Source organism: Aquarana catesbeiana, linkage group LG12, assembly GCF_042186555.1.
Source record: "Aquarana catesbeiana isolate 2022-GZ linkage group LG12, ASM4218655v1, whole genome shotgun sequence".
NCBI lineage: Eukaryota > Metazoa > Chordata > Amphibia > Anura > Ranidae > Aquarana > Aquarana catesbeiana.
In genome coordinates, this window is record NC_133335.1 from 64,484,463 (window position 1) to 64,556,551 (window position 72,089).

General features: G+C 43.6%; 2 protein-coding genes across 2 annotated transcripts in view; both read left to right on the plus strand.

Moving 5' to 3' along the window:
• Window positions 1-7,122, plus strand: part of LOC141114334 (keratin, type I cytoskeletal 47 kDa-like) — a 23,504-nt gene extending 16,382 nt beyond the window's left edge. The window contains exons 7-8 of the mRNA XM_073607951.1: window positions 4,469-4,629; window positions 5,647-7,122. Coding sequence (XP_073464052.1) covers window positions 4,469-4,629; window positions 5,647-5,747 — 262 coding nt within the window. The 3' untranslated portion in view covers window positions 5,748-7,122. The remainder of the gene's footprint in view (window positions 1-4,468; window positions 4,630-5,646) is intronic.
• Window positions 7,123-41,291: 34,169 nt separating this feature from the next.
• On the plus strand, window positions 41,292-56,848 carry LOC141114330 (keratin, type I cytoskeletal 12-like). Its single transcript, XM_073607945.1, has 8 exons — window positions 41,292-42,001; window positions 45,829-45,911; window positions 46,010-46,166; window positions 52,010-52,171; window positions 52,957-53,082; window positions 56,094-56,311; window positions 56,393-56,457; window positions 56,645-56,848. Exons 1-8 carry the CDS (start codon window positions 41,369-41,371, stop codon window positions 56,740-56,742), a joined length of 1,542 nt encoding a protein of 513 aa, XP_073464046.1. The 5' UTR covers window positions 41,292-41,368; the 3' UTR covers window positions 56,743-56,848.
• Window positions 56,849-72,089: the final 15,241 nt, after the last annotated feature.

The window sequence follows — 72,089 nt, forward strand, 5'->3', positions numbered from 1 at the left end:
AAGAAATATATTGATGGATTTGTCAACTACTGACGTCACTAGATAAAAACATATTGTCATGATTGACCATTTGATGCTGTCATATTTTCAAAGTTTCCCATTTGTTGCTCACATATCATCACTATTGCCTGTTCGCTGATTAATTATTCTAACAATTGCTCATTTGAAGTCTAGATAGGTTCTGAAATTCCCTTTGTTTTGCCTCTGTATTGCCAAGGGAGAGGGACAGAAAGGCTTCTTTCACAGGGGCCATCCGATCTGATCCTGTCCACCAAAAACAGACGGATGGTGGTCCTTTTCCCCTTCCGTCTGGCGGATCGAATGGAAACAGACAGGCGGTCTGTTTCCATGCGATTGCCCCATAGAAGAGAGCAGGACTGTGTCCACTCTGCTATGTAGACCTGCTCGTTGGGGATCAGCAGAGATATCCCCCGCTGAACAAACAGATTTTGCTTCATGGAGGCACCCGTGTAAAAGGGGCCAAAGGGATGGGAAAATTTTAGAGTTGTCACCAAACAAGAGGTGAGGAAAAATCATTCAAGTGGAACAGCTTTCTAAGATGGGTATTCTCTCTACCTTAGAGAGATCTTCTCTTGTTTCCCATTGCATATACAGGACAGAAAGTGAATTTTCCTAGTGGGAAATAGATAGCAATAAAGCTGCCCATTGGCGGCTTCCTTAGAATTCAGTACCTACTTTTCCTAGGAAAGAGTGGTCACTAGGCATGGCAGTCCTCGCTGCACAAACAGGGCTTACTTCGATGCTAGGCATCATCCTTTGTATTCCTTTCTCTAGTTGGAATCAGAATGATGTTCACTTGGGTTTGGTTAAAACTAACAGATTTTACTCCAGAGGGATTAACCATAACAGAGTTTCAGTGAGAAACAGCAACTTTTTCAGCGACATACAGAGAAGAAAATGTCCATATGAGCTGCACATCTCTGCAAAGAGAGTGTAACAGCCTGAGCCAATCAGTATGGAACCCTCATCCCCAGGATTAAGCTCTGGGGGCAGAATGAAACATGTTGGGGGCATGGCCTGGCTGGAGATTGGGCTGAAGCTGTTATGCCGCGTACACACGGTCGGACTTTTCGTCTACAAAAGTCCGACGGACGCCGACGGGCCAAAGCTGGCTGACAATCCGATCGTGTGTGGGCTTCCCCGGACTTTCAGCTGACTTTTTCAGCCGCAAATCTGACGGACTTTAGATTTGAAACATGCTTCAAATCTTTACGTTGTAACTACATCGGACCTAGAAATCCGCTCGTCTGTATGCTAGTCCCACGCTAGCATACAGACCCACGCTAGGGCAGCTATTGGCTACTGGCTATCAACTTCCTTATGTTAGTCCGGTGTACGTCATCACGTACGAATCCGTCGGACTTTTGTGTGATCATATGTAGGCAAGTCCGTTCGTTAGAAAGTCTGCCGCAAGTCCGCCAAAAGTCCGTCGAAAGTCTGTCGGATGGGCTGTCGGACTTTTGTAGCCGAAAAGTCCGACCGTGTGTATGCGGCATTACACTTTCTTACCTGGTGTTTTCAGAGAAGTGCGGTTCATACAAACATTTTCTTCCCTGTACATTGCTCTCTGGAGCCAGGATGAGCTCCTAGGCTGCACTCACAGTGGATGGCTTTATTGATTGTGATTCCTACAGCCTGAGTGGCATCCGCAACGTTGGTTTGAGGTCACCATAGTAAATGATGGCTATTGCCCTTTCTTAGGGTATCCAGGTGCTAAAATAGACCCTTGTTCTTTCCCATAAATAGCACTTTCTCGTTAAGCTTTCTTTCTCTTCCCAAGCAAAGGAGTTTTCTCTCCCAAAAGGGTACTCACAAACTAGTGTGCAGTTCCAGTTTTTAGCCCATTTTAACAGAAATCTCTCTTCACTCACTCCACATCTGCTGTAATTCCATCCACCCGACACTTTGGGGTTGATTTACTGAAGGCAAAATAGACTGTGCACATTGCAAAGTCAAAGTGCAGTTGCGCAACCGGGGACCTATATTGATAAGCCCTTTGCCAGACAACCAAAAGGAGGGACCTCCCTTTAAGGGATGCTAACAGCCCTTCACAAATTACCTTGAGATCTGACCTCCTCCCTTATTTTATCATGGTTTCCTGTGCTGAGCCAACAGCACTACTCTCTAAATCTCTGCCCTTCTGATGTCTGGTTTATTTTAAAGCGGACCTTAAGTCATTTTTTCAACTTTTCATCTATTAAATCTTCTGCCCTTGTTGTTTTAACTTTAGATAGAAAAACATTTTTTTCTGCCAGTAAATACCTTATACAGCCCACTTCCTGTTTCTTGTCTGGTAAAAAGCCTAAGCCTATGACAACTAGGGTTGCCACCTTTTCTTCAAGTCAAACCTGACTTACATCTCTTACATGCTCTTACATCTAAACTTGCAGTGTTCCCTTACACTGTAATGCCCTGTACACACGGTCGGACTTTCCGACGGAATATGTGTGATCGGAGCTTGTTGTCGGATATTCCGACCTTGTGTGGGCTCCATCGGACTTCTTCCATCGGAATTTCCAACACACATAGTTTGAGAGCAGGCTATAAAATTTTCCGACAACAAATTCAGACCGTGTGTGGACAGTTCCGACACCCAAAGTGCCACTGATGCTCAGAATAAATTAAGAGATGAAAGCTATTGGCTACTGCCCCGTTTATAGGCCCGACGTACGTGTTTTATGTCACCGCGTTCAGAACGATCAGATTTTCCGACAACTTTGTGTGACCGCATTTATGCAAGACAAGTTTGAGCCAACATCCGTCAGAAAAAATCCATGGATTTTGTTGTCGGAATGTCCGATCAATGTCCGACCGTGTGTACAGGGCATAAGGGGGACTCTGCAGACTGATGTAACTCAGAACTCTGGGGACTCTGACATAAGGGATGCTCTGGGAACCTTGATTTAAGGGGGAACACTGAGAACTCTGATGTACGGAGAGGACTGTAAAGTAAGGGGGAACACTGTGGCCTCTGGTGTAAAGGGGAACTCTGATTTAAGGGGTGCTCCGAGAACCCTAATTTACCTTAGTGTACTCACTCAGAGGCAGGAGAGAGAAGGGGGAGGGGGAGACTTCAGCCACAGACCGGGATGGATGGTGAGCTCATTCACCCTTTGGCAGTCGGCACCTCTCATCCTGATGTATCTGCGTCTGCTGGGCTTCAAATGTCCCTCCCCCACTTCCCTTTTCTTATTGGATTGGAGTGTGGGCAGACACAGAGGGGTAGGGGCGGGAGGAAGAGGAGCAGTTCAAGCCCTCTCTCCTCACCCGTCTGTGTGTGTGTTTGGGGGGGGTAGTTAGTGCTGGATTTGGGCAGAGTGAAAGAGAGTGTAACAGACACTCTCGGCTTAGACAACTGCAGCCAGCAACCCTGCTGGGAAGCCATAGTCCAGTCTGAATAATGCACCCGGGTTTCAGGTGGTCTGAAACCCAGACACATGATTCAAAACCCAATCTGTCCAGGTGAATCCTGGACAGGTGGCAACCCTACTTAGGACGGTATTTTATTTTTTAATTTTTTATTGTAGAACTATTAGTCACATATGGTAACATATTGTTACATATTTTATACTCATACTGTAATGTGAAATTGCATGTACATTCGGTCTGTGCACCGCTCTCATTCTCATGAGAGTTTGCCAGGAAGGGAGCAGGGATGAGTCATAAGAGGGCCAATCAGAGCTGCAGAGCTGTAGTGCCTCTGTGTGTCTGTGTAAATCCAGGAAATGAACAGGCAGCAGCTTCAGCTGCCCACAGTTAAAATGGATGCAGCCAGAGTCAGTGGAGGCATATTTCTGCAGCATATTTGTCACAGTATATATAAAATAATATGCAAAGTGGTAGGAGGGAAGCTTCAGAATGGCAAAGATGTTTTTTATTACAAATTATGTGAGCAAACTGCAGTTCCTCTTTAAATGAGTCGACATTCTCTGAAGTCTAAGTTGACGACGTCACTTCCTGTATTGACATCAGTGCACAGAGAAAAACTCCACCCACTGCTCCCTGTGCAAAGGATCGAGGCAGAGATTAGGGATCAAGTGACAACATGTAACTAAAAAAAGCTGATTTTTATGAATTAAACATGTGATAAAGTTTGCACAGATGAACCATTTGGGTTATGCAGTAGGTGCTGTCTTTCTTAAATGTTTGCGTGTTGGTATTCCTATGTTTGGCACCTGGAGACACCAATACATTATTCGATACCTAATACTGAAATTACAGGAATCAACTCTTGAGAAGTCACTTGGTGTTTATCGCAGCATGTTACAACACCAAAATATTACTGTATGTGGTAAACTTGTAAATTGAAATACCAAACTACATACAACAAAACAAATAATGTACAGATTAAATTCAGGCTTTGCATGATTGTCTAAAACATGTTAGATTCATTAAACATTTACCGGCTGTATTATGATGTATTGATCATGATACTTTATTCCCACAGTCAATCCTCTTCCCAGAGCTTATCCACAGCAACTGAATCGAAAGTCATTGTATGCAAAGTGACTGAATCCACAGTCAGTAAATTTTCAACAGAATCAACCTCAGAAGTTTCCTCATCATCCACAATAGAATCTCAGACATCCTCTGTAGAGCTTGTTCAAGGTAACCCAATACTATAATAGGTAATGTCTTTTTAGGAAAACAATGTCTACAAAAATATAGAGTTAAAGTAATACAAGCTTAATTTACCACCTGGGAGAATTAGATGACAATTTGGTTGTCTACAGACCAGATCTTAGCAGACTGCACCAACAGAATTATCTTGGAGAATGTGGCTACTGGCTAAGATTGAAGTTTCAGTTGACGGTCTATTCTTAACCCTAGATAAGAGTAGCTGGATCCAGGATTAGCTAACGAATAGGTGTCTATCAGTGAAAAATAGTTAATCCGAAGGCCAGACCCTTAGCAAGCATTTGGTTTCCATCATAAAAGGTATACCTTTATAAAAAAAAACAATGGGGAAATTTAGCCAGCCATACATGGATTGAAATTTGACTTGTTCAGCAGAAACCAGCCAAATTTCGATCTATGCATGAGCTAGCTGGTTGTACACAATTCATCCTATTGATTGACTTGTGTACAACTAGCTTGTCATGTTTTTCCAGATCGATCAGTGCCGCCGGCTATAGTTGGCAACACTGATCGTTGTATACTACCAACAGGGGAGGCTCCCCGCCACAATAGCACTGTGGGAATGATTCCCCCATCCTCCTTGAATGTGCGCATAGGGGAATCAGCACTTTTTTTTCCTTCATATATAATGTATGCCTTTGTCAAAATAAAATAATTGTTTTAGTCAAAGTAGCTTAAAGCTTCTAAAGGGGTCATTTGGCAAGTATTCCTAACATTTGCTATGGGCCCTCTCAGCCACCAGATCCAAAGTTGTAAATTGGCAAAAGGGATGAGAAAAGACTTTGCAATGGTTGAGTTGTATATTGTAGGCATTGTTAGGCTGGATCAACCAATCACTGATTCAAGGAGGGGCAATACACCTAGTGAGCCTTGATGCTGGAAGCTTTGCATCTGCTCCCATAAATCCTAGCTTTAGTGTGATTTTATTTTAAACAAAACTTTGACCTTAGAATCCTCATTAATGCACTTAACTGATCTTCATTTTAGATCCAACCAAAATTCTAAAAGTGAAAACCTTTGAAGAAGAAGTGATTGATGGACAAGTTGTGTCTTCAAGAGTTGAGGAGGTTGAACAAAAGGTGAACTGAAAAGAAAAGGAACACAAAAGAAAGAAGTAATAAGGGACAACAATAGGTGGGGCTCGATTATGGTGGGACTCCTAAAGCGGAACTAAACCTTCCTATCCATTACAGCGGAGAATGGTGCCATCTTAGTTTCTGCACATGTGATCATGTATAACAGCACATATCTGAGTGCTTGAACGTTCATTTGAGAGCACACTGGCAACTGTGACAGTTATGATTACCACAGGCCTGCATTGAATGTAACTGTTTTAGGAAACAGGTAAAATTACACTAAATTGTCGTGTAACCTCTTTGCGCTGAGTGCATGCAAATATGCGGCCTCTCGGCGGCTGGGCCTTGGTGTCTAGTAGCTGCATATTTTCATGCAATAGCGCCAGTGCTGTGCCGAGAGCGCACGCCTTGCACGCTCCCGGCACAGTGACCAGCGGCTCACGTAAAGTTGCCAATCGCTGTTTGCAATCGAGACTTTTCCAATCGCGTGACTGCCGTGACAGCCAGTCACGGCAGTGACGTGGCCATAAGCCCTGCCCACCTCCCGGAATTGCAAACTCCTTAAAGGGCCAGCGGCAACCAGCGCCCAGGGGTTACAAAAAAGAAAATTCTATTCCAAGTATGTATTTTTAGCTCAAAATAATACCTTCTATTGCTCTCAACCTCTTCCAAATCTCCAAATTCATTTTTATTTTTTTAGCTGGTGTGGTCGGACTTCCTGTTAGAGAGTGGCTAATAATGACTAAAAATAGAATGCAGGACCATTAAGTAATGGATGTGTATCAATTATTTTTTGGAGAATATGGATATTGTTCAGTGTCAAATTGGTAGGTTTAGTCCTGCTTTGAGCAATATACTGTTCAAATTGAGAAAAACTTAGTTTATTTTCTTTTTGATTCAGTAAAGTCTATGTTGCCTCTTACATGACTAGTGATGTTTTTTGTTATACTTTAAGTGAAACATTCAGAAATCTCTACAATCAATACCTTAGTAAATCATACTTTAGTAAATAGATTTTCTTCACATGTTAATGTGTCTCTTGGATAAAGGAACTTAAAAAATAAACTTTACAGCTTAGAAAAGAAACCTGCAGACATGACAGGGAGGTAGAGTTCAGACTAGTGCAAATGCAGTGTTAGGTAATACCATGTGGTCAGAACATCAATGGCTGAGAGAGTGAGGATTGGGGTGGGGGTCATGAGGATGCTACAGTGGGTATAGAAAAGGTTCCCCCCCCTTTAAATTAATCACATTTTGTTGCTTTGCAGCCTGGAATTAAGACAGACACAGTTTTTGTTTTATTCAGCTGTATTTACTGGTGCAACTTATACCATCCAAGTGAAGGATATAACACCAATATGTCAGAAAAAAACAGAATCACTGAGTTGGGAGAAGTGTCACCCCCCCCCCCCCCCCCCCCATGTCTGTATTTTTTTGAACCACCTTTTGCTTTAATTACTGTTGGGATATGTTGGGATATGTCACTACTAACTTTGCACCTCCCCTCCTGGGATTATAATATGAAGATAGTCTCCCCACAGGCAAAGAAGCTCACAGGGGTTCCTCGTCAGCTCAGAAGTTACATGAGAAATAAAGCCTCTGAGGTCACAAAATCTAACATATTCTTTGAGCACCAGGTTCTTGAGCTGTGTCTTACACCTTATATTCAAGAGTCCCATTCTGCTGTATAACTCATTGGTCTAAGATTATCTACAATTTCCAGGTCCATCAATGGACAATAAAGAAAGAAAATCTGACTCTGGTTGTGTCCTTCATCCCCTGACTCATTCCTCCAAAAAGACGCCTTGCCCACCAGTTCATTGGAATGGACATGGCCTTATGCACATAATGATGTGTATAAAAAACTTCGGCCTCTTTCACATGGGGTGGACTCTGTTTAGATCAGTTGGAGATCTGTCTGCTGATCCCCTGCTGATCAAAGCAGAGTGGGCAGAATACAGGTTCGTGTCCACTCAGTTTATGTACAGCAGACATGAACACAGCCCACTCTGCTCTATGGGCAGCCGAGAGTAAACGGACCCTACTGTACGTTTACACCCAACTGCCTTCCAATCTGATCCCCCGTCTAGACGGAGAAGGGTGGAACCATTTTTTATTAGTGAACACAAGTCCGTTTACACCCGCTGGTCCATTGTGGTATGGATGGTCCACTTGTTAGTTTTTCAGGTGGACCTGGTCAGACCCTTTGTGCAGTTGCGGCTGGTGTTTTTTTTGTTGGGGGGCAGAAAACAACCGAACCCCCCACCCCCCCGAGGCAACTCAAACCCCCATTAACCCCTATTAACCCCCCACTGTCTGCCGGTCAGTCCACTGGCACTTACCCCATCTAGGCGGTGGGCATCGGGCATCTGTGGGCATCAGAGGAGCAGCAGTGGGGATCGGGCATCAAGGCATCTGCGGGGACCAGGCATCCGAGGAGTGGCGGCGGGGATCAGGCATCCAGGCATCAGCGAGGACCGGGCATCCAGGCATCGGCGGGAACATTGCATCCAAGCATCAGCCAGCGGCTCTTCTCCTCGCTTGCGCTGTGCATCTCCTCCACTCCTCCTAGGATTCAATAGGATCGCCTGTCCTTTCAACCAATCGGGTGAAGGGTATCAGACCCGCTTCCCGATTGGCCGGGAGGAGGATCAGTGTTGCAACGGCGAATGTTCATTCGCCGTTGCAACACACCTGGGTGGGCTCCGGACGCATCCTCTGCGACCCAAGCCCACCCTATTTTGAAGCATTTTAGAGTCTCTGGCTCTAATCAGGTGCTTATAAAAAAAACCCTGGCCGCTGTAATTCATGCGCCCTGAAAGGGGGCCGGATGCATGAATAGGGGGTGGCTGCGACAGCCATGGATAGATTTATGCAATGCATGAATCTATCCATTGCATACAGGGGGTAGCCTAGAGAGAAGGGGCAGCGCCGGGTGCCCCTAATAGACGGGTTGCCTCTGCCTTTGTGTGAAAGGGGCCTCTATATACCAGAAACAAGACTTATGGAGTCTGTGTTCAGGAACCAGCAACATACTGTAGTTGCAATAGTTCACATAATGAACATAAAATGAACTTCTCTGACCCCTCCACTTCCTAATGTGTGGCTTTGTTCCCCTGTTAGTCCCCTATACCAATATAGAACATGATCAAAACTAGAATCCTTTTGGAAATAACATATAATCAAAAATGCTATATTATAAGCAATTATTTACATTTTGCCATCTTTTAATGGGTGGAGTTTGGAAAATTATATCCAAGTACCTGTTATATTTTTCAGACAGTGGACCGATAGGAGGTAGCCCCTTGTTATTGCCTGTGGTGAGATTAATTATTCCTATTTACAGTAGTTTATAAACATGAATGTCAGATTGAAACAAAATACTCATAGAACTTTATCTTTCCCACGCACACAACCAGAAGCCCTTAAGGGCACCTTTACGTATAGACTTTAGTTGTTGTAAACTAGACAGTTGGCCGATTAAAAGTTATGTGACTCAACAGTTGATAATCTAATAACTTGAAAAAAGCATTTGCCATTAATATTCTATTAATATATTTTACACATAGATTACCAACGGCACCCGCCAATCGTCCTGAACACACACAGGACAGGGATCTGCCTATGTAAACAAGGTAGAGCTCTGTCATGTCAGCAGGGAAGTAATGTATTTAGTTTCCCGGCAAATCATGGATCTGAAATCAATTACCTCTCCTAGTAAAAGCACCACACTATGTACACATAAACACAGGCTAGGCACACATTTAACCCTTTTATCACCCTAGATGTTTAACCCCTTCTCAGCCAGTGTCATTAGTACAGTAACAGTGCATGTTTTTAGCACTGATCACTGTATTAGTGTCACTGGTCCTCAAAAAGTGTCAAAAGTGTCAGTTAGTGTCAGAATGTCCGCCGCAATATTACAGTCCCGCTATAAGTCGCTGTGTGCCACCAATACTAGTAAAAAAAAATTAAATAAAAATATCCCATAGTTTGTAGACACTATAACTTTTGCAAAAACCAATCAATATACACTTATTGTTTTTTTTTTATCAAAAATAAGTAGCAGAATACATATTGACCTACATTTATAAAAAAAATATGATTTTTTTAAAAAATTTTATTAGATATGTTTTCTAGCAGAAAGTAAAAAATGTTGTTTCTTTTTTTTTTTTTTTTTTTTTTATTGTTTAATTGTTTTTTAATTAAATTTTTGTTTATAGCACAAAAAATAAGAACCACAGAGATGAATAAATACCATGAAAAGAAAGCTCTATTTGTGGGAGAAAAAGGACATACATTTTATTTGGGTACAGCGTTCTACGACCACGCAATTGTCAGTTAAAGTAGCGCAGTGCTGTATTGCAAAATATGGCCTGGTCATAAAGGGGGGGGTAAATCTTTCCAGATGTCACGTGGTTAAGGACTGTTATGTTTACCAGTGGCTGGCTGGTGATCTCGGGCTTTTTCAGAGTACGGTGTGTGTAGGTATATATACATATATATATATATATATATATATATATATACATATATCATTATTATTATTATTATTATTATTAAGAAAGTCCAAATTCTTGGTCAAAACTGGAGCAATTATAATAAGTCAGAATTCATATTTGAAAAGAAAGAAGTATTATCGCAAAAACTGATATGTATAACAGGCCATATATTAGAAATAAGTACAAAACAAGCACATTTCCCCATATTGTATGCATTTAAAACAATTTAATGAGTACAGAAAAATACCTGTTGGTCTGCCAGAAATCCAGTGTGCTCCTAATGTCCTGGTTTAGCTGTCATTGCTATTGCTGTACATAGTGACATGGTACAAAGTTATTGGTAACCTCAACAGGTTTTATGGTCTTTTTAAAGGCTGAAGGTCTTGAAAATAATCAGTATAAGTACTAATGTGTTTGAAGGTTTCAAGAAGCCCAACTGGGTACCAAGCAACCTGAATTTGACTTGTGGAGAATATGACAGTATTGGGATCCCAGTGCACTGTATTTGATAGATGCATGTGTTAGATAAATGTATTTATTTAAAGTAAAAATAAAATTAAAGTAAAACCAACTGCAAAAATATTAGGTCCCTTTCACACTGGGGCGGGGGCGGCGTCAGGCGGTAAAGCGCCGCTATTGTTAGCGGCGCTTTACCGTCGGTATTCGGCCGCTAGTGGGGCGGTTTTACCCCATGCTAGCAGCCAAGAAGGGGTTAAAAACCACCGCAAAGCGCCTCTGCAGAGGCGCTTTTCTGGCGGTATAGCCGCAGTGACCCATTAATTTTAATGGGCAGGAGCGGTGAAGGAGCGGTATACACACCGCTCCTTCACCGCTTCAAAGATGCTGCTAGCAGGACTTTTTTTACCGTCCTGCTAGCGCGCCCTCGGGACTTTCACACTGGAGACAAAGCAGCGGCACTTTCAGGTCGGTTTGCAGGCGTTATTTTTAGCGCAATAGCGCCTGCAAACCTCCCCAGTGTGAAAGGGGTCTTAGGGAATGGGTGTATTAGAAATATATAAGATACAGCACTAGCAAACACAGTATAAGTGAAATTGAAAACAATTCATTGATAATAAACATGAAAGTCCATATAAAGTGACTGATGTGCTCAAATCCAAAAGTGCAAAGTGCTCCAAAATTTTCAAGGTGTACCACAACACCCCCTCCTGTGTCCCCACTCACCAGATCGAATGGACCCCCAGCCTTTCAGGCTAGGGGTCATTTCAGGCTTAATAGTGATGGCCAGGAATGGCAGCTTTGGCATCAGATCATCAGATAAAACTTCCCTGTAAAGATACTCAGCCAGAGTAACAGGTACCCAGAATGAAAAGGAATGGACTAATAGTGAAGTACCGCTATGAAAAGGATTTATTGCGCATAGAAATGGATACTTACAAGAAGCAAGATAAAATCAGGCATAAAAACATGGTGCTGTGAATGCAAGAAACGCTGTTCATGGCGTGCGTTCCACGATACCGGAAGGGGCGTCAATAGGAACCGTAAATTACGTATACGCGTTTCACCCTCCCACAGGGCATCATCAAGGACCTCCTTGGGACGCCTGAAGTGACCCCTAGACTGAAAGGCTGGGGATCCATTTGATCTGGTGAGTGGGGACACAGGAGGGGGTGTTGTGGTACACCTTGAAAATTTTGGAGCACTTTGCACTTCTGGATTTGAGCACATCAGTCACTTTATACGGACTTTCACGTTTATTAATGAATTGTTTTCAATTCCACTTATACTGTGTTTGCTAGCGCTGTATCTTATATATTTGTACAGCAGCTGCACTTGTTAATTTGTTTTCACTTTATGGTATTTTGTAGATCATTAGCACAAGTATATATTTAGAATATATTTTTTACAATGGGTGTATTAGAACCCAGTGGAACATGTCACAGGAGTGGATCCTGTACACAGAACATTTCCCTAATGAAACCTTGAAAACCTACTCAGATTGTTACTCCAATGCAATACTGTTATATAAAGCGGGGTTCCAACCTCCTGTAAAAAAAAAAAAGTCAGCAGCTACAAAAACTGTAGCTGCCGACTTTTCAAAAACAGCAACTCACATACCTGTCCCACGATCCAGCAGTGCGCTCACCCCAGTCGGTTTCACCCGCTATCTTCTTTTCTCTACGCTGGCATCTCAACTATGGGCAACCCGGAAGTGACAGCGTGCGGTTTCACAGCCGGGTGCCCACTTATCGTGAATGGTGGGTACAGTCTTCTGGGAGGGAGGAAAACTTCCGATCGCCTAGGGGGTCAGAGCGGAAGTGGGAGTGGGTACCTGTCAAAATCGTGTACCCACTCGCCTCCAGCTCCTCAAAAGTGCCAATTATTTAAGAGGAGCGGGGGACGAGTCCTTAAAGCAGAACTTCCCCTTTTGGGTGGAGCTCCACTTTAAGAATTATGAAGTCACTGATGCCTAAACCCCATCCCCTCTTTTCAATCTTTTTTTTAACTTTTTTTTCACTTATAACACATAATGTCCCCTAGTCTACATGGACTGCTCCAAATGTCTGAACAACTGATTTTGACTTGTGAAATGACATGTGGTGGATTGGTTGGTGTAACTGTGACTTCCTAAAATCTATAAAAAAAAAAAAAGATTCAATACAAAAATAAATAATAATAAGTAACAGGTTTCTCTACAACTGTAGCATGTATAGACAAGTGAAGGGGCATTAAAAGACTCGCTTGTGGGAGGGGAGGTAATTGCAGGATATTTCATAAGGTTTATGTAGTACAAAGTACAAAATCCTCACTATATCTTACCTATTGGTGAGTTTTTTCAGTTGTTACGCTATTTTGTATAGATAACTACTGAGTTGAAAAAAGAGGTGACAGTCATATTCAGAGTCTTCAAAGTTCCATTTGCAGAAGATGACTACAAATAAATACCCCAGGCAACGGGCAGCTCATAGAGGGGTAAAAATCCGTTCCTGACCATGCAAAAGCATCTGGTTAATTCCCTTGGCCAAAGTATTACCATACTTTTTGATCATTATAATTGTGAAAGCCATTGGTTGAAAATCATCCAGCCCTTAAAGTGCAACTCTAGCCAAACCTTTTTTTTTTAGTGGATTGAGAAAGGGTTAGACCCTCCTTCAAGTCACGAGCTTAGGAACAAAAACACTTGTAAACTTGTCATTGCTCAGAGTATACACATGGGCACCAAATCACAAAGTGAAAGAGTCCAAAGTGCCTTTAATTGTTCACAATACCGTCACATAAAAAAAGCCAACGCATTTCACAACACCCCCTTTGACAGGGCTTAGAAGATTCAAATAAAGGCTTGAGTGGACTTAAGGGAGACTATAACCAAACGGATCTATATTTATATTGGATTGGAATTATAACAATGTATACGCAACGATTTGACTACTGCTGATTATATTACAGAAAGAAGAAAGCTGGGTGTAGGACAGGTTTTCCCAAACTGTAGACATTGATATTGCACCACAACAATCCTTGCAGTGTCAATGTGCCAAATGCAATAAAATGTTAAAACTGTAAACGCATTTGTCAAAAATGTTCAAAACTAAATAGAGTATAGGATGAGTGAAAAAGTCTCATAGGAGAAGATTTATTGTAGATGTAGAGCAAGTTCTTTCAGTATACCCCGAAGGTGAATGACTTCCTACAATATGTTCCTCAATGGACTCCAAGAAAATAAATTTATGGTGAGTACAAAAATCGTGTCTTCACTTACATTATTGCCTTTCGGCCATTGTGAATTACACTCAAACACACCTTCATTGAGCACCTGCGTTGTGGCGTCAGTTCTGGTGCATTGGCCGCTAACAAATGCACCACAATGCATGAATTCTGGGTTGTGGTGCGCTGTAATAGTGTTGGGTGCATTGCCATTACTGTAACATTGCTTTGGGTTGCCATTCAGTGGGTGGGTTGGCATAATCTTCCCATCCATCATTACTATCAAAAGTGCTGTTTTCAAGTCTAGAAATACATGAACACCTGCAATGAAATATTTTTTGTTGTAACTACAGTAAATACACAAATGAAATTCCACAAAGATATCTGGTTTGAAATGAATATTGATAACAGTGTTCTTAGCTTCCCTGCTGCTAGATATAAGAGAGTCAGATCTTCAACTGAAACAGCTGAAAGCATGCCAAAATCATCTAAAAATGTACTTGGCAGGTAAATGCAAGCTGTCTTATCTTGTTGCAATTGTGCAAAGTATGCTCCCAGAGTATGCCTAACTCATTAACATTCAGAAGTAATAAAGCACCTCAAGCATAATAGTTTCAGATACTTTAATTAAAACTAGCACACAAAATTATTACCCTCTTGGGTATACTATTGGAAATAAATCATATTTAAATTCTAACCTTTCTTTTCTTGTGTAATACTTTAATGCCTTTTCCATGTCTTTTGGGAATGACTAGCATGCTAAAGAGGAAAGCTGGATTAGGGTGGCAACCGATGGGGGAAGATACATGTGTCCGCTCAACGGCTTAAGCTCAAGCTAAGAGAGATCCTCCAGTTCTTTAATGAATCAGTTCGGAACCAGGACTTATTTGCCTGATGTTGGTGGTGGATAATAAAAAGAATAAACGCCGCAAAGGATTGTCCAAAGACTCTAGGGGGACATACTGAGGGCATACCAGAGGACCACTAACTCATACCCCTAACAACCCAGGACTAGGAATACTTACCCCTTAGTAGCTCTGGATGCATCCCTTCCCACAATCCTCCCGCTCATCCCCTAATCCCCTCCTTTTACCTCTCCACCTTTACCCATCACCCCTATTTCCCCAATACCTCTCTATGGCCTCTTAGGTCTATCGTTGGAATAATTCAGCCGGCTGGCTTTGACTCATGCATTTTATAATGTTATAGTTCTTAATTGGTTTTCACCATAAGGTTATAGAAAGTATTTTATCCAGGTTGACCAATTGGGTTGGCGCTGAATGGGATAGCAGTCATGCACCTCCATCCATCCCACGATAATGGGTACCCCATTTTCGGGAGATGGACAGTTAGTCCCTTTGGAGGGGCTAACTGGTTTTCACCATAAGGTTATAGAAAGTATTTTATCCAGGTTGACCAATTGGGTTGGCGCTGAATGGGATAGCAGTCATGCACCTCCATCCATCCCACGATAATGGGTACCCCATTTTCAGGAGATGGACAGTTAGCCCCTTTGGAGGGCTACTATTGTTTATGGTTTGGTGTCATTGGGAGGCACCTTTTGCCCTCCCGATGCCGCAGGTCCTTTTTGGGCCACTTTGCACTACATCATCCGCTCTCTCTTTTTATTTTTATTTTCTTCTGTTCTTTTCTTCTAACCTTGTCTTCTCTTGTGCCAGTCCACAGATGATGCTGTTTCGCTCCTCTCGTTCAGGTTCCAGGTTCTACTACATACCTCGAGAAACAACTCTCCACAACAACCCAGAGGAGGTAAGAAATATTGATCTTCACATGCTTCCCCTCCTCAGCCACTATGTCAAGTAACACCGTGCCCCTAACAACCATTAGGTTAGCATCACACAATGCCCAAGGTCTAAATTCAGCGGTAAAGAGACGTAAATTATTCCAGTCTTATCATGCCCAAAAAATGGCAGTAGTTATGATTCAAGAAACCCATTTTCCCTCAAGATATAACCCGTCTTTTCTGCATGCTCAATACCCCCTATTCTTCCTAGCTAACGCAGAAGATAAAACCAGAGGTGTAGCAATACTGTTTGCAAAAACTTGTAAATTTAAGCCCAGTCTGGTGCACAGGGACCCAGAGGGTAGGTTTATTTTAGTCAAGGGTATGATAGATGAGTGCTTGTTTTCGTTCATATCATATTACTCTCCCAACAAGGGTCAGACGAAATTTTTTCAAGCAATGTTTCAAACCCTAAGCCCTCTGTTGGAAGGAACAGTAATATTCGGAGGTGACTCTAATGTCGCTTTTGACCCAGGACTAGATAAGTCTAAACCTCCTGCCACACAACCAGTCCGGCCCACGAAAACAAGTTCCACGATAGCGAAACTTATTTATCAACAAGGCTTAGCCGACATTTGGAGAGAACATAATACAACAAAGAGGGATTTTACTCATTACTCAAACCCACATAGAACATATTCCAGGATTGACCACATCCTCATTTCAGCGATCCATATCCCTTGTGTGCTCAAGGCCTATATCAAGGACACAGCCCTATCAGACCATTCCATGGTGGTCATCTCTTTACAAAGCAGATTCCACAGACCACCCACTACCCATTGGAGACTCAATGAAATTCTCCTTACTGATCCTATTTCGGTGACAGAGATTGAAAGGGAGTTGAAAGAATATTTTTTGCGGAATAATGTGGAGGGAATCTCGGCGGAGACTCTCTGGGCAGCTCATAAAGCTACCATCCGGGGAAAGCTCATTCAAATGTCTTCTCAACGGAAGAAAGGAAAAATAGCAGAGATAGAGAAACTTGAGAGGGACTTCTCGGCCCTATGTAAACAACACAAACGGGACCCCTCTAAGGTCCAAATAGCACAATTAGACGCAGCTAGAATAGCTTTAAACTTAGCTCACACAGTAGGGGCCGAGAGATCTCTAAACTGGAATAATGCGAAATTCTACTTTCAGAGAGACAAGATGAGTACACTATTAGCAAGAAAGCTCTCCCCCACATTTAGTAACTCTACACTTCCAAAAATCAGAATGCAGGATGGCTCCACAACACTTAATCCTCAAAAAACCCTACAAGCATTTCATCTTTCTATTCTAAACTATATCAGAAAAATGACTCTATGGAAGAATCTTCCATAAAATCCTTCCTAGATGATCTTAATATACCCACTCTAAGTAAAGACCATGTAGAATTCATGGAGACACCCTTCACCACAGAAGAAACTTTAGATGTGATTAAAAATTTAAAAGGGGGTTCAGCTCCCGGCCCCGATGGCTTCTCCAATTAATATTACAAAACCTTCGCAGACACCTTAGCACCCCATATTACTAAATTTTTCAACTCCAAAAGGGAAGGGATACCAGTGGAATCCTAACTAAATATGGCTTTTATCTCAGTCATTCCCAAACCCGACAAGGACCCAACTCTAGTAGAAAACTACAGACCGATATCCCTTATTAACAACGACTTGAAAATACTTACTAAAATCCTAGCTAACAGAATAAATTCATTCATCAACCAATATATACACAAAGACCAAGTGGGTTTTATCCCAGGAAGACAAGGCCCAGATCAAGTTAGACGGGCGGTCGACATTGTCTCATTACTACAATCGGGATGGGATGGAGGCTCACGACAGGAAGGCTTATTATTGTCGTTGGACCTACAAAAGGCCTTCGACTCCCTTTCATGGTCTTACCTATTTATAGTCCTGAGACGCTGGGGATTCGGGGAAAAGTTCATAGGAACTTTGAAAGCTCTATATTCCGCTCCTATTGCCAAGGTCAAACTACAGGGGTACTATTTGGACCCCATTCAAATAGCCAGGGGTACCAGACAGCGGTGCCCCCTTTCCCCTCTGATATTTGCGTTGGCTATAGAGGTTCTCGCCATTGCAATCAGGTCTAACCAAAACATCAAAGGTGTACAATGTGGTCCGCACACCCACAAGTGTACTCTTTTTGATGACATCCTTTTATTTGTCACATCCCCAACTACCTCCCTCCCTAATTTATGCAAACTCTTAGAAACCTTTGAGTCCTTGTTGGGGCTTCGGGTCAACATGGACAAATCACAAGCTCTAAACATTTCACTTCAACCGGCAGAAGTAGACAGGCTCAAACCTTCATTCAAATTTAAATGGAGCGACTCATCAATCCGGTATCTTGGGATAAACCTCACCCCCAAGTTTGAGCAGCTTTATCAGGCTAATTTCCCTCCCATGTTCTGCAAATTAGAATCTGATCTCCTATCCTGGTCCCGATACAATATATCATGGCTAGGTAGAGTACATTCTACTAAAATGACCCTGTTGCCCAGGCTCCTCTATTTATTTAGGTCACTCCCAATAGAAATTAGAAAATATCATCTCAAGGCGTTTCAAGGGAAGATTATTAAATTCATATGGGGAAAAAAAGGTTACAGGCTAGCCCGCAATATTCTTTATAGTCCCAAAACAAGGGGGGGACTAGATATGTCAGACCTATATAGCTATTACCAAGCAGCCAGACTGGCCCAACTCTCAATGGTATATTTCAGAGTTGAGAAACCCGATTGGATAAATATTGAGAGACAAGCTGTCCAGACACACACCATAGACTACCTCCTCTGGTGCTCCATGAAATCAAGGCCCTCTATATTATCGCCGGCATTATCTCATTCCTTTAAATTATGGGACACCATGAAACATTTACCAGCACTGACCTCAATCATCCACCCTCTAGACCACATTTTCCATAATCCCCGATTTGGACCGGGCATGGACATCAAGTCCTTCCAATGGTGGCTGGACAAGGGGATGTACCGTATTGGCCATTTTTTTACCCCCTCTGGTCCGAATCCATTGAAACACTGTATTGATAAACTTGAACTCCCAAGCTCAGAGAGATTCCGATTCATCCAGAGCTCCTCTCCTCACTAACGAAGGGGCAGGCGCACCCTCTGGAATTTACACAATATGAGCGCTGGTGCGGCCAAGCCTTAGACATAAAGGGGGCATATCTTTCATATACGCATCTCTTTTGGAACCCACCACCAAATTTTCTTACATGGAGGCGTGGGAGAGGGACCTGCAGGAGACCTGGAACCTGGAGGAGTGGCACAGGAGGGGAACTAGAGCCTTTCAAGGTATTATAAATATTTCTTTGATAGAAGCTAATTTAAAGGTGTTAATGAGATAGTATCTTGTACCCTCCAGACTGGCAACTATGTTTTCTTCCGCCTCCCCATTGTGCTTCAGAGATTGTCAAGCCCAGGGCTCCATGCTCCATATATGGTGGGAATGCCCGAGATTAAGAGGATTCTGGAACAAAGTGTTGGCCATGATTCGAAAAGTCTCGGGCCTTCCTGTTACGAAATCCCCCCAGGTAGCATTACTCAATGCCCCAATTCCTAGGATAGCAAAACATACACAAAAGTTGATAGCCCTTATGCTGCTAGGAGCTAAAACTACCATAACTAAGGCCTGGAAGCAACCCACGGTATCTTTTCAGGAAGCCAAAAGAAAGATTTCGTGGATCATGTCCCAAGAAAAACTGGTCAGTACTATGACGGACACCACCAAATCCTTCGAGGCAACATGGGAGCCCTGGGTTAGACATATAGGCATATCCTTTATTCCTGGAATACAAACGACACGGACGAGTTAGTGAAAGACCGGACCTGGCACAATTCTACTCAACCCTTCTCTCTCTCTCTTCTTTCCTTCTTCTCTATCCTTTATTCCTCCTACTACTATGATTCATTCTCACAACCGCAGTGTACCAGTACTATTTCTCTTACTATTCCTCAATGGAGTAGAATAACTAAAGTCAACATAAGCTTTTGAGTCTTGCGTAGGAGCCATAGACTCAAAGCAGATCATCTACAGTTAGAGAGGAGCTGTTGAAGAGGATCGTATGCCTATCTAGCAGCCCCTACAATCTCCTCAGGGACTATTGTGGGTCATTGGACGCGGGGCCAGCAGGGGTCCCTGGGGAGCCAGAACTCTTTCCCTGGAGATGGGGGGGCACCTGACACAGTGTGAGCCCATAAGGGGTGTTGGGACTGCCAACCCACTCAGGGGTCATGAGATACCGCTTTTCCTACATCTCCAATTGCATTTATAAGTCGTTGTGATTAACTTTACTGTACATTTCGATTGCTATTCCCTTACTGGTACGGGATATGTCAGTATGTATATTGATTTATTTACACTGTACTGCACTGCTCTTTAATAAAGCTTTTTTTAAAAACGAAAAAAAAAAAAAAAAAAAAAAAAAGAATAAACAGTTGCCTAGGGCTGCAGACTCAAGGAGGGGGGATTAAAAATGCCACTTAAAGAGGAACTAAAGTCTGTAAACTGTGCCCAAAAAAGCAGGCAGAGGGAAAAGGACTAGTAACCAGTATCACCTGTAGTCTCCCTATAGCTGATCTTTTCCATATTACCGACTTACCATGCCTTGTTCAGCTCAGCTTTGCAGTTCTGAGTCAGTCTACGAGTGCCAGGATGATGGCTTCCTGCACATTCGCAAAAGTGACATCATCCCCCACTGGCCAATGAAGAGGCCTGAAGACTGGCACACAGAAGAAGATGCTGGCGCAGGACTGTTGAACAGGTAAGTATAGAGACTTTAGTTCCTCTTTAAATAGTGTGGGTGGAGCTTAGCAAGAGTAAATAGCTGGCTGATGGGAAGAGAGAAGCCAACAGAGAGAGCATGAAATAGCAGACAAAAGTGAACTGATATAATAAAATTATGTTGGACCAAGCTTCTGACTGCTTCTGACTGAAGTGGAGCTCTAGTAACCTTGCTGCTGAGAGGTGGAATAGGACACAGTTAAGCCATGCTAGATAGAGCATCTCATAAAGCTCCTGTTTTATGAAAAGAGATCTGAGTGTGCCCAACGGTGAACAAATCTTGTCTAGCTAGGAGCCATTGATGGATAGGCAGGGAGAAGTGCTATCCAGTAACAATGGAAAACCTTCAGGCCTGAAGTGAGAGGTGACCCCCCCAGCTAAGAGCACATATAGTTGTCAAGAGTGACTAGGGGTGTGGAGAGTGAGCAGAACAGGAAAGCTCCTTGTCTGAGACATAGCATGCATATGGCTGGCAAATGCAGAATTTTTTGAGGGTTGCGGCCTGAGACAGCCATATAATACTAGGCGGGTCCCGATGGGGTGTGTGTGGGAAGCTCTGGAGTTAGTGGGACACCATCACTTAAAAGCTTTTGTACTTTCATACCTGAAATGAGAAAATGACAACTTTCTAAATAATCTCATTAAACTGGTGAGGGCCTATGAACTGGAAAGAACCAAGGGTCCAAGGTATAATTAAATCACCAATGGTGATAGTGTTGCAAATGAAAGGGCTGAAGGAGGGATAGCCTAAAATATGAGTTGTCACTACAACAGTAATTGAGAGGAAATCTTCCAATGGGGACACGACCAGTAATAACTATCTTAGAGGTGATTTCCCTTACTTCTGAGAGATTGGGGTTGATTTACTAAAACTGGAGAGTGAAAAATCTGGTGCAGTTGTGCGTGGTAGCCAATCAGCTTCTACAGTAACTTCAGCTTGTTCAGTTAAGCTTTGACAAAAAAAAACCTGGAAGCTGATTGGTTTCTATGCACAGCTGCGCCAGATTTTGCACTCTCCAGTTTTAGTAAATCAACTCTATTGCCTCTCACTTCCTGTCGTGTCTACAGCAGGGCTCAAAGTTTCAAGTCATGAGCTACAGTAGGTGACCGCAATATCGGCGAGATTGACACCCGCGAGCCCTGTCACGGGAGCCAGCGCCGAGCAGGAAAGGGAACAAGTGAGCGGCCCCACTCCTGAACCGTACCAGGCCGCATGCCCTCAACATGGGGGGTGGGTGCTTTGGGGAAGGGGTGCGCCCTGCGCCCCCCCACCCCAAGGCACCTTGTCCCCATGTTGATGAGGACAAAGGCCTCTTCCCGACAACCCTGGCCGTTGGTTTTTGGGGTCTGCGAGCGGGGGGCTTGTCGGAATCCGGGAGCCCCCTTTAATAAGGAGGCCCCCAGATCCTGGCCCCCCACCCTATGTGAAAGAGTATGGGGGTACATCGTACCCCTACCCATTCACCTGGGGGAAAAAAGTGTCAATAAAAAAACACACTGGACAGGTTTTTAAAGTAATTTATTAGGCAGCTCCGGGGGGTCTCTTCCGACTTCGGGGGTCTCTTCCGACTCCTCCACCCTCTCTGGCCTCTTCTGCTGCTTCTTCTCCCAGTCTCCAGTTCTTCTCCTGCTCTCCGGTTCTTCTGCCGGGCTCCTCCGCTATCTTCTGTTCTTTTGCCGCTCTTTTGCTAGCGTTGGCCTGGTCTTCTCCGCCATCTTCTTCCCTCCAGTCTTCTTCCGATGTTGACATGACGCTCTTTCCCGCTGTAATGCCATGTGCGAGGTGCGCAACGACTTATATAGGCATGGGGCGTGGTCACCGGGTGATGTCACCCAGTGACCCCGCCCCTTATGACGACAGAAGATAGCGGAGGAGCCCGGCAGAAAACCCGGAGAGCGGGAGAAGAACTGGAGACCGGGAGAAGAGGCCGGAGATCGGGAGAAGAAGCCGGAGAGAGAGGAGGAGTCGGAAGAGACCCCCGAAGTCGGAAGAGACCCCCGGAGCTGCCTAATAAATTACTTAAAAAACCTGTCCAGTGTGTTTTTTTATTGACACTTTTTTCCTCCAGGTGAATGGGTAGGGGTACGATGTACCCCATACTCATCCACATAGGGTGGGGGGCCGGGATCTGGGGGCCCCCCTTATTAAAGGGGGCTCCCGGATTCCGATAAGCCCCCCGCCCGCAGACCCCGACAACCCACGGCCAGGGTTGTCGGGAAGAGGCCCTTGTCCTCATCAACATGGGGACAAGGTGCTTTGGGGTGGGGGGGCCGCAGGGCGCCCCCCTTTCCCCAAAGCACCCCCCCATGTTGAAGGCATGCGGCCTGGTACGGTTCAGGAGGAGTGGGGCTGCTCGCTCGTCCCCACCCCTTTTCCTGACCGGCCGGACTGCGTGCTCGGATAAGGGTCTGGTATGGATTTTGGGGGGACCCCCACGCCGTTTTTTCGGCGTAGGGGGTTCCCCTTAAAATCCATACCAGACCTAAGGGCCTGGTATGCTCCTGGAGGGGAATTCTTTCTTGCGCTCGCTGCAATAGGAAAATGTGTTTTTCCTATTGCAGCCAGCGCGAGATGTACAGTACCCTGTCGCCAAGAAACAGCGAGATGGGAAACACATTCTCGCTGGCAAGTACTGTGCTAGCCAGGTCTTAAGGGTTACTCATCACCAGTCTCCCCACCCAACCCCTACCCTGCCCCGCCCCTAATCCCGCCCCTAAACACGCCCTCGTAAATTATCTCATGAAATGACACTTAAATGTTTTATTCAGAATTAAGTTACAAAAATAAACATGAACAACTTTATCAGTGCAGCCTCACCAGTGCCCACCAGTTCCCACCAATGCAGACTCACCTGTGCCCACCATTGCAGCCTCACCTGTGCCCACCAATGCAGCCTCGCCTGTGCCCATCATTGCAGCGTGACCCCTGCCCACCAATGCAGCATCGCCTGTGCCCATCATTGCAGCGTGACCCCTGCCCACCAATGCAGCATCGCATGTGCCCATCATTGCAGCATGACCTGTCCCCACCAATGCAGCCTTGCCTGTGCCCATCATTGCAGCGTGACCTCTGCCCACCAATGCAGCCTCGCCTGTGCCCATCATTGCAGCGTGACCCCTGCCCACCAATGCAGCATTGCCAGTGCCCATCATTGCAGCATGACCTGTGCCCACCAATGCAGCCTTGGCTGTGCCCATTATTGCAGCGTGCCCTCTGCCCACCAATGCAGCCTCACCTGTGCCCATCATTGCAGCGTGACCAGTGCCCACCAATGCAGACTTACCTGTGCCCACCATTGCAGCCTCACCTGTCCCCACCAATGCAGCCTTGCCTGTGCCCATCATTGCAGTGTGAGCTCTGCCCACCATGCAGCCTCACCTGTGCCCATCATTGCAGCGTGACCTCTGCCCAACAATGCAGCCTCACCTGTGCACATCAATGCAGTGTGACCAGTGCTCACCAATACAGCCTCACCTGTGCCCATCATTGTAGCGTTACCTCTGCCCACCAATGCAGCCTTGCCTGTGCCCATCATTGCAGCGTGACCTCTGCCCACCAATGCAGCCTCACCTGTGCCCATCATTGCAGTGTGACCTGTGCTTACCAATGCAGCCTCACCTGTGCCCATCATTGCAGCGTGACCTGTGGCCACCAATGTATTCTTGCCTGTGCCCATCATTGCAGCGTGACCTCTGCCCACCAATGCAGCCTCGCCTGTGCCCATCATTGCAGTTTGACCTGTGTAGAGGAAGACGCAAGCTTGTCAGATCACAGAGCGGGGATAGGCCGCTGTAACAGCTGACCCGGCGCGTGTGATAGACAGGACACCGGTCCAATGTTGGGATGTGTTCTGTCTGTCACAGGCGCAGGTCAGGAGGTGGGGCTGTGTGTGACCACGAGCCGACGGCAATTCTAATGTAAGCTTTGCAGGGGGCTATCCCTGTTCTGTGATCTGGCAAGCTTGTCTTTTCTTCCACTCTCTCTTACCCTGGGGGTGATAGCTGGGAGAATGACTCCCATCCAACCCCGCATGCCGGCAGTGCTTGCCCCCTTGAACCGAGGCACCCCTCGCCAGAAACAATTTTCCACTCGCAAAATGCGAGTAGGCAAGTGGAAAATTTGAGGGCTGGTCTACAGGACAGGAAGTGAAGGAAAATTTCTTCAATATATGGCTAAATGAAACATGAAAGAGGTTCATATTATCGTAACATTTTTCAGATTTAGAAGAAAAGCTAGTAAGTGCATCTCAGAAATAAGATGCAATCATTCAAGTAGTAATGAGAACCATTCTTCTATGAAAGACGTCAAGATTTTGTAGTCCTTATAGTGGAACCAGGAAGATAGGCAAGTGCCCTGTGAGGTGTCACAGGTCCAGGTGTGCAGTCTTCATTCACCAAAAATTCTCTGAACTGTCGTTTTGTGGTGATGCTGTTGGGACCTGGCCAACTACCATTAAGGAAAATTACCAAGAGAAAAGAGTAGAGATGGGGAAAGAAGGAAATACCTGAGTATTTAGTCTATACCAAATTAAAGGAAAATGGCTTTATATATACGGTACATTGACAACTATCACAGCCAACCTCTATGTATTAACCACTTCAGCCCCGGACCATTTGGCTGGTCAAAGACCAGAGGACTTTTTACAATTCGGCACTGCACTGCTTTAACTGGTAATTGCGCGGTCATGCAATGTTGTACCAAAACAAAATTTGCGTCCTTTTTTCCCACAAATAGAGCTTTCTTTTGATGGTATTTGATTGCCTCTGCGATTTTTATTGTTTGTGATATAAGCGGAAAAAGACCGAATATTTTGAAAAAAAATGATATTTTCTACTTTTTGTTATAAGAAAATCCAATAAACTCAATTTTAGTCATACATTTAGGCCAAAATGTATTCAGCCACATGTCTTTGGTAAAAAAGTAATAGCGTCTACAAGCTAGGGTACATTTCTGGAATTTACGCAACTTTTAGTTTATGACTACCTATCTCATTTCTTGAGTTGCTAAAATATCAGGGCAATACAACCCCCCCCCCCCCCCCCAAATGACCCCATTTTGGAAAGTAGACACCCTAAGGAAATTGCTAAGAGGCATTGAGCCCCTTGAATATTTAATTTTTTGTCCCAAGTGATTGAATAATGACAACAAAAAAAAAGTTGTCACTAAATGATATATTGCTCACAAATGCCATGGTTATATGTGGAATTGCACCCCAAAATACATTTTGCTGCTTCTCCTGAGTACGGGGATACCACATGTGTGGGACTTTTTGGGAGCCTAGCTGCGTACGGGACCCCAAAAACCAATCACTGTCTTCAGGATTTTTAAGGGGCGTACATTTTTGATTTCACTCCTCACTACCTACAGTATCACAGTTTTGAAGGCCATAAAATGCCAAGATGGCACAACCCCCCCCCCAAATGACCCCATTTTGGAAAGTAGACACCCCAAGTTATTTGTTGAGAGGCATGTTGAGTCCATGGAATATTTTATATATTGCCACAAGTTGCGGGAAAATGACAAACTTTTTTTTTTTTTGCACAAAGTTGTCACTAAATGATATGTTGCTCACACATTCTATGGGCATATGTGGAATTACACCCCAAAATACATTCTGCTGCTTCTCCTGAGTACGGGATACCACATATGTGGGACTTTTTGGTAGCCTAGCTGCGTACGGGGCCCCGAAAACCAAGCACCGCCTTCAAGATTTCTAAGGGCGTACATTTTTTATTTCACTCCTCACTACCTATCACAGTTTTGAAGGCCATAAAATGCCAAGATGGCACAAAATGCCAGGACAGTTCAAACCCCCCCCCAAATGACCCCATTTTGGAAAGTAGAAACCCCAAGCTTTTTGCTGAGAGGCATGTTGAGACCATGGAATGTTTTATATTTTGCCACAAGTTGTGGGAAAATTACAAATTTTTTTTTTTTTTTTTTTTGCACAAAGTTGTCACGAAATGATATATTGCTTAAACATACCATGGGCATATGTGGAATTACACCCCAAAATACATTCTGCTGCTTCTCCCGAGTACGGGGATACCACATATGTGGGACTTTTTGGGAGCCTAGCCGCGTACGGGGCCCCGAAAACCAATCACCGGCCAGGCTCCTAAAAAGTCTCACACATGTGGTATCCCCATACTCAGGAGGATTTCTAAGGGCGTACATTTTTTATTTCATTTCTCACTACCTATCACAGTTTGGAAGGCCATAAAATGCCAAGATGGTACAAAACTCCCCCAAATGACCCCATTTTGGAAAGTAGATACCCCTATCTATTTGCTGAGAGGCATGGTGAGTATTTTGCAGCTCTCATTTGTTTTTGAAAATGAAGAAAGAAAAGAAAAATGTATTTTTTTTTCTTTTTTCAATTTTCAAAACTTTGTGTCATGGGTAGTACTTACCGAAGCCGAGATGCCGAGAGCAGCTCGCCCTTGCGACCAAGCGCACCCCTTCCCCCAAAGGTAACACAGGGAACAGGTGGCACATGGAGGCACGGGCCACCAGCAGGGATGAGTTCCTTGGAAAGACTGGAAAGCTGTATGGAGGATTAGCTGAGATCCAGGAACTGGCTGAGGGTCTGGTGCAGGACAGAGGAATCAGGTACCAGAGGAAGTAAACAAGTCAGTGAAACCGTGAAATCCGGGTAAAGCAGGTAAGCAAGTCCATTAGGCAGGCCAAGGGTCAAACACTGGTAGGCAGATCAAGCAAAGTCCGTTAGGCAGGCCGAGGGTCAAACACTGGTAGGCAGATCAAGCAAAGTCCGTTAGGCAGGCCGAGGGTCAAACACTGGTAGGCAGATCAAGCAAAGTCCATTAGGCAGGCCGAGGTTCAGATCAAGGAGAGCAGCATCGTAGTCAGGAACAGTCCGGGTCACAGCAGGTAGTCAGGTATGGCAAACTGGAAACAGGCACAAGACAGGAAGTTGACGACAAACCAGCAACCCGACTGACCACCAGAGCCCACCAGAGCCCGACTGACCACCAGAGCCACTCTTCTAACCACTTGACACTTTTTGTTTACATGAAAAAAAAATTTTTTTTTGCAAGAAAATTACTTTGAGCCCCCAAACATTATATATTTTTTTAAAGCAAAGGTCCTACAGATTAAAATGGTGGGTGTTTCATTTTTTTTTTTCATACAGTATTTGCGCAGCGATTTTTCAAACTAACTTTTTTTGGAAAAAACACACTTTTTTTTAATTTTAATGCACTGAAACACACTATATTGCCCAAATGTTTGATGAAATAAAAAAGATGATCTTAGGCTGAGTACATGGATACCAAACGCGACATGCTTTAAAATTGCGCACAAATGTGCATCGGTGACAAACTACATACATTTTTAAAAGCTTTTAAAAGCCTTTACAGGTTACCATTTTAGATTTACAGAGGGGGTCTACTGCTAAAATTACTGCCCTCGATCTGACCTTCGTGGTGATACCTCACATGCATGGTGCAATTGCTGTTTACATATGACGCCAGACCGACACTTGCGCTTGCCTTCGCGCGAGAGCAGGGGGGGACAGGGGTGCTTTTTTTTTTAATTACTTTTTTGCTTTTTTATCTTATTTTTAAACAGTTCCTTTCATTTTTTTTTTAATCATTTTTGTTGTTATCTCAGGGAATATAAATATCCCCTATGATAGCAATAGGTAGTGACAGGTACTCTTTTTTGAAAAAATTGGGGTCTATTAGACCCTAGATCTCTCTTCTGCCCTCAAAGCATCTGACCACACCAAGATCAGTGTGATAAAATGCTTTCCCAATTTCCCAATGGCGCTGTTTACATCCAGCAAAATCTAAGTCATGAAATGCTCGTAGCTTCCGTTTTCTTAGGCCATAGAGATGATTGGAGCCGTTCTGGTCTCTGATCAGCTCTATGATCAGCTGGCGGAACCACCAGCTGCATTCTCAGGTTCCCTGTTGGGACAGGAGAGCCAGAGAAAACCATGGAAGATGGTGGGGGGGGGGGGTCATTCCCTCCCACTGCTCGTAAAAATAGTCTAGAGGCTAATTAGCCACTAGGATTGCTTTTACATGAAAGCCGACCTCTGGCTGAAAAGAATGATACCAAGATGATACCTAAACCTACAGGCATCATTCTGGTATAACCACTCAAAGTCCAGCAACATAACAGTACGTTGCTGGTCCTTGTTGGGCATATATTGTAATCTTTTTTTCATGCAGCCTGTGGGCTGAACGAAAAAAAGAGATTGATCGGTGGGTATGCCCACCATTAGAATACCTCCCTTCATCCTCCCACTTCTAATGATGGGCATACATGCACCATTTATATATGCTGAAGCATGGGGGCATCCGCCCGCAAAAGTTAGGAGCAAATCGCTCCTCCACCCCTGCTGCCCCCATGCTTTGGCATATATGCTCTTTTTTTTTAACTGTGGTGGTGAAATCACCTCCTACAGCGCTGGAGTCATGGCTTTATGTATTGTGGGAGCAAGTGCTGTTGCTGTCAAGATAAATAAATCTGCGCTGCAACTGAATGGCGTACCTGCTAAGCAAATGATGGTTAACAATAAAACAAAGTAACATTACAGTATAACAGTAATGCCCCGTACACACGGTCGGACATTGATCGGACATTCCGACAACAAATTCCTAGGATTTTTTCCGACTTGTCTTGCATAGACATGGTCACACAAGGTTGTTGGAAAATCCGATCATTCTGAACATAGTGACGTAAAACACGTACGTTGGGACTATAAACGGGGCAGTAGCCAATAGCTTTCATCTCTTTATTTATTCTGAGCATGCGTGGCACTTTGTGCGTCGGATTTGTGTACACACGATCAGAAATCCCGACAACGGATTTTGTTGTCGGAAAATTTTATAGCAAGCTCTCAAACTTTGTGTGTCGGAAAATCCGATGGAAAATGTGTGATGGAGCCCACACACGGTCGGAATTTCCGACAACAAGGTCCTATCACACATTTTCCGTCAGAAAATCCGACCGTGTGTACGGGGCATAAGACTTACCATACCTGCAAAGCAAATACAAAAAATATAGTAAATAATAAAACATTTTTTAACGCAATCTGGGCCTAAAATATATATATGCCGAAGCATGGCGGCATCTGCCCCAAAAGGAAGGAGCAAATCGCTCCTCCACCCCTGCTGCCCCTATGCTTCGGCATATATGCTCTTTTTTTTTTAACTGTGGTCGGTGAAATCACCTCCTACAGCGCTGGAGTCACAGCTTTATCTATCATGGGAGCAAACGCTGTTGCTGTCAAGATAAATAAATCTGCGCTGCAGCTTAATGACGTACCTGCTAAGCAAATGATGGTTAACAATAAAACAAACATTACAGTATAACATACCATACCTGCAAAGCAAATACAATAAAACATAGTAAAAATAAAACCGAGAGAGAACATAAGAGAGAGAACAATAGAGAGAGAGAGAAGAAAAATGCAACCACAACTATTTTTGGCTTTTTTATTTTTAATTTTTTTTGTGTTTTTGTGTTTTTTTTCACTTTTTTCACTTTTATAAAAACTGTAAGAAAAAAAACTATAAACTGAACGTTGAAGATTAGGGTCTCTCAAAATGTGATGGCCATCACATCTTTCGAGACCCCAAGACCCTGTGTATGTGTGCCTATGACTGTGTGGTGCTGTACCCTACGCTAATACTCAACTAGTGTCTGATAGCGTTCAGAACAGTCACCAATGCAAAGACCAGGTTGGTCAGGACAGAAGGGACAATAAAAGCGGGTGTCACGCCTAAATCCGCGCTTTCTACAGACGCGACATCTTCTTTGGGGGTTTCTTTGGGTAGGGGTACCAGAGAGGACATGCGTAAAATGCCTCTTATGCAGCCAGCTTACTGCATTTGCACTGGGAAGTTGGCCCAGAGCACCGTCTGGAAACAGAAGGGCTCTGATGATCTCTTTGTGGAATTTAAGGTAGGATTCAGTCCGTCCTGAAGCTCTGTATAGCACATGAGCGTTCAGCAAAGCCAATTTAAATAAGTATACAGACACTTTTTTATACCAGCGTCTGGCCTTACGGGCAATTAGGTACAGCGCCAACAACTGGTCGCTGAGGTCCACCCCTCCCATATTTTGTTTATATTCGTGGACAGAGGGGTTTCTCCACAACACCAGTCGCCGTAGTAATTTGGACAGTCGTGTCTGCATGAAGGGAGGTAAGAACGAAAACATTCTTATTATCCCTCCACTTCACAGTGAGCAAATTATTACATCTCAAGCAGGCTCTCTCCCCCAGCCCGTTTGCAGGGATCAGGCCTGACTCTGCAAACACTGTAGTTATGTGTGTTTAGTGTTTTGTAAGTGACAGTGATCATTCGATACTGCACTTGGGTGGGCTGGGCTGAGAAGAGGGGCTAAACGCAGGTGCTAGCAGGTATCTGAGCTGATCCCGCTAACACTGCGTTTTTGGGAACCCTAAACTGTTGGGGACGCTAATATAGTTCTGATCAGATCAGATATTGATCTGTTCAGACACTATATTACTAAGGGAGGCGTATGGTGCGTGCATGGGTGTTAGCGGTACTGGCACTAACCTGACACTGCCTGGGGCGACGCAGACTCTATCTGACCCTAAAACGTAACTTTGATCACGCTATAAAAAAATAACTAGCTAAACTGCATCACCCGTGACACTTATACTGTGATCACAGGTGACGGGGGTTAATCAAGGGTTTAAACCTTTATTGGGGGGTTAGGGGGGGGTCCCTAGTCCTATCTGGGCCTAAGACTAATTACCCTAACACTGATTAGTGTCACTAATGACACTAGTACAGCGATCAAAAAAAATCTGATTGCTGTACTGGGTGACACAGTGACAGGTGGTGATCGAGGGTGATCGGGGGGTGATCGGGGGATGAATGTGTGCCTAAGTGACCTGGTGTCAGTGTAGTGTTGGTGCAACTCACTTTTCTGATGCTCTCGCCTCTCGGTCTGGAACAGAAAAGATCGACACGAGGGAGATGACATCACTTCCCCCGCCGTAGCATGCCGTAACACGCCGCTCGCCCGCCATAACATATTAGGATGTTCTTTTTATCCATGAGAAGGAACGCAGCAAAATATTGTGGAAGATGTAGTTTGGAGGAGGAAGTGACTCTGTTAGCTGGATAAACTCTGAACTACAATACAAACAATGCAAAGTGCACAGCATTGCCTGCTGGGAGCAGTAATAAAAGGATCGGCGCGGCCTGATTTCAGCCTCTCTGGGCGCCATTTCAACACCTGCCAGCAGGAGGTCTGTGTGTGACCAGGAGTGAGACACTGTGGCCTATACAGCATGGAGCCGAGTCGCCAACCTCTGAGGGATCTCAGAGTACTTCTTTGCCATCCTAGCAAGCGGATCGATCTGTGTTTCAGAACTACTGGAAGCCCCTGCACTTCAGCCCACCCGGAGTTGCAGCACAGCACGGCGGTGCCATTTTCCCCAGACAGAGACATCAGGAGGGGATTCCGGATGGCGCCTTACAGTCTTTGAGTCTATTGTGGTGAGAGGGCACCTACCCATTCCAGTAGACATTTTAAAGCCCAGTGTCCCCAAAGGAGAGTGAATGCCGAACTGTTGGAGAAGTTGGTGAAGCTATTGTAGAAGTTGCTGAAAGATCAGCCGGCGGAAAACTCCAGGGGGACTCAGTGAGGGAGCCAACTGAGAACCCTGATGATAAACAGAGCTCCAGGAAACAAATAAAGAGAGGGGCCAGAACGAGACCGCAAAAGGAAAGAGTGGTTCGATCACCCTGGTCATTCCTACAGTCAAGCAATCTGGCACCGGGGTCAGGGAGTCAGCGTGGAGCCGAGTCGCCAACCTCTGAGGGATCTCAGAGTGATTCTTTGCCATCCTAGCAAGCAGATCGGTCTGCGTTTCAGAACTACTGGAAACCCCTGCACTTCAGCCCACCCGGAGTTGCAGCAGAGCACGGCGGCGCCATTTTCACCAGACGGAGACATCAGGAAGGGATTCCAGACGAAGCCTCACAGCCTTTGAGTCTATTGTGGTGAGAGGGCACCTGCCCATTCCAGTAGAGAATACAGTATTGCTGAGTGAGTTCTTTTTACAGACTGCTAGTGAGACTTGTAGTTCCACGGAGGTGAATCTACTTCTTCACAAGCATCATACAAGTGAACTTTGAGCTTTGTTCTTTCCCCTGCACTGTAAGGTCAGTACTGCATTACACTCACACATAAAGAGGAATGTACAAGTGATATATTTCTTCAGTTAAGCAATTATTGACATACCATTTATTCTACAGTCAAGTCATTTCTTCTCCTTTGTTTTGTGGATTACAAATACTGCAGTTTAAACAACAGGCTAGCTGAAGATATCTGGAACTAAAGAACTTTTACCATCTTCCTTTTTTTTGCCAAGCGCTGCTGTTCAACTTGTAGTTTGAACTTTAAATTACAGCCTAGGGGGAGTAATTGAGTACATGTTAGACATTACATTGTGTTCTTGAATGTAAGGAATATTGTATTGCAATTTGGTGTGTGTATTGTGGCCTCAGTGGGAAGGAGTTTAATATAAGTATTTAAAGATATAGAATACTTATCCCACTGTACACCTGTTTACATATACTCCTAGAGGTGACTATAAGGTTAACAGTTTTGCATATCTGAATTAAGTGATATTAACTGTCAATTATCGTTTGTGTTTATTCATACTGTTCATTGTGTTCCATTATTCACTCTAGTAAACTTTCTGAGTGGTTCAGTGACATTGTGTGAGTTTCTCATCCTATTCGGTTTATAATTTTTATTGATTTTACATAGGAAATACAAAGTACAATTTTGAGATTGTACGTCGTGCAACGACGTTTGATTAAACAATATAAGATATAAACATAAGTCCACAAACAGTGTTTAAATGTAACCAGTAGTAAACATGCATTGGTGAGGGTATTAATGAGTATATTCAGTCCATTCCGCTGGAGGGGTACCCCATGTGGGATCTTTAGTGCCCCTGAAGCGGAGAGGCCTGTCCGCATATTCAAACATGTTCACCGTACTTATCTATTAAGAACTATTTGATTTGAATGTAAATGTCTCCCAGTAGAGTTGCAAATATTGCTCGGTCAAGAAAGTGAAATCTAAGGTGTCGTGCTACTATGTGGGGTGTGCAGTTTTAGTCCAATCAGTCCATGGTTGCCAGTTTTTGTGTGCTTTTGCTGCATGGCCTGTGTACTCTGCAGCTGTTATCTCATAGCTGCAGTGCAGGGCCACTGTGTCTACAACTTGGGTTAATGTCGGGGGATTGTCAGATTTCCATTGTCTAGCAATATTGAGTCTGGCCGCCAGTAGAATATGTGTAACTATTAGTCTGAATGTAGGGTGTATTTCTTCTATATTTAAGTTTAAAATTGCAAGTGCCGGTAGTGGATGGATCTTGGTGCGGGTTACTTGTGATAGTAAGTGGAAAACATTTTCCCAGTATTTCTTAAGGGCAGAGCATGACCAGAATACATGGAATAGATCACTTGAGGAGGATTTGCATCTCCAACAAGTGTTGGGAATTTGTGGGTTAAAGGATGTTACTCTAGCTGGTGTCATGTACCAACGCAAGGATATCTTCTGGGTCAGTTTCCAGAGGGCCACGCATTTGGTGGCTGTATATATGGACTTGAGGGCTTGGTGCCATTGATCATTTGAGTAGGTGTACGCAAGAACAATGTCCACCTGTGATGTGGTTTCAGTTTTGAGAAGATGCATTTTTGGTGTAGGATGATGTAAAAGTAAGAGATTCCTTTTGTTTTCATGTTAGGTTAGGGTTGGTGAGGTAGTCCAAGGTTTTAGGTTGGATACAATATAGAGGGAGGGGGATAGTTCTCAGGCAGTGGTGTATACGGAGGTAGGTATAGTATTCGATCGAAGGCAGAGTGTATTCTGATTGTAGTTGGGAGAATGGTTTGATGTGGTTATCATGCAATAGCTCGTGCAGAAAATGGATGCCATTGAGGTTCCATGTTGAAAATGAGAGTTCAGGCATTAGGTGTAGCAAGGCGTTTAAGGGGATATGGGAATGCATCTTTGTGGGGGTAAATGGCAAGAGGGTTGACATTTTCTTCCATGCATGAGCCGTGGCCTTCATAGTTGGTGATATGGCTGTTGGGATTATGGTGCCTAGCGGTATGCTAAGTATCCATGTTGTTAGGTTAGAGTGGGTGAGTGAAGCTTTCTCTATTTGTCCCCATAGTGTTGACGGATAGGTTTGAAACCAAGAGGGAAGTTGGGCTAGGATGGTTGCCAAGTGATAATCCTCAAAATCTATGGAACCCATACCGCCCTCTAGTTTGTGTTTAGTCAGATTTGAATGGGCACATCTTGGTTTTTTGTCTTTCCATAGAAACTTGTTAAAGATCGTACGAAGAGATCTAAAGAAGGAGACGGGTAGAGGGATGGGTAGAGCCCTGAAATGGTACAAGATTTGGGGGAGGCATATCATCTTGAATGCTGCAAGTCTACCTGTCCATGAAATTTCGTGTTTTGATATTTGTTGTGATGTCGCTTGAATGTGTTGAAGAAGGGGCAAGAAGTTACAGTGGTATATGTGTTTGGTTTTCCGTGGTAATTGGATGCCTAGGTAGGTAATGTCAGTGTCGGCCCACGCAAATGGGTATTGTAGCTGTAAAAGGTTTTTCGTGGTAACGTCAATATTAAAGTCTAATATAAAGGACTTAGTCGTATTCACTTTATAGTACGATATCGAGCTGAACCAGTTTAGCAGTTTTTGCACGTCAACCAGGGAAGCAGTCGGATTGGTAAGGATGAGAATCACATTGTCAGCAAATAGACTGATTTTATGGTGGGAGCTGCCAATTTTTAGACCTGAGATATGTGTGTGGGAGCGGACATGTTCCGCAAGTGGTTCCATTAGCATATTGAATATGAGGGGGGATAGGGGGCACCCCTGTCGGGTACCATTAGTAATGGAGAATGGGCGTGAAAGCATGCCCTCTACATATACCTGGGCCTCAGGTTTGGAATAGAGTGCCATGATGGCGCTCAGAATGGTGCCCTGGAACCCAAATTTCTGCAGAACCGCTTTCAAATAGGACCAGTGAACTCTATCAAACGCCTTCTCTGCATCCAGAGATAGAAGCAGAGAAGGCGTTCCAGTGCACTCTATATGGTGGATGAGGTCAATCATCCGTCTAGTGGCGTCAGAAGTCTGTCTGCCTTTCGTGAACCCGGTTTGGTCTTGGTGGATAAGGGTGGGCATGATTGTAATTAGTCTTGTTGCAATTGTTTTAGCGTAAATTTTGAGGTCCAGGTTTAACAATGAGATTGGGCGGAAATTTTGTGGGACGTTGGGCTGCTTCCCTGGTTTCGGTAGCGTTATAATGAAAGCTTTTAAATATTCACTGGAGAAATTGGAAGAGGAGGCAGCGTTGTTGAAAAGGTCAGTGAGGTGAGGGGTTAACTGTGGGGAGAATTGCTTATAGTATTCCCCGGTCAAGCCGTCTGGTCCTGTTGCTTTTCCACTGGGTAGCGAGGTTATGGCATTTTTAATTTCATGTTCAGTGAAAGGGGCGTTAAGGGCGGATAGTTGGTCCATATTTAGTCTGGGTAGATTTATTTTGTTGAGAAATGCGTCTATGTCAGTTATTGTGGGTTGTGGGGTATGAGGGTCTCTTTTTAGGTTGTATAAATCTCCATAATATGCACTAAAGGCATCAGCTATATCCTGGGGATTACTTAGGGAGATTTTCGTGTGTGGGTGAATCAGTTGACCAATTTTAGATTTTGTGTGTCTACCTTTGATGCGTTGTGCTAATTTCTTTCCTGCTTTATATGAGGTGGAATAGGTAGATGCTTTAACTTTCCTTAAAAGGAATTCATATGAGTGCAGGAGTAGGGATCTTAATTCCTGTCGTAGGGATAGAAGTTGATTTGTCTGAGAGTCATGAGGGTTTTTTTTATGTCTTGATTCTAGGGCCGTTATTTGAGCTGTCAGTTCATCTATGCGCTGCGTCCTCTTACGTCTATGATGGGAGCTCAATTTAATTAGCATTCCCCTCATATACGCCTTATGTGTGCTCCACACCACGGCAGGGTCGGGCACTGAGCCCCTATTTAGTGTGAAAAAATCAGTGATTTGTTCTGATATTTCTGGCGCATATTTGTCATGTTGAATAATAAAGTTGTTTGCTCGCCATAAAAATGTGTTGTGTTGTAAGTTGGAGTCTTGGATTGTGATTGAGATAGGGGCATGGTCCGACCATGTCGTGGTGTGGAACACAGAGCTGGATATTTTTTGTAGAATACATTTATCAGTGAGAAAAAGGTCAATTCTCGAATACGAATTGTGTCTGGAAGAAAAAAAAGTGAAGTCCCGTACTGAGCCATGGTGGCATCGCCAAACATCATATAGATCGTGGGAGGATAGAAATGCTCTTAGGGGTGATTCCCTTCTTTTTGTTGCTGACGTGGAGTCCATGGTTGCATCTGGGACTTGATTGAAGTCTCCACATAGAATCATGTGACCCTTTTGGATAGGTCTGGCTGCGTTTAGAACTTTGCGGAGAAATTTCATTTGACGAAAGTTTGGGGCATAGACGTTTATGATAGAGTAAGTCACTTTGTTGATGATGCATACTAGAATAATATAGCGACCTTCAGGATCAGTGAGTACATCTAATAGTTGGAAGTGAACAGTGTCCTTAATTGCGATCATGACCCCTCTGGTTTTCATGGAGTGTGATGCGTAAAAAATATGGGGAAATTGATGGTTTTTGCAGAGGGAGGAGTGGAGTGGTAACAGGTGTGTTTCCTGGACACACAATATGTCACTATGGAACTCTGCGGCACTTTTCCAAAGTGAGTGACGTTTGGCGGGATGGTTTAACCCATTGGTGTTTAACGATAGAATATTGAGCGGCATCTTGTGGGGGTGTGGGTGGTAAGTGGTGTAGATGGCACTTATGGTTAGATGATATATTGAGGTTCAAAGGAGATCTGGACCCGGAATCCAGGTGAAGATGAGCCGGGGTTCGAGATTCGGAAGTCATTTAGGCTAGTAGAAGAAGGGTGATGCGACGTGGCTCTGAAGCGGCTTGGAGGAGAGATTCAGTTGCAGGCTTGTGGTTGCCCGGTTAGCTGTATGGAGGGTGGACTGTAAGACTGCGAATAGAGCAATATGTTAAAGAGCACAGTAGTGGAAGTCAATAGGAGAACATTAATCTCAAAAAAGAGAAAAAAAAGAATAACCAAAGATAAAATAGCAACTGGAAACAATATAAGTGAGATGCTCTGTTGGTGGATGATTCGGTGTATCTTTCGCTATGGGTATAGCAAATGGTGGCTAAGAGGGGGTGTTGAACACCGTGGTTTCCTCTAAGTGGGGTGCACAAAGTTAATAACACGGGAAGAAGAGATCAGGAGTAACAAGTTGTCAGTGCTCAGGGGAGCTGTAATGACGATTGCTGGCCACGCGTAGCATTGAAAGGATCATCCTTCAGTGGAAAGTATGCTCCAGGTGTCTACGGGATGTATTGGGGCCTCTGTCTGGAGGGGTTTCTTGTGGCAGATCTGGAATTATTCCCCAGGAGTGGAGGAGTTTTAGGCCTTGTCAAGATTTCCGATGGTATGGTTTTGACCATTGCGCACTAGGAGTATGGTGGCTGGGTATCGCCATTTATATGGTATTTTGTGATCTTGTAGACATTTAGTGATCGGGTTCATCTGTCTTCTCATTTGGAGAGTGTACTTGGACAGATCTGGGAAGAATTGAATTTCAGTGTAGGGAGCTGGTAAGGGTGTTTTAGCTTTTACTCCCATGAGGAGTTTTTCCTTTATGTGGTAGAAGTGGATCCTCATCAGCACGTCTCTGGGGACCGAGGCTGCAAAGTGTGACGGTTTAGCGATTCTGTGTATTCTATCGATAATCACATCTCGTGGAGATGCTTCGGGGATAACAATGTGCATTAATTCTTTTGCGTAACGCGGGAGGTCTGCGGGTAGTACACTCTCAGGGATTCCTCTCAGTTTAACATTGTTCCTGCGAGACCTGTCTTCTAAATCGGCCAGCTTGGCACGCATCCTTGACTGCTCTTCTTTGACTTCATCATAAGTATCAATGATGACATTCACTGTAGAGGTACAGGCATTTAGGCCTTTTTCAGTGTTAGTCACCCTGTCATCCAGTGAGTGGATGTCAGAGGTGATTTTGTGAAACATGGATGAGAGGTCTGTCATTAGGGATGATTGCAGAGAGAGGAGCATATCTTTTAATGTTGTGTCCATAACTGGCTGCCCTGAGGTGGGGAAGGCAGCCATGGATGAGTGTAAGGCCTGGTCTATGGAGAGAGGAATAGGAGCCTGGGCCTCGATTTGTGGACGCTGCGTCCAGTGCTGCGGTGTGTCTAACCGCATTTTAGCTTTGGCTGGGCTGGCAGGGAGAGGGTCACCCTCAGGGGGATAGTGGGGCTCAGCAGCAGTACCTGGAGTCAGTTGTTCGTTTGCGATGGCATCCGGGAGGTCAGTATAGGAGACTCGCGGCGCGGCCTGGTCGGCGCCATCTTGCGATCCGGTGTGCGCCGGCTTGTAAGCAAATTCTGTGAGTTTTTGGGGTATATGTTCGGTAATTCTTTTCCTGGATGATTGCATCTTGCTCTGGTGGATGAATGGAGCGAGGATGGTGCGGATGTGGGTCGTGATGGCGGCCTGTTGTGGCGGATTGTGTCCCCTGGCTGACGAGCTGCAGGCTTAAGCGTCCATCTTCTTCTCCGGTCGGCCACGCCCCCCAGTTTCTCATCCTATTGCAGAATGGAACCCAAGGTGTCAGAGCTAAGAGAGGATCTGCAGAGTCAGGGTAGCCAGTGGGGTATAGAGTCAATCAGCAGCCCTCACGGGGGTACCGCTACACAATCCTATACCCACAGTTGATCCAGAGGAAGGAAAAAACCCAGCAAAGCGTGATCCAATTTGCTCCAGCAGGGGAAGAAATCCCTTCATGATGCCCCCAAGAGCCATTCAGATATTCTCTGGATCAACATTACCTATAAATGTTAGAATCCACTTATAATATGTACATTTAGGAAAGAATCCAGGCTTTTTTTAAAGCAATCTACTGAGATGGCCAGAATCACCAGAATACCCCCATATTTGGAGATTAAATCTCTTTTCCTCTAGACTTAAAGAGGTTGTAAACCTTGGGAGAAAAAAAGAACAAACCCTGCATGACAAAGCCATACTAGCTCATTATGAAATACTTACCTTAGAACAATGCCCTGGATCAGCATCGGCCCTCTGATTACAGAGCGGACATCTCCCACCGGAGTTAATTCCGGATTCACGGCTCCGGCCAATCACAGCGCTGAAGTCACTCCCGCGCATGCGCAAGTGTCGCGTTTCTTCAGTACGCATGCGCCAATGACGTCGACAGCAGTGCATATACTGAATATCTCCTAAACTGTGCAAGTTTAAGAGATATTCAAGGTACCTACAGGTAAGCCTTGTTATAGGCTTGCCTATAGGTAAAAGTGGTGTAACAGGGTTTACAACCACTTTAAAGAGTGCCCCTTGTCCTCTGTGATGACCTTAAATTGAATAACTCAACACCAAGATCACTATATGGACCACTTATTTATTAATACACGTTGATCATATCCAGCCCCCCCCCCCCCCCCCTTAATCTCCTGTTCTAAAAAGAGAATAAATTCAGTTCCTCTAATCTTTCCTCATAGCTGAGTTCCTTCATGCCTCTTATCAGTTTGGTTGCCCTTCTCTGCATTCTCTCCAGTTCCCTGATATCCTTTTTTGTGGCTTCTTCAGGAACGTTGGCATTTAATCATCGTAAGAAAAGTTTAAAACACACCATCGACACATTTCGAGGTGTCACTAAAGGAAAAAATGTCCATGTGTCAGTGGTGTCACTTGAAGGAAAATGTGGCCCTGCTTCGCTGGTGTCACTTGAAGGAAAAAATGTTTCTGCTTCAATGGCATCACTTGAAGAAAAAATTGTTGCTGTGACGGTGGTGTCATGAAAGAAAAATGGGCACTGTGGCAGTGGCGTTGCTAAGAGAATAAATAGTTCTGCATCAATGTCAGTGGAAATAAATGTCCTTGCATCACTGGTGTCAGTCTGAGGAGGACTGGTGTCAGTGGGATGTAAGAGGGGAGGGGAGCAGGGCTCTGATGGGTGCATGGAACAACAGGGGATCTAAGGGAGCTCTGAGGGTGGAATGGGGGCTTAAAGTGCTCATTCAGAATCTGTGTTACCATCATTGCTGCCCCGTGGTGGATTGCTTTTCAGAGGCAGTGAAGAGGTGATATGTCACCCAGCTGCCTTTGCAAAGTCTTGTTTTCGTATAGTCCTAAAATAGCTATAATATGCTATAAAATGGTTATCGGTTTTTAAAGTCCATACGTTCTAACTCACCCACCTTTTTCTGATCTGTGCCTGTCCTCTGGCACATATCAAAATGTAACCTTGGCGAGTAAAAGAGAAACTACAACCTGGCAGCAGAGCCTATCTATCAATTGGCAAACATATTGCTGCTTCCAGCACAAACATTACAATATAAAGCATAAGTAATTTGTTTAGGCAGGTCTAGATAGGCTTCAGCAGCTTAAAGATAATATAATGACAGTTTAAAGTCACTCCACCCATATTCACCTTTTAATTTAATAAACATAGCCTTGAGCTAAAATATTTGTGCGGATTGGAACATATTGAAGAAGAATAAATTACCCAGCTGGGCACCAAACCACCGAACTTACACAATAATCTTTCCCAGTAAAGGAAGACAAGAGGTTACACCCATTTAAACTTTATATATAAGGGAGGTCCGTACTGTGGTCTGTTCCATATAACAGGGATATCTCTCCAACTTTAGATTAGCACTTCATTCATAATGTCATTCTATATGCAATCAAGTAAAAGTTCAAGGATGTCATCTAGTGGAGGAAAAGGGTTAGTGATGAATGGTGAAGGCTTTGGTGATTATTATGATAGTGGCCTTGGCAGTAGTGAATTTAGCACTGGCTTTGGAGCAGGTCAGGAGGGCGGGCTTAGTGGTGGAGGATATGGTGGAGGGGCTGGTGGAGGATATGGTGGAGGGGCTGGTGGAGGATATGGTGGGGGAGCTGGTAGAGGATTTGGTGGAGGATATGGTGGAGCAGGCGGTGGGGGATTTGGTGGAGGAAGTGGTGGAGCAGGCGGTGGGGGATTTGCTGGAGGATATGGTGGAGCAGGCGGTGGAGGATTTGCTGGAGGATATGGTGGAGCAGGCGGTGGGGGATTTGGTGGGGGAGGATTTGGTGCAGGTGGTGGTCTACTTGCTACCAATGAAAAACAGACTATGCAGAATCTCAATGACCGTTTAGCTACTTACTTGGACAAAGTCAAGTCCTTAGAGGACAGCAATACCGAACTTGAGCGCAAAATAAAAGAATGGTATGAAAACCAACGTCCAGGTTCCACTACGGGTGCTGGAGCAGCAGACTACAGCAAATATTTTGATACTATTGATGACCTCCGGAATAAGGTAGGACAATGTGATACTTACCCATTTTGTATAATTATACTGTATGAAAAAATTATTTGAGCAGCTATGCTTTGTGCCTACCTCATTTTATCGAGAACATTTAGGGAGATAACAATTACTGCCATTTAGAGCCTACATTAAAATGCACTTAGAACATATTTTTTTAATGCATCTTCTTCTGGAAAATGCAGAAGAAAATCACTGCTTGTCCTGCACAGACCAAATATGTGAAAAGGTGGTCAGGGGTAATTTCAAAAACGTAATTTTTTCATCTATTCCCAACTATTCACTGTTGAAAGTCTGAATGGCCTAGGCACAAAGCCTATCCAAATGTGCAGTGGCTGGTGTGAGCTCCTGCAGGTTGCCCTAACTGGATGATCAAGCTGTAATAGAAATGCAAAGTTAACTGAAGCCTATGCACAATAGAGGTTGGGACACATTGTTCTAGTGACTAATCAGTGCTGCTTGTACATACATTCTATTACTGAAAAATTGTACAACATTGATTACATATACATTACAGTTCTATGTGTAGTATTATATTATTGGTTTGACTTTCATAGCTTTGAGCAACATCTGGATTTCTGTACATTCAAACCCATGAAAACATCCCAATCATGTGGGAAATATATTGAAATACAATGACTGCATACTTTTACATGTGTTGAGCTAGTATCTTGACCATTGGTGTATGAAGTCATCATTGCCAAATGACCTCTGTGCAAAAACAGTAAAAAACGTACAGATGAAGTGTAGCCTGAATCATTATTTTATAATATGGAACTGGGACTAGACAGCAAATACCTCCTCCATTTCCAGTATAATTGAGAAGCACTCTCCTTGCCTCAGTGTTGGTCAAGCAGGAACTGAAGAAAAACATCAAATAATGTAAATTTAAAGCTGATTTAGAAATGGAGACCCTGGACTTCCTCCATGATCTCCCCCATCCTCTCATAAAAATACACTATACTGTTAGAAGTATTGGGACATCTGCCTTTACACGCACATGAACTTTAATGGCATCCCAGAGTTAGTCTGCAGGGTTCAATATTGAGTTGGCCAACCCTTTGCAGCGATACCAGCTTCAACTCTTCTGGGAAGACTGTCCACAAGGTTTAGGTTCTTGTCCACATCAGTCCCTGACCTCACAAATGCGCTTCTAGGAGAATGGTCAAACATTCCTGAACCTTGTGGACAGCCTTCCCAGCAAAGGGTGGGCCAACTCAATATTGAACCCTACACACTAAGACTGGGCAATTTAAAGTTTAGGGCCAATTCACACTGCCCCTCTAAAATTGCAGAACAGCCAGAGAGTTTCATTGCCTTGCTGCTGCGCTCGGGGGCAGTGTGATGCATGATTACTCGCATTGAACTGCTCCCTTTTTTTTGTTTGTTTTGTACTAACTTTATTTGAAGTATACAAAACGTGCACTTCATTCAGTGCAATGGTGGGCGTTGTGATGCGCTGTGATAAAATGCAGCATATCTGCATTTAGCACATCGCTAGGCTGTGTTGCAGTGTGAATGGGACACATAGGAAACATTTGTTTTCTGAGTGTCCCTACAGTGACCGATGATTTACAGAAATACGTAAAAAGCCTAGTACACACGATGAGATTATTGGACGAATGATTGTCTGTTTGTTTGTTTTTTTGCATGCTAGTCTCCATATCGAAAACGAATCAGTTATTAAAGTACAAAAATTCTCATACGACAGAATAAAAATTTGTATTGTATTTGTATTGTATTATCGGACAAAAACTGTATTGATTAAACGTAAATTGTATGATCTGGTATCATATGAGAAAAGTTTTCGTGTTTGCCCCTTCTGATAATTTCGGATGAAAGCTGTGTACTAACGATCAGATTATTGTACGATCGATTCGAAAGCTGTATTTTTTATACAGTATTCTGATCGTGTGTACTAGGCTTTAACACTGTTACTGATTGGATGTTAAATACAATTTATTAGATGGTAGTATATTTTCTTTTGGTGAAAAATGCATTAAAAAGTATTATTATTATACAGGATTTATATAGCGCCAACAGGTTACGCAGTGCTTTACAATATAAAGGGGAGGCAGTACAGTTACAATACAATAAAATACAAGAGGGTTAAGAGAGTCCTGCTCATAAGAGCTCACAATCTAATAGGGTGGGGCAAGTGGTACAAGAGGTTGTAACTGTGGGGAATGAGCTGGTGGAAGTGATTATATGGAGGCGTGATAGGCTTCCCTGAAGAGATGAGTTTTCATAGTACTGCCAAAAATGTATTACTTACCTGAGATCGAAGCCCCTGAAGCGACCCTCATTCACCTCCTCCGTCGCCGCCATGATACCCGGAGTGACTTCTGGGTATCGCTGCTCCGGCGCTGTCACTGGCTGGAGCAGCGATGACGTCACTCCGGTGCATGCGCGCGGGAGCCGTCAGTGACGGCATGATCCCCTTCACTAATGGCACGCTCAGTGTGCCGGCACCGTTTTCTACGGCGCGCATGCACCGTGGATATCGGTTCTCGTTTTTAGGAAAATATCTCCTTAACCGTGTGGGTTAAGGAGATATTTCTTGCACCTACAGGTAAGCCTTATTCTAGGCTTACCTGTAGGTAAAAGTGGTCTGTAAGGGTTTACAACCACTTTAACTATATAGTGCAAGGGCGTTCCTAATTGCAAACAATTTGAAAGTGTTTAGGTCTGACCTCATATTATATGGTTTTAGTAAATCTAAAGGAAAGTTGTACAAGAAAATTGGATAATGTATGGCCAGTCTTAGAACATAGATTGGGAGAGGGAGGGGCAGCACTAGGGCTCCTATATACTGTACAACATGCTGACACTTGATTTGGATATGACTGTCTACAGTCTAATGCAGGCCATACATAGGTCCCATTCTGAATGAATTTTCTCTCGAAAATCTGAAATTTTGTGCATTTTGTGATCCAATGGAGCCACCATTGAAATTTGGTAAACCAAGCCCTCAATTTCACCTCATGTTGCTACGGAAAAAAATTTTTTGGCCGGGAATCTTTTTTTTGTTTTCAGGAATTTTCTTTTCTTGCACTCATGCACATTTCTTTTTTGATTATATCTCTCGCACGATTCTCCCATCATTGATTAGATATTTGTTTGTTATTCCAAAAATTTCCAACGTGCCCGATCAGCCAAGCATGAAAATCGTCCATTGCTGCAGCCCACTAATGGTGGGAAATTTGAAAGAAATTTCTTAGTTAAGATTTTCATAAGAAAATTCTTTTGGAATTCAACCCATGCATGGCCTGCTTTAGTCTTGATTTTGGCTGTGACTTGAGCTTTTACCACATCTATTTCTCATATAGTTTACCAGCAATGTGTATGTTTTTACATAGTTTTTATGTTTACTAGTAATATACAGTAGTACCTTGGATTACGAGCATAATCCATTCCAGAAGCAAGCTTGTAATCCAAAGCACTCATATAGCAAAGCAAGTTTCCCCATAAGAATCAATGGAAACTCAGAAAGTTCGTTCCACAGTGACTGCTGGTGTATGCAGTACCGCATGTGGCCAGAAGTGTGGGGGCGCTGGAGATGCTCTGAGACACTCAGAAACAGAGTTTCTCTGAGAAAATCTCCAAACGTCACCGGCGCCCCCGCACCTCTGGCCAAATGCGGTACTGCACACCCCAGCGTCTTGAATCCTGCTCATCTTGCAAGACAGCGCTCGCAAATTGAGTCAGGATTTTTTTTAAATAGCTTGTATTGCGAAACTCTCGTAAACAACGTTACTCGCAATCCGAGGTTTCACTGTACTGTATATTGCACCAGTTATTTACAATCTTTCCCATTTCAGATACTTTCTGCAACTATTGAAAACTCCAAGTACATTTTGCAGATCGACAATGCCAGGTTGGCAGCTGATGACTTCAGACTAAAGTAAGTTAGATATTGGAACATGTTTACTAATGTAGTGGATATCTCCTAACAAGATGGGCATAGGTAAAAGTCTACTTATATTTGTGATGTTTCCACAGATATGAGAATGAGTTGGCTTTGCGCCAAAGCGTAGAGGCTGATATCAATGGATTGCGTAGAGTCTTGGATGAGCTGACCATGTCCAGGTCTGATCTGGAATTACAGATTGAATCCCTAACAGAAGAACTATTATATCTCAAGAAGAATCATGCAGAGGTAAAAATGTTACAAAAAATTGTCAACACTAAGTAAAACGTTTCATAGATAATCAGATGTTTTTTTTTTTACAACAAGAGGACATCAGCCAGACATTGATTGGAACAATGACAATTTTTCGTTTGGCTACAATAGTGCACACAATGTCAGCAACTTCCTTCTCTCTTTTTTCTTGAGAAAATAGAAAGTGTGGAAGATGGAAAATCGTTGTGAAGAATAGTGTGTACTTCCTAATTCAAAAGTGCCTAGGTTTAGAGCAGTGGTCTCCAAACTGCACCCCGGATGCCAGATGCGGCTCTTTGCCTGCTTTTATCTGGCCCTTGGGGCACTATTTTCATCCACTGATACCAACAATGGGGCACAATTCCTCCCAATGACACCAATGATGGGGCACAATTCCTCCCAATGACACCAAAGATGGGGCTCAATTCCTCCCAATGACACCAACGATGGGGCACAATTCCTCCCAATGACACCAATAATGGGGCACAATTACTCTCAATGACACCAACAATGGGGCACAATTCCTCCCAATCACACCAAAGATGGGGCACAATTCCTCCCAATCAAACCAAAGATGGGGCACAATGACACTAATGATAGGGCACAATGCCTCCCAATAAACACCAACGATGGGGCACAATTCTTCCCGCTGACACAAACGATGGGATGCTGTTCCTCTCACTGACACCAAAGATGGGACAATGGTTTATTCCCACTGACATCAGGACTTTTTCAACTTCCAATGGCCCCAGTCCGGACCCCCTTAAGTCTGAAGGACAGTAAACTGGTCCTTTGTTTATAAAGTTTGGAGACCTCTGGTTTAGAGGTTCCCCTAATTGGCACAGTAACTGTGATCATCTACCAATCATCTGAAGATTTATCAAGGTCAGCTTGAATCTAAAATATGAGCTTTCTTATGTGACACAAAGCTTGACATCATATGGTCTCTGGCTACCAGAAGCATTTAAAGGTGTAGAGATTGCAGATAGCTCATTGCTCTTAAACTGGCAATAGACCAGTTTTTTTTGTTCCTCTATCCACACAAACAAGGTGTATGGAGGAATCCCCCCCGCCCCCCAGGACATTGTATTTTGACAGCTGAAGCCACCACTGTCAGAATACCCTGCTCACTGGCTGCAGCTGCTGATCAAGAAATGTTTTCAGTATGTCCCTTCAACAAAAGTTGATCAAACGATTGATTTCTGGTCAAGTACGGATGTCCACAAGAAAAAGAACCGCTGCTCCAGGTGTATAAAGATAAGGCTGATTGGAGTATCTTGCAGAGTGCTAGCCCCGACCCGCCTCCATGGGAAACTTGGAAAGAAGAAAGAAATGGCTGCACATCCAGAACTTCCGGTTCCCTTTTATTTTGCTTCACAAAGATAACAGCAGAAACACCAAACTGTGGTCACGTAGACGCGTTTCACACATAGATCTTGTGCTTAATCATTACCACAGATGTCCACACACTGTTCGAAATTTGTCTGGTCCCAGCTGGACAAATTTGGATCCATGTATGTCCAGTTTTAGTCTGGTAGACCTATGGGAAGATAAGAGAAGCATTAAAATGTTTGTAAACCTTCGGACATTTAAAAAAAAATAATAAACATGTTATACTTTCTTGCTCTGTGTAATGGTTTTGCACAGAACATCCCCAATCCCCCTCTTCTGGAGCCCCCCATTGGTGCTCCTGGCCCCTCCCCCCACTGATGTGTGCCCCCAATTGGAAGCCTCTCCCTAGGGGGACACTCATGTGGGCTCGCTCACGTGGCTCGCTGCCTGCATCCATAGTTACAAACAGTGGGGCTCGGCCCAACCCTTGCTCCTTGTCACAGGATTGATTGACAGCAGTGGGAGCCAATGGCTCCTGCTGCTATTAATCTGCCCAGTGAGGAGGGAGAGAGAGGAGAATATTGCTGCTCTTTTGCACAGTGTATATATAACAGGGAGTTTGGGACTTTAAATGAAGCAATTTGAAATGCGGAGGATTAACATTGTAATTTTATTAATATTAGTAAATATATAGTAAAGGAATTTCATGTGTATATACAGACATACATATATAATTGGCACAAAATTATAGGCATATTAGATGGAAAAGTATAAGCAGTAGAATACATAATTACACTGGATAAGTCATGATCAAAGTAATATTAGTATAAAAGAGCATATAGCCTATAGGTGCCAAGGATGGCATATCCAATAACTGAAAATAAAATTGCATAGCGAGATGATATAATCATGATATTAATAAATTGGTAACATCAAGGTAACAATGGATAGAATTCTGGCATCAATTGTAGCTCGACGCGTTTCGTGGATGATTTTGTCCACTCATCAGGAGCTGATGCATAGTAATCCTGTAGGATATATACATAAAGTCAACCTCAATCCGTATAGAGAGGAATAAAACAAAACAAAAAATGCTGGAAAGATTTTGGCCAGACAAGCACTTACCAACCCTGACACTGAGCGTGGCATGTGGCAGATGGTATGGAGTGGGCCGGGGGCAACAAACCCCGTAGCGGGAGCTGAGGCAGCATGTATTGTCTGGATGACATCAGGTAATAAAATGACAATGTATAGGTAGTGAAATGATCTCCATGTGGCAGCAATGATAAAAATGGATTGTCAAAGTAAAAATACCTGAGGATAAATGTTAAGAAATATAGTTTATCAGTATTCATTCAAAACAGAATAGGTTATATTGAGTATTATATAGTATAAATAATGTATACAAAGATACTTGTATATGAAGATTACTGATGAGTAATACAATAGAAGTCATATAATAAAGGAGGTCTGATTGAGGGAATGAGTGTAACAATAATGATGGGGCATGGCTTGTCAAAAAAAGATATCTGGGAATAAATATTGAAAATGGTGTATATTTGTATATTAATTAAAATAGAGCAAATTGCATTGAGAAATAATATAAATGATGTGTCCAGAGATACCCATGTATGAAAAGTGCTCGTAGATAATACCGTGAAGGTTATATAATAAAAGGAGGTGGGAGAGAGAGGAGAGAATTGCTGCTCTTTTGCACAGTGCTGGATAAAGATCAGGCTCAGTTATGTACACTAGGAGGCTGGGGGGGGGGGGGTATCCTAGATGCAGAAGGTTTTTTACCTCAATGCAGAGAAAGAATTAAGGTAAAAAACCTAAAGCCTTTAGAACCACTTAAATGAACAGCCATTGTGCAACGCTGCAGAAAGTAAAAGCAGCATACTGTATGCTATGAGCAAATTTGATTATGTAATAACATACTATAGATAGAAATAAGGTTTTTATTGTTTGACCCAAATGTACCCCCCAGACAATACTTTCTAGAGCCTATCCCAGCATTAGCAGTTTCTTTTACTTTTTTCCTAGAGATTGTACTACTCCCTGTGATGTATTCACTAGGACTGAAAAAAATCCTACAGGGGCAGCTGTTGGGAGCTCAGTTCCTGGTTATGTAGACAAACCCCTAGATTTAGATTCCCCAAGAACCCTTCCCTATGCACAAGCTCTTGGGAGTCAAGGCAGCAGCAACAGGGCCAACAGTGACAAAGTCAGCTACACACTCCACACTCCTGAGAAGCACCAGTCTAGCACTAAGGCTCAAAGAGGTGCTCTTCCAACTCACATCTCCAATGTTAACAGGCATCCACTGCAATCATTCCAAATTAGCCAGAGGCCATTTATTGTATTTGAGGCAGTCAATAGTAACAGTCCAAATAAATTAATTCTCTGTCATGGAGTAACATAACAAGTCCTCTTTACATGGCAGTGTACCTTCCACAACCATGTACAGTGGTGCCCATACAGGGGTAGCAAGTTCTTAATCCATTTCTCCAACCAGGCATACCTACTCCCATAGCCTACCAAACACTGACTAAGCTATGATCCTGCCAGGTAGAATGTGAATTCACCTCACTTCCTGGGAGCATTTTTAGAAAAGTTCTCCCTTAAAGGGGCACTAAATTAACCCCTACCAACAAACATACCACAGCAACATGCAGGCACGACTAACTGTAAAGGTGTATGATTAAAAAGAAATGTTGACAGATAGAGCTTTTTATAAAAAAAAGTCCTTTTAATTTGCTGAAAGTGGCATCAATACTGGTTGCCCTGGATTGTATCAATGCCTTTTTCATTAACACCAAGCAAGCCTGAAAGTGGCAGGAATTGTGCAGATTTCAATTTAGTAGCACATGTAAGCTCTTATAACCTATTATTATCTTTTATGTAAACATTTAGAAGTTAAGTGCATGTAGGTGGCCTAAATCCAACAATGACAGAGGAAAGCAGTCCATGTTCCCCCTTGAGCAATGGAACTTTTACAGGAGACCTGCCTGTGCATGAATGCAACTTACCAGAATTCTGTATTCATTGCTATGTAATTGGAAGACTTTGCTTTGATTGACTGATGTAGATACATTTATAAGTTGTTTTAGCAGCCAGTATGCTATCTCATTGAATTATTCCACAAAAAAAGTTATTTTTAACATTATTGTTTAAATTGCTATACAGTTAAAATTAGGACAGAGTAGATTAACTCAAAGCTGACCTTCAAAATGAAAATGGAAGGTCTTTTTCCCTGCCATGGCCCCCTGCCCAAAAAGTTCAAAAAAAAAAAAAAAATGATAATATTAAAGTGTTAACAAAAAAAGATATAAAACTTTCCTCTCAGATTCCGGGAAGGCATGGGTAATATCACTGTGCCTCGCCACAGCCTCCTGAACAAGATGGGAGCACAAAATTCCATAAGAATGAATCCCAGGAATGCATTCTTGTAGAAATTTTAGTGGCCAGGAGGCAACAGTAAGGGGTTCAAGGTGAATATTTTTTTTTTATTTTTTGCAAAACATTTTTTTGTGTTTTATTTATAGATTATTTGTTTAGGAGGTAGGGGTCTAGCAAAATGGTTCACTTTTATTAACTGTATGAGCTAAGAAATACTCAGAAGGGCAATTCGATATTGAAAAGGCAAACTAAAATCCATATACATGATCACCACACACACATGGCCACATATGCTAAACCAAATACAATCTAGAGGTTCAACTTGAGGGCGATAGTATATGTGGATTCACTGTCACAACTCAGGTTGGGTCAAGTGGTTGAATCTTCAAAAATCAACTCCATTCTTTATGCACAGTGCTGAACAGGTAACTGTCCAATGGCTCCCATGGTGGGCTAGTAAGTTCCATATAACTCTTCAATCCCCAGTTCTTATGCAATGTCAGTGGTGCAAAAGAATATGGTGACCTTCAGCATCAGGTGTTTTGAGAAGGAGCATCCCATTTTTTTATTTGTAACAAAAATGGAAGTTGAAGCACCACACCACTGCGAAGAAGTCCAGATACAACTTTGTTCCAATAAAAGTCAGGGAGACGATGCAAAACATTTCTGGCCTTTGCCCTTAAAACACATACCTAATACTAAAAGGCATACAGAATGTAATAGGCATTGTTAGAAGCCCACATGCATGTATCTTTTGTCTACCAAGATGAGGGATGAAATTTTGCTTAAATCCTTATTTCAAAAAAGCCTTAATATAAAGAAAAATGTATTAAAAGGTCCAGCAGCATTAAGCAGTTTTAGCGATGTGAGCAAAATAGATCAGATTGCAGAAGGAAAGTGAGCAATCAAAGCAGATTTTTTATTATTTACGCATCTAAACTCATAAAGCATGTATCCAATATACCTGTCCTCTTAAGGAGTCTGAGCTCCAGAAGGTCCACTGGTTTGTGTGGCAGTGTTTTCTAGTATGTCATAGTAACATAAAATGCATAATAGTATGAAAAAATACAGTTTTCACATGTTGATCTTGTTTTCTTTTACCCAACTAGGAGATGGGGTCTCTGGCTGGTGGAGAAACTGGACAGGTCACAGTTGAAATGAATGCAGCTCCAGGCATTGACCTGACCAAAATCCTAAATGACATGAGGGAGCAGTATGAGGCCATGGCTGAGAAGAACAGGAAAGATGCTGAAGCTCAGTTTTTGCAGCAGGTATAGAAAGTGATCACATGAGTTTTCATCAGCACATTATACTGTTTTTCACAAGGTTGTTGACCAGTTGTTAGCAGCTATTGCTCTTTTTATACTGGTAATAAGTTGCACCATAAAGTACACTCTCTGACCAAAATTTTGTTGCACCTGACCATCACATTTAAATAAGCTTGTTAGACATCCCATTCCAAAACTACAGACATTAATGTGGGGTCCCACCTACCCTTTCCAGTTTGTTTTGGAGTTTGTGGCAATTTGAGCCAATTCAGCCAAAGGAGCATTTGTGAGGTCAGCTGCCGATGTTAGGCAATAAGATTCAGAATTACAATTCATCCCAAAAGTCAGGACTGTGCTTGTCATTCTTCCTTACTACATTCAAAGCTTTTAAAACAATATTTTGGTTGGGTTATAAAGGTGAATTTTGTGAAGGAGGTTTAGTCTATATTATTTCATGGCTTTTATGGTCACCTTACAAGAAGAAAGATTACAATTATGGAAAGGTACCGATGGACAATAAAGGACGCATCTATAAATTGGTGAATGTGGCACCAAACATTAACTACCAGTAAATCTTCCCAGTGGAATTTTTAATATATACATGAATAATTCAACCACTGAATCAGAGCATGATTGATGAAATGTAACATGCTTTATAAATATGCCTCTAGGTGAGTCATATACCAGCATATATACATGAAACATATAATAAACCTACAAGACCGTGTACTGATATAAATGACAAATATTTTTAAAACCAGAATTGACATGTTGTTTTGCTGTTTTAGAGCAATGAGCTGAAGAAAGAAATCTCAGCTGGGGTAGCGGAGGTTCAGACTAAGAGTACAGAGATTACAGACTTAAGGAGAACACTTCAAAGCTTGGAGATAGAGCTACAGTCCCAGCTGGCAATGGTAAGACTAAGGTTTTGGACCCAGATGTAAGTTTGAGTGTAAAGTCACACATTTTATGACACAGGAACATCATAATAATATTATATAGACTTGATTGACTGTCCTGACCTGGCTTTTCTCTTCTGCAGTTATGCTACTCAGCTAGGTCACTCCACCACTACACCAAGTCTGTGAATGGACAGTAAAAGAGCCGCAACTGAGCTGATAAGGTCATCTTTCTGCTCTTCCCTCCTATTAACACATTCTTTTTGCGCATGTGTGCAAGTAGGACATATGATTAGCCTTAAGTACTGCCCCTTCCTCTCCCATTGCTGCTGCACAGGAGACTAAAATTAAGTCAGTTTCAAGTATTTAGGTAGGTAGGTAAGAAGGTACACCGGTTGCATTTAAAATATGTATTTTAAAGTGGTTGTTCACCCTGTACAACCAGTTTTATTTACAGGTAAGCCTATTTTAAGGCTTACCTGTAGGTGCTTGAATTATCTTCTAAACCTCCACAGTTTAGGAGATATTTACTAAAAAGAGGATCGCCGATGACTACGGCGCATGCGCCAATGTCATCGGGGCATGCGCCTTTAGAAAGGGCACATCTTGCCATTTCCATTAGGGGTCATGCCGTGACTGGCGGCTCCTGCGCACATGCGTGGGAGTGACGTCAAGCGACTCCGGCCAGTCACAGAGCCCGAGTTTGCGGCCCCAGAAGGAAGAGGGGTGAAAATGGACGCTCGCTACTTGTGGGGACAACAGCGACAGCGCGGGCTTCTGTGTCAGGTAAGTGAAACATAATGGGCTACTATGCGATGCATAGTAGCCCATTATGCTTTACCTTTGCAGGGAAAAAAAGAGAAAGTAAAACCCACCAGGCCACACTAATCTTCTGGTGCAGCGGGGGTTAACACAGTTAAGGGGCTATCAACAGACTCTCATCAAGAGATCCTGACTTTGCTCGCCCTTTCTGCCCAGCTAATCCTTTTTATAGAAGGCGTACCACAGCTACTATGAAAGAAACATAATCTATGAAAGAAGGATGAGCAGACGTATCAATCATTCGGCCTAGAAAGTATCATGCCCTACAAAAAAATTTTGTAAGACCAAAGACATCTTCTTGTATATTATAAAAAAATGTAATTGTATAAAAAAAAAAAAAAAACATAATAAAATGATACAGCGTTAAGCATAACTTGCTCTCTTGTACAGAGTGAATGTATGTATGTGTGTATCTAAGAATATGGATACAGTAAAATATATAACTTTTATTTAGTCAAGGAACATAGTGGTTGATTTATTAAAACTGGTAGCTTCTAACTTTAGCTTGTTCATATAAGCTTTGACCAAAAAAAAAAAAACCTGGAAGCTGATTGGTTTCTACGCAGTTACAGATTTTAGTAAATCAACCCCATAGGGTTATCACATTAAAAGCAATGGGGGTTATTTACGAAAGGCAAATCCACTTTGCACTGCAAGTGCACTTGGAAGTGCAGTGGCTCTAAATCTAAGGGGTAGATCTGAAATGAGTGGAAGCTCTGCTGATTTTATCATCCAATCACGTGTAAGCTAAAATGCTGTTTTTTATTTTCCTTGCATGTCCCCTTCAGGTCTACAGCGACTTTGCTTCCAAGTGCACTTTCAAGTGCACTTGCAGTGCAAAGTGAGTTTTCCTTTAGTAAATAACCCCCAATGTGTTAAAACAACTAAATATTTCCAAACCTCTTAGGTCTGAAGATAGAACTCATTCTGTCAATTACAGCATATAGAAAACATACATGTATGCACCTTTTTCAGCCACTTATTAGTGTACTACACTATATAAAATCATAACTTTAATTTCTAACACATTGGTCAAGACTTTTTTTTTTTGGTACAGCTCTACAGGCATGCCTGTTGATGGGCCTGACCCTATTCATTCTGGCTGACATATTTTTATATTGGGACAACAACACAATTCCTTTTAAATTGATTGTAAAGTCTTGTTTTTTTTAGTTGAAAAAAACAAACATGTTATACTTACCTGCTCTGTGGGGTGGTTTTGCACAGAGCAACCGCCCAGATCCTACTCTTCTCGGGTCTCTCTTCTGTGGTCCTGGCCCCTCCCTCCTGTTGAGTGCCCCCACAGAAAGCAGTTTGCTGCCATTCAGACACGGAGCCATGGCCTGGCCTCGCTCCCTTTCTCTCCTCATTGGCTGGCTGACTTTGATTGACAGCAGCGGGAGCCAATGGCGCAGCTCTGTTGTCTCAGCCAATGAGGAGGGGAGTCCCGGACGCCAAGACACTCCTGCAACATCGCTGGATCTAGAGGGAGCTCAGGTAAGTATTATGGGGGGATGAGGGGGCTGCTGTACACAGAAGGCTTTTTATCTTAAAAAGCATTAAGATAAAAAAATCTTTTTTATCTTAAAAAGCATTAAGATAAAAAAATCTTCTGACTTTACAACCCCTTTAAGCTTATTGGAGAAGGTTATTTTTAGTAACCCTTGGATTGATAAATTTGGCTGTTAAAGGATATGGGGAAATATTAATTGACACTTTATAATAAAACTAAAAAAAAGGTGCCAAGTTCAAATAGAGTATATCCAAATAGAAGTTGAATGTATTGAGAAGCCATTCTCAACCAGGGTTCCATGAAACCCTAGGGTTCCTCAACAGGTTGTTTGGTATTCCTTGAGCAAGTAGCAATGTCCCCCTCTCAGATAAGTTCCAAGTGACACCAATGATCTTTTATGCTATCTGTAAGAGATATCTGGTGGGATTCTTCCCACTGACCAGAGATGTATATTGTTCCTAGTGGCCATCACACTAATGTAACATGAGCTGTAGATATAATAAATTATTAGCAGGGGTTCCCTGGGGCCAGAAAGTTATTTCAAGGGTTCTTCCATGTCATAAAGGCTGAGAAAGGCTGCCCTAGAGAAATTACAAATATGTTCTAGTATGTTGACATGGGCACCATTTTTCCTTATTACTTTTATCCATATTACTTTAAAACTTTTTTTATTATTACTATCAACCTTTAGAAAAAGAGCCTTGAACAGACCTTGGCAGAAACAGAGGGTCGGTACTGCGCTCAGATTGCAAAACTGAAGGACATTATTGATGGGGTAGAAGAACAATTGTCTCAAATAAGGTTTGACACGGAACGCCAGAGTGATCAGTACAGACAACTACTGGATATCAAAAGCAGGCTGGAGAAGGAGATTGAGCAATATCGCATCCTACTAGAGGGAGGAGGAGGGTAAGTCAAAGGAGTATATTAGAAGAAAATTAGAGATATTTCCCAAGATAGTGATACTAATGAGTTGGCTCTATGTTAAAGGTCTTTGGGACTCTCTTCCTCTTCGTCCACCACTCAAAAGTCTACAGGTTCAGTGGGATCCAAAGGTAAATATTTATGCTAGCACCCACCACCTAATCTACATGACACCTCCTTTTGTCATATATAGTACATCTCTACTTGCTTCCTTTTGTAAATCTGTCTCCCTCTATCTTTTTATTTTCTTTTTGTTTTTTATGCTTTGGTTTTTGTTTTGTTTTGTTTTTTGTTGACTGCCATTCTTTCTTTATTTAGATTCAAGCAAAACCAGAAAAATTATGACCTTCTACGAAGAAATAGAGAATGGAAGAGTTATTTCAACATCAAAAAAAGAAAGCATAGAAAAAATGTAAAACACAAACAGAATAGCTCAATGATCAGTCATTGATTTTGCTTCTTTTACATATGCTTTTGGTTCACTTTTGCATGCCTATTCAATAAACGTTTGCAAGCAAGGCATTCTGTATAGCCATCATAGTGTATTTTGTATTTAACAAAGTGAATAAGAAAATACTATGTTTAATTTAATTTCTCTTGCACAGGATTGGGTATTCAGGTTAACACTCCCACATCCAAGGAAAGACTGGGAATGTTTGGCCGGGGGGGGGGGGGGGGGCAAACACAAATCAACTGGTCCTTTAATGGTAGGGACAGACTAGAGAATGATTGGGTAATCAAATTAAAACTTCTTTGTTCAAAGAAGGGCTGGGAATATTTGGCTTGGGGGCATTTGGCTGGGGGGCAAACACAACACACTTGACCCTTCAATGGTAGAGCCTGACTAAAGAATGATTGGGTAATCAAGTTAACATTTCTTCACCCAAGGAAGGACTGTGAATGTTTCGCCTGGGGGGCAAACACAAGCTTTTTATTGGTTGGGATGGACTAAAGAATCATTGGGTAATCAAGTTAGGATTTCTTCACCCAAGCAAGAGCTGGGAACGTTTGGCCTGGGGGGCAAACACAAACCAACTGGCCCTTTAATGGTAGGGATGGGCTAGAGCAGGTATCTCCAAAGTATGGCCCTCCAGCTGTTGCAGAACTACACATCCCATGAGGCATTGTAAAACTCTCAAATTCACAGACATGACTAGGCATGATGGGAATTGTAGTTCCTGAACAACTGGAGGGCCATAGTTTGGAGACCCCTGGACTAGAGAATGATTGGGTAATCCAGTTAACACTTCTTTGGGAAGGACTTAGAATGTTTGGCCTGGGGGGCAAGCACATGCTCTTCAATGGTTGGGACAAACTAAAGAATGATTGGGTACTCAAGTTAACATTTCTTCACCCAAGCAAGGACTGGGAACGTTTGGCCTGGGGGGCAAACACAAACCAACTGGCCCTTTAATGGTAGGGATGGGCTAGAGAATGATTGGGTAATCAAGTTACCATTTATTCACCCAAGAAAGGACTCAAAACATTTGGCCTGGAGAGGGGGGTTCAGACACAACTAATTGGCCCTTTAATGGTGGGGACGAACTAAAGAATAATTGAGTAATGAAGCTAAAATGTCTTTTCCCAAGGAAGCACTGTGAATGTTTAGTCTGGGGAGCAAACACAACCAGCTGTCCCTTTAATCGTAGGGAAGGACTAAAGGAGTGTCATGTTTCCACATTTAGTGGTGGTCATTAGGGATGAGCCGAACACCCCCCCGGTTTGGTTCGCACCAGAACCTGCGAACGGACCGAAAATTCGCACGAACGTTAGAACCCCATTGACGTCTATGGGACTCGAACGTTCGAAATCAAAAATCATTTTAAAGGCTAATTTTCATGGTATTGTCCTAAAAAGGGTTTGGGGACCCGGGTCCTGCCCCAGGGGACATGTATCAATGCAAAAAAAGTTGTAAAAATGGCCGTTTTTTCTGGAGCAGTGATTTTAATGATGCCTAAAGTAAAAAAAAAAAAAAATGAAATATTCCTTTTAAATATCGTACCTGGGGGGGTGTCTATATTATGCCTGTAAGTGGCGTGTGTTTCCCGTGCTTAGAACAGTCCCTGCACAAAATTTCTTTTTTAAAGGAAAAAAAAGTCATTTAAAACGGCTTGCGGCTTTAATGTAATGTCGGGTCCTGGCAATATAGATGAAAATCAGTGAGACAAACAGCATGGGCACCCCCCAGTCCATTACCAGGCCCTTTGGGTCTTGTATGGATATTAAGGGGAACCCCGCACCCAAATTAAAAAAAGGAAAGGTGTGGGGCCACCAGGCCCTATATACTCTGAACAGCAGTATACAGGCGGTGCAAACAAGACAGGGACTGTAGGTTTGTTGTTAAGTAGAATCTGTTTGTAATTTTGAACGGCTACATTTTTAACGTGTTTAGCTCAGCCAAAAAATCTTTTTTAAGCTTTTTGGAAAACATTACCCCTGTGACATTTGTTTTGCTGTCTGTGCTCCTCTTCAGAAGACTGAACCTCACTTTTTGTCCCAATGACAAATGTTTTTTGAAAATTTGGGGTTTTTTGTGAAACAAGGATTGGTGATAAAGCATCAGTGGAAAGGAGAAATGTTTTTCTCATATTAACTCTTACAGGAGAGAATTTCCCTTCCTAGGGGTAGATTTCATCTCACTTCCTGTTGTCTCCTTCCTTTTGCAAGTAGGAGTCGTTTGTAAGTTGGATGTTTGAAAGTAGGGGCCTGCCCTATATACTCAGCAGAAATTTGGGCCTTAGGTGTTGTTGTGGCCACAACACTGTAAGCTCTCACAGGGCCCTGCTGTGAAATATTAGATCAAGAATTGTAATTACATGCCCCTGTTGAACAAGGGCAGAAAAATTGGGCCTTTGGTGGTGGTGGTGGTGCTGGTGCCACAACACTGTAAGTCCTCACTCGCTCTTGGTGGGTGCAGAAACGGGCCCTGCTGTGAAATATTAGATCAAGAATTGTAATTACATGCCCCTGTTGAACAGGGGCAGAAAAATTGGGCCTTTTGGGGTGGTGGTGGTGCTGGTGCCACAACACTGTAAGTCCTCACTCGCTCTTGGTAGGAGCAGAAACGGGCCCTGCTGTGAAATATTAGATCAAGAATTGTAATTACATGCCCCTGTTTAACAGGGGCTGAAAAATTGGGCCTTTGGTGGTGGTGGTGGTGCTGGTGCCACAACACTGTAAGTCCTCACTCGCTCTTGGTGGGCGCAGAAACGGGCCCTGCTGTGAAATATTAGATCAAGAATTGTAATTACATGCCCCTGTTGAACAGGGGCTGAAAAATTGGGCCTTAGGCACTGGTGCTGGTGCCACAACACTGCAACCCCTCACAGAAACTCTAGTTGGAACACAGGAAAGAGCCCTGCTGCAAAGTATTGCATCAAAAATTGTAATTACACGGCCCTGTTAAACAGGGGCTGAAAAATTGGGCCTTAGGCATTGGTGGCGGCGCCCAGAACCAAAAATGTTCTTACAAGCTATCAGCGTGATCATTGAGGAGGAAGAGGATAATTACTCAGGATAGTCACTCAGCATCAGCACAGGCAGTCTTTGAAGGGATCTGAGATTTCAAAAAAAATTATTCGGTTACATCAGCATCAGGTGCTTGGTAGCTGGTGGTGATCCAAGACTGATTCATCTTTATGAAGGTCAGTCGATCGACCGAGTCGGTGGACAGACGCACTCTGTGATCGGTTACAAAGCCTCCAGCAGCACTGAATGTGCGTTCCGAAAGAACGCTGGATGCAGGACAGGCCAGTAGCTCAATTGCATACTGTGCAAGCTCTGGCCAGTGATCCATCCTCAAGATCCAGTAACCCAGAGGATTTTCGGTGGGAAAGGTGTCCAAGTCAAATCTTGCCCCTAGGTATTCCTGCACCATGTAAAACAGACGCTGGCGATGGTTGCTGGAACCGATCATACCTTGGGGCTGCAGACTAAAAAATTGTCTGCCACCTTCTCCACCGCTCCTTCTTCTGACCGAAGCTTCAGCAACACGTTGTCCAGAAACAGGAGTTTGTAACCTCCCAGTCTCTGGGAACGCATTGCACAGACCTTTCTGCAAGGCCTCCTGAAGATGTTTCATTCTCTGCTCCCTCTGCGAAGGCAAGATAAGGTCCGCAACCTTACCCTTGTAACGTGGATCAAGGAGGGTTGCCAGCCAGTATTGGTCCTTCTCCTTGATACCACGAATACGAGGATCCTTACGCAGGCTTTGCAGGATCAGGGAGGCCATGCAGCGTAGGTTTGCTGAGGCATTCGGTCCGGAGTCCTCTGGGTCACTAAGGACGACATGGTCCGCAGCCACCTCCTCCCAGCCACGTACAAGTCCATGTGTTTTTTGGAACTGATCCCTTAAAGACTGCTGCTGATGCTGAGTGCCAGGCTCCACCTCCATACTGACACAATCCTCCTCCTCCTCCTCCTCGTCCTCTTCCTGTGTGATCGGCGGGCACGCAGGAACACTGTCTGGATAAAGGGGGCCTTGAGAGCTAAGGAAGTCCTCCTCTTCCTGCCTCTGTTCTGCCTCAAATGCCCTGTCCATTATTCCACGCAGCGTGTGCTCCAACAGGTGGACAAGGGGGACAGCGTCACTGATGCATGCACTGTCACTGCTCACCATCCTCGTGGCCCCCTCAAATGGTGACAGGACAATGCATGCATCCCTGATCATGGCCCACTGGCGTGGGGAAAAAAACCAAGCTCCCCTGACCCTGTCCTGGTGCCATAGTCGCACAGGTACTCATTGATGGCCCTCTGCTGCATGTGCAGCTGCTGCAGCATGGCCAACGTTGAGTTCCACCTGGTGGGCATGTCACAGATTAGGCGGTTCTTGGGCAGGTTAAACTCCTTTTGGGGTTCCGCCAGCCGAGCGCTGGCATTATATGACCGGCGGAAATGCACACAGACTTTCCTGGCCTGCCTCAGGACATCCTGTAAGCCTAGGTACCTGCCCAAGAACTGCTGCACCACCAAGTTAAGGACGTGAGCCAAACAGGGCACATGGGTCATTTGTCCCTGTCGGAGGGCAGAGAGGAGGTTGGTACCATTGGCACAAACCACCATTCCTGCCTTAAGTTGGCGTGGCGTCAACCACCTCTGAACCTGCCCCTGCAGAGCTGACAGAACCTCTGCCCCAGTGTGGCTCCTCTCCCCCAAGCACACCAGCTCAAGCACCGCATGGCATCTTTTGGCCTGCATACTTGTGTAGCCCCCTTGAACACCTTACGGAGCACCGCTGGTTCCGAGGACAAATCACAGGAAGAGGCCATGGAGGAAAAAGAAGAGGAGGGGGTGGAGGAGAGAGGTGTGTCACAATTATTAGTAGTGGCATTTTGGAGGCATGGTGGCAGAACAACCTACAACACTACTGCACCTTGTCCTGCATCCTTCCCAGCTGCCAGCAGAGTCACCCAATGCGCGGTGAAACTTAGGTAACGTCCCTGTCCATGCCTGCTGGACCATGAGTCAGCGGTAATATGCACCTTACCGCTGACTGCCCGGTCCAGCGAGGCCAAGACATTGCCTTCCACATGCCGGTAGAGAGCCGGAATCGCCTTCCGTGAGAAAAAGTGGCGTTTGGGTACCTGCCACTGAGGAACCGCACATTCCACAAACTCACGGAAGCGGGCAGAGTCTACCAACTGAAAAGGCAGCAGTTGAAGTGCTAGCAATTTTGCCAAGCTAGCATTCAACCGCTGGGCATGTGGATGGCTGGGAGCGAACTTCTTTCGGCGGTGCAGCAGCTGGGGCAGGGAAATTTGCCTGGTACAATCTGATGTCGGTGTACCGAAAGCAGATTGCCAGCAAGTACTTGGCTGTGACACACCTAATTCTACACCTTCATTCCTCTCAGTGCAGGTCTCAGAGAGGACTGAAGGTATAGGGGGGTTGGAGATCTCAGCTGATGAGGAGCAAGGAGAGGTCCTCTTTGTTCTTTGGTGTGGGTCTTTTAGATACGCTTGCCAACGAACTGCGTGGCAGGTCAACATATGTCTGGTCAAGCATGTGGTGCCCAAGCGGGAGATGTTTTGGCCATGCGAGATACGCTTGAGACATATGTTGCAAATAGCAGCGGTGCGATCTGATGCACTCGTCTCAAAAAGACCCACATCAAAGAACTTTTTGAATAACGCGCAGAGACTGCAGCGCCCTGCACATGCAGAGCTTTGGGGTGTGATGCAGTCAGTGTGCTGCCCTTAGGCTGGCCCCTGGAGGGGCATCCTGCCTCGTTGGTGATGTGCCTCCTCCTCCTCTCTCTTATCAGGCACCCACGTTGAGTCAGTGACCTCATCATCCCCTCCCTCCTCATCACTGGAGCAAACCTGGCAGTATGCTGCAGCAGGGGGAGCATGACTGCCAGATTGCTGTCCTTCTTGGGCACCCCCTCTGTCCGTGCTCACGTTACTGCCTTCATCTAGCTCAGTATCATCATCAGAGCCTTCCAAACGCTGGGCATCCTCCTGGAGCATGTACCCAACACTGTGGTCAAACAGTTCGAGGGACTCCTCAGGAGGACATGGTGGGGCTAGGGAAGGAGTCACTGATGACATTGAGCCGAGGGAAGAGGCCGCTGCTTTGCCAGACAAAGTACCCGGAGCATGGGTTAGAGAGGATGAGGAGGATGAGGACAGCTTGGTCATCCACTCGACCAAGTCTTCCGCATGTTGCGGCTCAACACGGCCAGCTGACGAAAAAAAGGCCAAGCGTGTCCCACGGCCATGTGCTGATGAGGATGCACCGTCTCCACGACCAGCACTGTTGCCTCTACACACAGAGCCTGCTAGCCCTCTTTTATTGGCTTGTGACTGTCTGCCTCTCCTTGTTGGCCTTCCAGACATACTAATGGCCTGTAGCTGCACTAAGCTGGGATATATATATATATATATATATATATATATATATATATATATATATATATATATATATATATATATATACTGATACTGCATCTAGCAAAATCAACTGCCTGCCTGTAGTATGAGAACACCACCAACCTTCTACAGGTAGCTTAAGCTGAACACTGTGCAGAGCTCGCCAAAAAATAACTTGTAGCTTATTTAGCTGCCTGCGGTAGTGATAGGATCAGGAAAACACCACCAACCTTCTACAGGTAGCTTTAGGTGAACACTGTGCAGAGCTCACCAAAAAATAACTTGTAGCTTATTTAGCTGCCTGCGGTAGTGATAGGATCAGGAAAACACTACCAACCTTTTACAGGTAGCTTTAGCTGAACACTGTGCAGAGCTCGCAAAAAAATAACTTGTAGGTTTAGCTGAACACTGTAAGGAGGACGCACTACACTAACTTGTAGCTTTAGCTGAACACTGTGCAGAGGTTGCACTACACTAACTTGTAGTTTCAGCTGAACACTGTGAGGAGGAAGCACTACACTAACTTGTAGCTTTAGCTGAACACTGTGCAGAGGTCGCACTACACTAACTTGTAGTTTTAGCTGAACGCTGTGAGGAGGACACACTACACCAACTTGTAGCTTTAGCTGAACACTGTGAGGAGGACGCACTACCCTAACTTGTAGCTTTAGCCGAACACTGTGCAGAGGTCACACTAAACTAACTTGTAGCTTTAGCTGAACACTGTGAGAAGGACGCACTACACTAACTTGTAGCTTTAGCTGAACACTGTGCAGAGGTCTCACTACACTAACTTGTAGTTTTAGCTGAACACTGTGAGGAGGACGCACCACACTAACTTGTAGCTTTAGCTGAACACTGTGCAGAGGTCGCACTACACTAACTTGTAGTTTTCGCTGAACACTGTGAAGAGGATACACTACACCAACTTGTAGCTTTAGCTGAACACTGTGAGGAGGACGCACTACCCTAACTTGTAGCTTTAGCTGAACACTGTGCAGAGGTCACGCTAAACTGACTTGTAGCTTTAGCTGAACACTATGAGGAGGACGCACTACACTAACTTGTAGCTTTAGCTGAACACTGTGCAGAGGTCTCACTAAACTAACTTGTAGTTTTAGCTGAACACTGTGAGGAGGACGCACTACATTAACTTGTAGCTTTAGCTGAACACTGTGCAGAGGTCGCACTACACTAACTTGTAGTTTTCGCTGAACACTGTGAAGAGGACACACTACACCAACTTGTAGCTTTAGCTGAACACTGTGAGGAGGACGCACTACCCTAACTTGTAGCTTTAGCTGAACACTGTGCAGAGGTCACACTAAACTAACTTGTAGTTTTAGCTGAACACTGTGAGGAGGACGCACTACACTAACTTGTAGCTTTAGCTGAACACTGTGCAGAGGTCTCACTACACTAACTTGTAGTTTAAGCTGAACACTGTGAGGAGGACGCACTACACTAACTTGTAGCTTTAGCTGAACACTGTGCAGAGGTCGCACTACACTACCATGTAGTTTTAGCTGAACACTGTGAGCAGGACGCACTACACTAACTTGTAGCTTTAGCTGAACACTGTGCAGAGGTCTCACTACACTATCTTGTAGTTTTAGCTGAACACTGTGAGGAGGACACACTACACTAACTTGTAGCTTTAGCTGAACACTGTGCAGAGGTTGCACTACACTAACTTGTAGTTTTAGCTGAGTACTGTGAGGAGGACGCACTACCCTAACTTGTAGCTTTAGCTGAACACTGTGCAGAGGTCACACTAAACTAACTTGTAGCTTTAGCTGAACACTGTGAGGAGGACGCACTACCCAAACTTGTAGCTTTAGCTGAATACTGTGCACTACAATAACTTGTAGTTTTAGCTGAACACTGTGCAGAGGTCACACTAAACTAACCTGTAGCTTTAACTGAACACTGTGAGGAGGACGCACTACACTAACTTTAAATAGTCTAGCTGCCTGACTGTGGTACTAATAGGATCAAAAGAACACCAGCAATTTCCTTCAGGTAGTTGTAAATACTGTAACAAGACAAGCCTGCCTGTTAGTAGGAAGATAACAGGAATGGATCTAGCTAAACTGAATACAGTGTATATATATATATATATATATATATATGCAACTCCTGGGATGCATATATATACACAATACACTGTAAGTGCAGCTAACTTACTGACTGTCCTGCCTAATCTAGCTAACTCAAATGAAATGACACTGTCTCTCTCCCTCTCTAAGCACGCCGGAACACACTACACAGGGCCACTGTGCAGGCGGCCTTATATAGTGTGGGGCGTGTTCTAAACCCCCTGAGCCATAATTGGCCAAAGCCACCCTGGCTTTGGCCAATTACAGCTCTCTCTACCGACGGCGCTGTGATTGGCCAACCATGCGGGTCATAGTGCTTGCTTGGCCAATCATCAGCCAGCAATGCACTGCGATGCCGCAGTGAATTATGGGCCGTGACGCGCCACATGAATTTGGCGCGAACGGTCCATATCGTTCGCAATTCGACGAACGATCGAACAGCCGATGTTTGAGTCGAACATGGGTTCGATTCGATCACGAAGCTCATCCCTAGTGGTCATGGAAAAAGGAAGGTATGTGTTCTTAGAGCACATGGTTCATTGTGACACACCTTTTTAAATACGCTATCCTTGTAGCTCTGGCATTCAGTCCCATGGTAGCTATGGACTGCAAAGCAAGGAACATGGAGCTAGAAGACCTCCTTATCCCAGATACTTTGATCACAGGTCTGAACAGGAACCATGCACCTATATATTATACATTATTTATTAATGACTATAAGACCCATTCTCATCCATGTTTGAATGGGACAGTATCCTGACTCAGAGCCACCAACCCAGCATATTATATTAACACTGGCTTGGTAGACAAATGTACATCTGCCCCCAGCCAAGTACTCCACTCTCTTCAACTTATTTACCAAGTTAGGGGGACATTTTATATTCATTTGGTAAATTAAAGCTAAAGAGGTTGTTATTTCCAATTAAAAAGAAAGATTTTCCTGTGATTTAAAGACCTCAGCTCATAAACTTCCCCAGGTGAGCCAAGGGTTGGGTATCATCTCAGTCCTCATCGAAATTCAGCATTGCTCAGATAGACTTGACGTTAGTAGAAAGCTGTGTCCACAGCAACCAGCGGTTACAGGGCGCCCAATACATGCCCGGGGGGGCGGGGGCCCATGGGAGGCACGCATGTCCTTGGATTTCCTCCCAGAACTTGAGACCCATGCTGTAGCTGTCTATGGGCTATAGCGCAGACGGGAAGTGGTTAAAACAAAATACACATTGATAATGTAGATAGGGACAGTGAGGTTTGTATTTATATATAAAAAAACAAATCTAAAATGCAGAGCTTTTCATCCTGTAAAACTGCATGTACATTCTTTCTGTGTGAATAGGGGCAATGTTATTAGACTATTTCCTCTCCAGGTCAAATGTTTTCACTCAGAAGAAATGGAATTAATTAGGAAATACCACATTATAGCCACTAGATGACAATGACGAGACAATGGCGAGATGACAAATAATTTATGATCATCTGCTCCAAAAACATGATATTTTCCCAATTCACTGAATTCTGTATGAATGAAAAACATTCGACCTGTAGAGAAAAGAGCCTCAAAACATTAATGTTTGCCCTCATTCGCACTAAACCAAAATAAATGCAATTTTACAGGGTGAACGGCTCTGCATTTTTTTTTTACATACAACCCTAAATAATGAGCCAAATGTAAAAGTATCCCAGACTTCAACTTTCTTGTCCTTAGTTGGTCCATAAACATGAGTTTAAGTGGAAATGTAGTTAGAAAAATTAAGTCCTGCTAGATCACTTCATCGCCTCCTGCAAAGGCAATCTCCCTTCTTCCAATTACAGAGCAACTTGTATTCACTGAAAATACAAGCTGTTTCCCAAATCTAGGTAACTGGAGTGTGAGGGACCCATTGTGATCATAACGGAACTCAAACTCTCAGAGCTGAATGTTCAGCATGGACTACACTGTATGGGGGATAATGAAAGCTAGAACTGTATAAAACATTGCAGCCTAGACACACTTTATTAGTGTGGATGGATTTGTTTTTACAGTGCACATGTCAAAAAGTTTTTTCGGCTAGAGTTCAGCTTTAAAGTCACACCAACCACAAGTACTAGACCATGCATGGTCTCTTCAAGTCCTTCCACCAATATAGAATGAATCAGCCATCTAATTTTTATACTACTGTTGATGAAGTATCTCTACCAGATTTCCCAGCTCTGTTCTAGAAAGCTTCTGTTGAGGGCAGAAATGATCAGAGGAAGAGGAAGCATCTTAAACGTGTGCAATGCACGTGGTTACGACACGTTTGTGTAGCAATTATGAGGTTAAAATTAGAGGTGAGGAGGCATCACATTGCCTCCTTCCCTCCTGTCAAACGGCTCTAAAAAGCCGTTTTTCAGAGGAGCAGTGGTTTAGATACAGGTCTAAACCTACCCTAATGCTGTTAGTGAAGGTATGAAAATGAAAAATTCCTCTCTTTTTAAAAAACTTTTACAGATTAGGTAAAAGCAGCTAAACACCCAAAATATACATGGTGACAATGGCCCATATATCATCCATTTTCGGTCAGTCTAGTTTCTACAGGGAGTGGACATTAACTGGGCAGGATAGAAGGGCGTCCCTGATCACTACTGCCCCTTCACTGAATCAGTTGTCCTTTGCTGCTATGTATCCAAAATCAGGATGGTCTTATTCTTCACTGAGAATTCAGGCCTTAGTAACATTTTCTGGCCCAACTGTTTTTAGTAGACATTCTACTAGGAGAATATGGGTAGACTGCAGTAGGTATGAAGTCCAGGCACCTACAGCCACACATATCTGCAGCAGCCTCTTAAACCTTCTTGAATAAAGGTTTCACACTTGCCCATCCCTTTCCTGCCTTCTGCACATTCATATTGGTCATTGAAGCTGCCCATCATTCCAAATAAAAAAATTTGGGCTGAAATTTAATGTGAAACAGTGAACGGGGATGCATCAGACCCCTGCTGTGAGCTGCATGCGAAGATAGTGTGAACCCAGCCTTAAGGACATGAGGCCATTGGAGATGAAAGCGTAAGTTAAGCATTTTTTTTCCTGTGGCATCTATACATGTCTACCAGATTTAAAAAAAGACCTCCCATTCTGGGGCCTGATACAGCAGCAGTTTTGGGATGGCTCGGGGCAACTTGGCTTTTGATATTGCGTGCTCTTTAATAAGTGAATTTGGATTGGGGTAAGGTATGCTTTAGGATGGGGTCTTGCAACAGGTTTCCCCAATGGCTAGCCAACCTAATACCAAATGGCCTTAAATATGGTAACAGACCATGGGACCATTTGACTCCAGCACTTACCACTGTTGCATTCCAGCTGGAGCAGATCTGTTTGGCTTACTAACTTTTGTTAGTATGTCAATATCCATTTACTTATGTGGATTCAATAAAAAATGATATTGGATTCAATATTAGGAGACAAACTAGTTCATAGTCACCATGTACATTCTAGGAAGAAAGGATTTCTCAAAGTTGGTGGTACTGCCAAATGTGGCAAATGTAACTTCTGCCAATACATTTGGGAGGCGCAAGAAATTTTGTTGCCCAATGGCAGAATGTATAGACCTCATTTCTTTGCTAATTGCAAATTGCTAGGCATCGTGTATTATATGGAATGCCAATGTGGTATGTTCTACCTTGGAAAGACCAAGAGGCCATTTTTTCATAGAATTGGGGATCACGTTGGATTGGTAAATGCAAAGAAGTTTGAGAGTCCTATCAGTTGCCACATAGGGCTTTATCACCAATTTAATGCTACAAAGATGAGGTTTTTTTGCCTTGGAATACATCCCCCTAAATGAGAGAGGTGGTGATGTACACAACTTGCTTCTACAGCGAGAAACAAAATGGATTTTCAATCTGTCCGCTATCAAACATCCAGGGCTAAATGATGCGTTTAAGCCGTTTCTATAGGTCTAACCATGACCGTGGGATGATTTCTCATCGCAATGTGCTTTGGTTTTCCATATCCTTTGCTACCAATTACTTTTTTACTTATGAATTAAGGGGATTAGGCAATGGTTAATCTGCATTTCTAATGTACAAATTTATTATATTATTTTTGTGAAGTTCATCTGATGGTGTGTCAATCTGACTCCTAACTTGGTCTGGTCCCTTGGTGTCCCTTTATAGCCTGGGTTTGGCCTGGGGAATAGGTGGTCATGTGAGCGCCCAGGGCGACCCCACTTTAGGCATGTGGCCTTGTTTTCGGGTGGCGTCCTTGGTGTCTCTCCCTCTCTCCCCATGTTCTTCCTCTTTGACATTTAGCCTTTTCACCTGGGTTTTGATACCCATCCCTGGATTATATCCATTTTTGATGTTTTATATATTTATTTTTTTTTTTATGATTGTCTTGCCCCTTTAAAAATGGATTCTGGTTCGAATGTCGGTTGTAATTATTTACAAATGAATCCTCATGTTGCTGCCTTCAAAGGGCTGTTTTGACCTCTGTGGGATGTTTTGTTCAGTGGAGGAAGTAAGTCTTGGTGGGTAATCTCACCATGGCTTCCCTTCCCTAGTCTCAATAACGGCGCTGGGTGGGTTCATACACTAGGCGAGGTTGTAATGTGGTCCTGGTAGATGGATCATGTGCTGGAACTGAAGCAATATATACAAGATGTTCCAGTGTTTCTTGATAACCTGGACCTCACTCACTAGCAAGTACATGAGCAGAAACATTTCACACTCGCCTATCTATAGGCCTGCATGGACCTTTCCATCAGGTCTGCTTAAAAAAACTGACAGGTGGACCTGGTTGGAATGGCCATATGAATGTGGCCTTATGCGGGTGCGGGAATGCATGTAAATCGCACACGTTCCAGCACCTGCAAATCATGCTGCTCTTTAGCAGACGTGCAAGGGTGCCATTGATTCCTAATGGCACCCCACACATATGAAAACGCAGCACATTTTCAGGTGCATGAAACCACATCGTGCAAAAGCATCATGCAGTTTCTATGTGGCTATGGTTTTGAAAAGGTGTAGGGACATTTTTTCTGTGCTTACACAAATGTGACACGCAGGAAATAGCTTGATGTTAACCTAGCCTACAAGCACATAACCCAATGCCTTGTTCACACGGGTGTACCTAAGAATACTCCCGTATGATGGCCACGACACTACCTGCCTGGAGTCTGCATGTTCTCAATGTGCCTGCGTGGGTTTCCTCCGGGTACTCCAGTTTTCTCCCACACTCCAAAGACATGCTGGTAGGTTAAGTGGCTTCTGTCCAAAATTGGCCCTAGTATATAAATGTGAGTTGTGGACCTTGGATTGTGGGCTCCTTGAGGGTAGGGACCGATGTGAGTGTGCGATATATATGTGGAGTGCTGCGAAAATTGACGGCGCTATATGGGTACCTTAAATAAATAGGGATAATTGTAGACACACACCCACACTCACTCAGGTTGGACTGGTGTCTTTATTCAACCTTACTAACTATGTAACTATAAACAAGTGCAACCTATGTGTGTGATTATATGTCAGTATTACATTGTATAATCCTGTATGTTGCGGTCGTTCAGGTGCTTATCTAATAGTTTTCTGAAACTATCGATGCCCCTCGCTGAAACCACCGCCTGTGGAAAGGAATTCCACATCCTTGCCGCTCTTACAGTAAAGAACCCTCTACACAGTTTAAGGTTAAACCACTTTTCTTCTAATTTTAATGAGTGGCCATGTGTCTTATTAAACTCCCTTCCGCGAAAAGGTTTAATCCCTATTGTGGGGTTACCAGTATGGTATTTGTAACAATAAATCATATCCCCTCTGAAGCGTCTCTTCTCCAGAGAGAATACGTTCAGTGCTCACAACCTCTCTTCATAACTAGTATCCTCCAGACCCTTTTTTAGCTTTGTTGCCCTTCTTTGTACTCGCTCCATTTCCAGAACTGGACAGGAGTCTTGTAGAGTGGGAGAATTATCGTTTTATCTCTGGAGTTAATCCCCTTTTTAATGCATACCAATATTCTGTTTGCTTTGTTAGCAGCAGCTTGATATTGCATGCCATTGCTGAGCCTATCATCTACTAGGACCCCCAGATCCTTTTCAATCCTAGATTTCCCCAGAGCTTCACCCCCAAGTGAGTAGATTACATTCATATTTTTGCCACCCAAATGCATTATTTTACATTTTTCTACATTAAACCTCATTTGCCATGTAGTTGCCCACCCCATTAATTTGTTCAGATCTTCTTGCAAGGTTTCCACATCCTGCGGAGAAGTTATTGCCCTGCTTAGCTTAATGTTGTCCGCAAATACAGAGATTGAACTGTTTACCCCATCCTCCAGGTCATTTATGAACAAATTAAACAGGACTGGTCCCAACACCGAACCCTGGGGGACTCCACTTCCCACTTCTGACCATTCCGAGTATTCTCCATTTATCACCACCCTCTGAACTTGCCCTTGTAACCAGTTTTCAATCCATGTACTCACCCTATGGTCCATGCCAACGGACCTTACTTTGTACAGTAGACGTTTATGGGGAACTGTGCCAAATGCTTTTGCAAAATCCTGATTAGGGATGAGCTTCGTGTTTGCCGAATTACGAACGATATGGGCCGTTCGCACCAAATTCAAGTGGCGCGTCACGGCCCATAATTCACTGCGGCATCGCAGTGCATTGCTGGCTGATGATTGGCCAAGCATGCACTATGACCTGCATGCTTGGCCAATCACAGCGCTGTGTGTACAGAGAGCCGTAATTGGCCAAAGCCAAGGAGGATTTGGTCAATTATGGCTCAGGGGGTTTAGTACACGCCCCACACTCTATAAGGCCGCCTGCACGTCGGCCC

Excerpts from the sequence above, each read along its gene's own strand:
- LOC141114330 (XM_073607945.1), top strand. The coding sequence starts at position 41,369 with ATGTCATTCTATATGCAATCAAGTAAAAGTTCAAGGATGTCATCTAGT. Across the intron at positions 52,172-52,956 it reads AAGCTCAGTTTTTGCAGCAG|AGCAATGAGCTGAAGAAAGA; the intron begins GTATAGAAAGTG and ends TTGCTGTTTTAG. Across the intron at positions 56,312-56,392 it reads CTACTAGAGGGAGGAGGAGG|GTCTTTGGGACTCTCTTCCT; the intron begins GTAAGTCAAAGG and ends TCTATGTTAAAG.